Source organism: Miscanthus floridulus, chromosome 9 (genome assembly GCF_019320115.1).
Source record: "Miscanthus floridulus cultivar M001 chromosome 9, ASM1932011v1, whole genome shotgun sequence".
Taxonomy (NCBI): Eukaryota; Viridiplantae; Streptophyta; class Magnoliopsida; order Poales; family Poaceae; genus Miscanthus; species Miscanthus floridulus.
In genome coordinates this window covers 35317231-35388662 of record NC_089588.1, presented here as the reverse complement: position 1 = coordinate 35388662, position 71432 = coordinate 35317231, and the positions used below count along the sequence as shown (strand labels likewise).

The 71432-nt window shown below is 48.0% G+C and overlaps 3 protein-coding genes and 1 pseudogene across 3 annotated transcripts; 2 read left to right on the top strand and 2 right to left on the bottom strand.

Annotated features, from left to right (window-relative positions):
• Positions 1–32269: 32269 nt before the first annotated feature.
• LOC136481718 (F-box/LRR-repeat protein At3g26922-like) lies at positions 32270–42621 on the top strand. Its single transcript, XM_066479035.1, has 5 exons — positions 32270–32402; positions 32485–33376; positions 37311–37466; positions 37583–37778; positions 42188–42621. The coding sequence occupies exons 2-4, from the start codon at positions 32513–32515 to the stop codon at positions 37769–37771; spliced, it is 1209 nt and encodes a 402-aa protein (XP_066335132.1). The 5' UTR covers positions 32270–32402; positions 32485–32512; the 3' UTR covers positions 37772–37778; positions 42188–42621.
• A 1271-nt stretch (positions 42622–43892) lies between these two features.
• On the top strand, positions 43893–57255 carry LOC136481717 (F-box protein At5g03100-like). The gene is made up of 5 exons (XM_066479034.1): positions 43893–44075; positions 44174–45107; positions 45577–45741; positions 45854–46047; positions 56772–57255. Exons 2-5 carry the CDS (start codon positions 44202–44204, stop codon positions 56782–56784), a joined length of 1278 nt encoding a protein of 425 aa, XP_066335131.1. The 5' UTR covers positions 43893–44075; positions 44174–44201; the 3' UTR covers positions 56785–57255.
• A 4456-nt stretch (positions 57256–61711) lies between these two features.
• Positions 61712–63288, bottom strand: LOC136479649 (histone deacetylase clr6-like). Its single transcript, XM_066477440.1, has 2 exons — positions 62200–63288; positions 61712–62122 (listed from the first exon to the last, which is right to left on the bottom strand). Exons 1-2 carry the CDS (start codon positions 63286–63288, stop codon positions 61712–61714), a joined length of 1500 nt encoding a protein of 499 aa, XP_066333537.1.
• Positions 63289–65724: 2436 nt separating this feature from the next.
• Positions 65725–67314, bottom strand: LOC136479648 (uncharacterized; annotated as a pseudogene).
• Between the last annotated feature and the right edge of the window lie 4118 nt (positions 67315–71432).

Genomic DNA, 71432 nt, shown 5'->3' with positions numbered 1-71432 from the left:
TCCTAAACTTGCTATAGTTTGTCAGCATATCCCCAACTAGCACGAAGATGTTTGCAGGGACAGCAACTGCATTCCTCCTCTTCCTGGCAGTGTTTGCAGCAGTTTGTCTAGGGCCTGTGAGCCCTTGTTTAGTTCCACCCTAACTTCCAAAAAGTTGCTACAGTACTTGTCATATCGAATGTTTGCGGTTCGTGCATGGAGCATTAAATGTAGACGAAAAGAAAAACTAATTGCACAGTTTGGTGGGAAATTGCGAGACGAACGTTTTGAGCCAAATTAGTCCATGTTTGAACACTATTTGCCAAATAAAAACGAGCGTGCTACAGTAGCTCCAAAATCCAAATTCCTCAGACTAAACAAGGGCTGAATGGAAAAAGGGTATGTACCGAACAGCAGAAGAAGGATCTCCTGTTAACTTGTAAACTAAACATCAAGAAAGACAAAACCGGGAATCCTCCGCCCCCACCACCCGAGCGTGGTCCCTGTTGTCAGCTAGTCAGAATTTTGCAGGGAATTCGTCCAGACATGATGCGCTGCATCGTCGGGCTTCTGACAAAAGAAGAGGAGGAGGAATACAGCACCCTGAAGATCCTGGAGCTTAAAGACAAATGCCCCTAATTAATTGGGTAAATTTTGTGATTTGCTTATATATTTATTTGTAACAATTCAATCGTTTAGAATATGCGTGCGCATGCGATAAGTTAATAAACGGACTGGTCATGTTTTTCCCGACAGGTCCTGCATTATATTGCTGATGACGGAGGGCCTGCGTGGCTGTGTGATAGTAACATGCAAGTTTGAGAGAAATGAAGATACATCCACTAGTTATTTAATAAGATCAATTATTGTGCTATCTTTGTGACATGTATCTTTCATTGAATAATATGAGCTTTGTTACTGTGCTTGGGACCCGTTCCTCCCGTGTTAATCATAAAAAATACAGATAATTAATCTTAGGGTAGTTTTGTTTTTTTTTTCACTTTTCCTAATAGAGTTAGGGTACAAAGCACACGAAGGAAAATCCGTGAATAAAAAAGCTCTCTGTTGATAGGAGCTCGCTGCTGCTTGCCTCACCGCTGCCCTAGGAGCTCATTGCCACTCGCCTCGCTGTCACAGGCGTCCCCAGAATTCGCTACTGCCTGTCCCTTGACATCGCCACCGCCCGAATCCTTGGGGTCACCATCTTTCCCAGTCTCCTACAGGATCTCACCCCATAAGAATGGAGTTTGTTCACACCTTGAATTGATCAACTTAGAGTGGTTTCCAAATCGGCCTAGACCGGCTTTATGACTTTCTCAAAATGCAAATTGGACTTCGCCTCGTCAAGACGACCAACATGAATATATAGAATGTCCGGTTTGAATTTCAAATGACGAAATTACAGATTTGGGAAGTTTGACGTCCTAAGCCATCTAGAAACTGGCCCATGCCATTTTTTGCTGTACAAACTAGGTTGGAGTCATTTTTTTTAGATTTTCAAGGGGTCTTGACCCCAAATAAGACTACTTCATGATGTGTATTAGAGAATCACGGCCGATTGGGTGTCCAGTCATTCAAAAACACATATCTTTTATCTCCTTCGCCTCTTCTTCTATTTTTTTTGCAATAATCTCTACCAACCCTCATTTTTGCTATTCTATGCATCTCTTGATGAGATTTGTGGGTGTTGAAGATGGCATTGCCGAACTAGAGCAACCCTAGTTGCACCTCTCGGACGAGCTCCTTCCCTAGAGGTGTCTTGAGGTTTTTCGTCGAGGTTTAACCTGTCGAAACTAGACTAGGATATTTTTTGACACTATTCAAATTGGCCTGGGATGTTTTTCTCTGCCTCGCTATGATTTCAATCCTCGAGCGGTCTGAGGGATCCTCCTGCGATCCAGGCATGCTAGCCCTTTGGGTGTGTGACCAATTTCCGCGTCAACACTTTTTTGGCGACACCGTTTTCGGAGAAGATCATGATCAAACTAGAACAGATGATCATCATGTCTAGCAACATACCCAAGCCTGATGAGAACAACACCGACAATATCACCAGGCCAGATCTAAATCCGATTGCAGCTGATGAGCAGAAGGCACATGAAGAGCATTTGGCCCAGACTCAAGAGGACTAAAAGAGGTGTGTGGAGCAACTGAGGCTGGAGGTTAGACAATAATTCATCTCCCACTTCTCTATGGACATGCAAGGAAAATTCATGAAGATCAAAGATGTGGTCTTCGGCCCTCTCACTACTACAATAATTTTAACCGAGGTGGGCATTTTGGATTAACCGAGGCGGGCAACGAAAACGCCTTGGATGAAAGGTCAGGGTTAATCGGACCTTAACCGAGACGGATTTATTGCTTGCCTCGGTTAATGGATTAAAAAATAAAAAAAAAGCCCAGAGCCTGCCGGCGAGCCCGTTACGGATCCCACCGGCGAGCTTGCCTGCTCCACGTGGCCCTATCTTCGCCGCATCCCCGCGCCCCCCCCCCCCCCCCCCCCCCCCCCGATGCGAGGCGGATCCAACGTCCCCGCGCCGAGCCGCCGCCGGATCTAGTGTTCCCACGCCGCGCTGCCGCCGCCAGGACCGGATCTGGTAGGATCCGCGAAGCCACCGTGGATCCACCCGCCGCCGCCACGGATCTAGGCATAGGCAAGGTAGAGAGGCCGTGGATCCACCCGCACCGCCGCGCCATCGCCCACCGCCGTGAATCCGCCCGCCCACCGTGGATCCTCCTAGACCTCCGCTCCACCACGCCGCACCAGTCATGCTGCCGTCGTGGATCCACTCGCCGCCGTGGATCTGCCTGCCCGCCGTGGATCCACCCGCCATCGTGGATTCGCCCGCCCGCCGTCTTCCCACCACGGTACCGACCGACGACCAACATCCTGAAATACTCTAGGGAAACAATCCCCGGACTATGGCTCGAGGATTATCAGCTTGCTTGCCAAGCTGGTGGAGCAGAAAGTAACGACTTCATTATCCGCAAGCTTCCATTGTTCCTGGCCGATTCGGCGCAAACGTGGTTGGAACACTTTCCGCCCAACCGAATCCAAAGTTGGGCAGACCTAAAAGAGATCTTCGTGGGAAACTTCTAGGGCACATACGTGTGTCCTAGGAACCCATAGGATCTAAAAAACTGCCGATAGAAGTCTAAGGAAACTCTTCGTGGGTATATCCGACACTTCTCCCGGCAATGCAATGAGCTGCCCAACGTCGCCGACGCGGACGTCATAGGAGCTTTTCTATCCGGGACCACCTACGAGTCCCTGGTTCACAAGCTGGGACGTAAGGGCCCGTGAACCACCAAGGAGCTCCCCGACATCGCCACCAGCCACACCTTGGCTGAGGAGGCAGTCGGGGCAATTTTCGACCGCCCCAAGGGCAAGGCAAAGTGGGACGAGGACGCCGACGAAGGGGCCTCCAACCACCTCAACAAGAAGAAGAATAAGCAGTGGTGCGAGGGCTCGCTCGTGGCCACTACAGATCGCAAGGGGGTCGGAAGCCCGCCGAGGGTACCCCAGACCACTTCGAGAAGCTACTCGAAGGCCCATGCCTGAACCATGCTTTCCCCTCAAGCACCTATATAAGGACTGTGTCCTCATGAAGCGGTTCTTGTCTGGAGGCTCCAACAATGGGGAGCATAGGAAGGAGCCCAAGCCAGCCATAGACGACACTGAGGGGAAGGATGGTGGATTTCCAGCACTGGATGGCTGCCTCATGATCTTCGAAGGGTCAGCGGCCTATGAATCTAGGCACCGCCAGAAGCTTGCGCGCTGTGAGGTCTATATGGCCGAGTTGGCCGCGCCTTCCTTCCTCCGATGGTCGGAGTTCGCCATAACCTTTGATCGGACCGACCACCCAGAAGGTGTCCTACAGCTAGGAAGATATCCGCTCATGGTCGACCCGACCATCGGCATGAAGTGGCTCACCAAGATGCTGATGGATGGAGGCAGTGGCCTCCACATCATGTACACTGAAATGCTCAACGCCATGGGCATCGACCGATCACACATCCGACCCTCTAGCCAACTGGAGGACACCTTACCTCAACTACCTCCTTCGTGAGGCGCTACTGATGGACCAAACGGAGGCTCGGTGACTCGCGTGTTATGCCAAGTCCTTTGTCGTTATTGAGGGTGAGCTCTACAAGCGAAGCCACACCAGGATCCTACAGCACTGCATCCCCATTGAACAAGGAAAGCAGTTGCTGGGTGATATCTACGATGGGGTCTATGGGCACCATGCCATAGCTAGGACCCTGGTCAGAAATGCATTTTTGACAAGGCTTCTACTGGCCGACCGCAGTAGCCGACGCTGAATAGATTGTGCGCACCTATGAAGGGTGTCAATACTATAATCGATAGACCCACCTACCGGCCCAAGCAATCCAAATGATCCCCATCACGTGGCCATTAGCGGTCTGGGGGCTCGATCTAGTTGGACCCCTTAAGAGGGTGCCCGGGGCTATACGCACTTGCTTGTCGCCGTAGACAAGTTTACAAAGTGGATAGAGGCTCGACCGATCTCTGTGATCAAGTCCAAGCAAGCCATGATGTTCTTCCTTGACATCGTGCATCGCTTTGGAGTCTCTAACTCCATTATCATAGACAACGACATGCAGTTCACCAGGAAGAAGTTCCACCGATTCTGCGATGAATACCACATCCACGTTGATTGGGCCACCATGGTGCACCCCCGCACGAACGGGCAGGTCGAGCGCAAGAACGGCATGGTCCTACAAGGCCTCAAGCCTAGGATCTTCAATCGATTGAACAATTTTGGAAGACAATGGGGTGTGGAGCTTCCCACGGTGCTTTGGAGCCTGAGGATGACCCTCAGCTAGGCCACCAGCTACACGTCATTCTTCATGATCTACGGTTCCAAGGCTATCCTCCCAACTGACCTCGATTATGGAGCGCCGAGGATCAGGGCGTACGACGAACAGGGAGCCGAGGCGTCCCTCGAGGATGCCATGGACCAGGTAGATGAAGTGCATGATGTTGCCCTCTTCCACTCAGCCAAGTACCAGCAAGCGTTACGCTGGTACCACAGTCATCGAGTACGGGATCAGGCCTTCAACGTTGGGGACCTAGTGCTCCGCCTCATCCAGAGCAACAAGAACCGCCACAAGCTCTCTCTGCCATGGGAGGGACCGTACGTAATCACGGAGGTGCTCCAACCAGGCACCTATAAGCTCAAGACCATCGATGGCGAAGTCTTCATCAATGCCTGGAACGTTGAACAACTATGTCTCTTTTACCCTTAAATCTATTCTTGCTTTCTCTTATCAGTTTTGCTATCGTCTCCTCGATCTTTAGTGAAACCTGACCCCAGCAATGGCAAAGGGTCAGGCCCCACTCAGGGGCTGATAAGGGTATATATATATCCTTTCTGAAACAGTCACCGTGCCTGACCCTTTCTCATGTTAAAAATGTAAAGGCAAGGTTTGCAGAAACAAACACTAAGTAAAACTGGTTGGACCACAAGAAACCTACGCCCCAACGGTTAGGATGTTTTTGCTCACCAGCGTGATCAGAGTTTTTTTGCCTGCATCCCAAGCTTTAGCCTCCGCCTTCCCAAGAAAGGTTTGGAGGGGCCCACTAGCGGAATCTCCATCGAGGAGAGGCCAGCGAGTCACCCAAGTCGATCGAACGGCTCAGGCCGCTGCCGAGAGATGGGTAAGGAGCAATAGGGTGCCCCATGCGGGTTATGCCGACTCCGTCACGAATGATGAACCCAGATTCCACTTGTACATATCTGATAAGAGCTCCCTGAACCCGTCACTCAAGCCATCAAGGTAACTTTACCAACCCCCACTTTACTTTTCTAGTGCATGAGCATTCATTCATCCATTCTCATACATCCAAGCATCGCATATGCAATTATTGAGTCACAACGCTTCGTGACCGACCGGGGTTCGAAGGCTGACTCATGAAGGGCTCGAGGCTGCCTCGCGTCGAATAGAGCCTGGGGAGAAAACGCAGATGAGCCCCAATGGCCTTTTCCTGACCCGCTCAGAAGCGAACAGGGTCATCTCGACCTTCTCGTTCGATCCTAACCTCGAGCCATGCCCACCGAATCTCCATCGAGAGGAGGCCAGCGGGCCACCTGAGTCGCTCTCCAGAACAACTCGGGCATCTACCGGGAGGCGGGTTAAGGAGCAGTGGAATGCCACATGAGGGCTATGCTGGCCCCATTACAAACGATGGACCTAGATTCCACTCGGATATGCCTGTCAGCGAGCTCACCGAGCGCAACACTCGCGCCATCGAGGCAAGTGACGTTAGCTCAACCCCTCCAGTTGCGGAAACCATGGACGGGGTGATGATCACAAAGATGAGTTGACCCCTCGACCAGACCCCTGCAACGCATGGGGGCTCGAGGGAAGTTGGACTCGCAAGGAGACCGAATGCGCGGTCATAGAATGATGGCTTGGACCCTAGGGAGGGGGTATGTATGAAAGCTAAGAATAATGTTTCTAAAACAAAAAATGCTTTCTCCTACCAGTTTCGCTACTGTCTCCTCGATCTTTAGTGAAACCCGACCCTAGCAACGGTAAGGGGTCGGGTCTCACTCGAGGGCTGACAAGGATATATATATATACCCTTTCTGAAATAGTCGCCATGCCTGACCCTTTCTCACGTTAAAAACCTAGAGGCAAGGTTTGCGGCAATGAACGCCGAGTAAAACTAGTCAGACTGCAAGAAACCTACGCCCCAGTGGCTACGGCACCCTTGCTTACCAGCATGACCAGAGTTTTCTCATCCACACCTCGAGCTCTACAGTCTTAACAATAGGAAGGGGCAGAACACATTAACCCCTTTTTTACACATAAAAGGGAGAAAGAACATATTTGCTCAAACCGAAACAAAAGAATAGACTTGTTTAAACAAAACAAAAGGGATGGAACTTGTCCGCTTATTACAAATGCGCCGCCTGACCTATCTAACTAAACTAACCCATTGGAGGGATGATTTCATCTGCTACCTTGGCAGAAAGGTCATGAGCCAGGGGGGCCACCTCCTTCTCGATGTCGTCCAGCTCAGCGTCGGTATAGATGGGCGTGAAGCCTTGGCTCATTGTCGCCAGATCGATGTTCTTGTAATGAGAATGGGCGATCGCAAATGACTAGTGAATGCCAAAGCGAAGCGCACCCCCTACCATATCATGTGCTTGGTCTATGATCTGGGTGGCGCGAACCACGAGTGAGCTTGTCTACTGCTCCAGGGCCAGCTCAAGCTCATCGCAGACTAGCTAGACCGCGACACGTAGGTTATCGTGCTCGTCGCTCTCCTTCTGGAGGGTGTCCTTCACCTCACTGAGCTCCTTCTCTAGGCCACGACTCTTCACCACCTCCGCCCCGAGCTTGTCGTCGAGGCCTGCCCAAGTCACGTACCAACCGTGTCAAAACACTTACCATGGATCCTAGGGAGAAAGACAACAAGGGAAACCAGAGACTTACTGTTCACATCTGCCCAAAGCTTGTGCATCTCATCACGCTGCTGGGTCACCTCGGCCTCTAGATGTCGGACCTCTTCTTGGCGCTGCCCAACCTCTGTGGCAAGCCTAGCTGTCAGCACGAAAAAGCACCGAGCACACGAGCAAGCTGGAAGGGTCTGCTCGATGGAGCTGGAGATCCGCTTGGCTTCAATGCAGGGATGATCGATCCTGCGTCCTCCTCCTAAGACATGCCAGTCCATTTGACCCTGCAATTGATAAGGAGAGAAAGTTTATTAGTAATTTAATGTGGAACATACCGGTCTGTTCCCTGATAGTTCCAAGTGCGCCGCTTCGGGAGCAGCCATACGGGAAGACGATTAAATAGCTGATCCGCACAGAAATCGGCTGTTACGGACTATAAAGCTCGTGGGTAGCGATTAATTTCATATCGACAGGTATAGTACACGTATATGTCAATGAGATCATTAGCTAGGTGGATATTACCTGTATAAATCATTGAGCCGATGAGTCTAACGAGAAAAGATATAACATGCGAACAAATCGACTATCTAATACAAACGGATCTACAAATGCTCTGAATCTAATCTGTTACCACCAACAGTGAGGTTTGACTAGATCGATGGTAGCTATGATGATAGTAACAAACTAAAACCAAAGAATCCACAAAACATCCATACTTCGACAGGCTTTCCGAAAGACATGCTATACGTGAAGGCTCGGATGAATCGACTGAAATAGCCGATTCAGGTGAAAAGGACTACAGCGTGTGAATAATTGACTATTTCACATGAATAAACCAATGGACGACTCAGACTCAACCTGCTATCTCTAACAGTGGGGTTCGACCGGATCGATGCAGCTGTGAAAAAGACAATGAATCAAACCCTTAAAGTATACAGATCTATTCACGATTAACACAATCATGGACGCACACCGTAGGCGTTAATGCACAGGCAATCGGCTATTTAACCGATGTAAGCATAGCAAACAGCTAAGGTCACGCCTAACCAGGAACAAATCTACTAACTAGCATCCTCCAATCTATAGTGCCATCAATGGTGATCGACCAGATCGTTACAGCCATAATGGTGAACTATAAACCAGATTCAACTAGCCAGCAAACCTCTTCAAGATTATTCATGCCATAACCACGTACTATGCATGATCAAGATCAAAGTAAAAATAGCCGATGAAGCATAATCTGTCACTCAGAGTAAGAAACATCGTGTTGTAGTAAAGCGAATGATGGACTGAAAAGATATAAGGTCGATCTAATTCGATCTTGACCAGGTGGATTGATGTTGCTGTAAACTAATAACAATAAAAAAATATCAGCAAGATCGGTAACTTAATGAATCTACCCGAAGGACGCCACCCTTAGATAGAGCCAATAACTTGACCTTAATCTAGTTTGAGCAGTGGAGGTCGACCGGATCGATGCAGCCATACTTGAACTAGATAAGAGTCGATAACTAGCTTATACGAGAGTCGCAGTGGAGATCGACCGGATCGATGCAGCCGTACGAACAGAAGTATAAGCCATGATGGTACTTACAGACAAGCCAAAGGTCGGCCAGACCGATGCAGCCCTGCTCGCTAAAGAACTCGCCGAGATCTACTCTACTCCTACTCCTAAGAGTTGGCCAGAGCCGAAAAAGTAAATGACTTGTATTTGATTGATTGTGTGTCCTTTACAATAGCCAGGGTCTACTATTTATACTCGGAACCTACGCATGAATCCTACTTAAGCATGACTCATTACAATCTTCGGCATAAGACAAAACATTCCAATCTTAAGATAACTTGGACCCTAATCTTTCCCTTTTTGTAGAGTCCAACATGTTTTTTCTTGACGCCAACCATAGCTTTTATCGTTATCCGCTGGTGCTTTCTGCAGAGAGCCGATTCTAGTACTGCATTCGAATCAGCTGATACCGACCTTTATGCAGTCTATTCCTTGATGACATGATCTTGGGGGCTTTTCGAGTTCCTGCAATTCTTCTTTCCAAATTTTGGTGTAAACACATGCCCCCCGATTTTGGGATAAAAGTAATTTTATTCCAAAATTATCATGCATGTACCCCCGATAGGTCCATGGTCATGGGTAGAGAATCTTGATCTAGGGTCTACTGTCTATCACCATCCTTGCCAGCTTATGATCCCATGCTTCAAAACTTTACGAGAGCATCATTGCTTCATGAGCGCTTGGATCCAACTTTCCGGATGACTATAAAATGTCTATCCGACTCTGGCGAGAGCAATTCAACAACTCAGTTATGTTTCTCTTCTGTCTGCTTTCTAGAGTGCCTCTGGCTCCACCGAACCCTCCATGGTCTAATTCCTTGCTATGAGGATCTTGAGTGGTTAGAAGAATTCTTGTGTATAGGGTGATTGTGTTGCTCAATTTAGCGGCTTGTCGAGCAAGAGGATCAGCTACTACGGTTAGAAGAATTCTTATGATATCACCTGAGTCTTCTCTCCATGATTGCAGAGCTGTTCTAGTGTTTGCATGGGCTAAAATGTGTGGACACCTTCCCCTTGTTCACTTCATCAAATGCCCATCAGAAAAACCACATACTTCTTTCCCACAGTTTCCCAGTCATCGAGAAATCGGTTGGGCATCTTTTAAACTGGTGGCCTTTCCCCTTCTCCTGAAGCAGTTTTATCAATGGGCCGATGTGACTCGATTCATGATGACCTTTAGCCTTGTGGGGATCTGGACTCCCTTCAATCCAAAGAAGCCTTGGTGGGTCGATCGCTGGTCAATGTAAACCTTTCGTATCCATCCCACGATATTTTGTGATTATGGGAAGCAATAAATGCGAACCTGTTATCTCTTCGTGATCCGTCCCCTGAATTTCTAGAGTGTCGATCCATTTTCATATCTGACTTCAATTCTATAACCCCGGTGAAATCTATCCTCTCACCTTCCTAGGCTATATATACAAGCCACGGCTGTGGATTGAAAAACAATCTGCTTCGTCCCAAACCTTTCGTGTCTTTGGTGCGATTTCTGCTTTCCCATAGCTTTGAGATCATGGAGAACAGCAAGAGGTCTACTGAGGGGGCCCTCAACAGATTTGCTTCATCATGCCAGCGCCTTTGTCATTAGGAGGGTGCAACTCAGGATGCCCCTACCATCCCAGAGCATATGGCCAACTCTGCTCAGCCTTCGGGGTCATCCTCATCAATAGCTCGCCGCCAGCTCTCTTGCTATCCGAGGAGATGGATCGACAACGATGATCTGCTTGCCTCCATTGATCGGGCTAGATAGAATCTTGCCGACTGCCTCTCCCTCATAGAATTGGCTCTGGCCATGGTTCGATGCTGATCGCCTTCCGAGGCTGATCCGGTGGAGGATAGGTTGGCTGAGGCCGAGGCCAGGATCACGGGTGAGATGTCTACCACAACTCTCTGTCTCCTCTTAATTTTATCTTCAAGATCCTAATCATCTCCCCTTTGAATCTTTTAGATCTATCATCTTAGCTGGAAAGCCTCCGATCAGCTGTGGAGTACGCGGTAGGATTTGTCAATGCTAGGGGCGCCGTACCGGTGGTTTGCTTGCATGACATCCCAAACCATGTTAGGGAGGTCGCTCTTCATGGCGTTCATCATGTTGCTGCCATGGCGCTGGTTGCTACATCGGCCCACTCTGGCCACGAGCTCCGGTTTCTTCCCCATGGTTTTCCAGCCACCGAACACCCTAGGGATCACGAGCGCCTGGTTGAGGACTTCTTCGACATTGCCAACTCCACAGCCCTCACTACCCAAGCCAAGGACATAGTGAATAAAGTGTTCCCCGACCTTTAGTTTGTAATAGGAGAGCTCGCGAACAATTTCTTCGTTTTAATTGGTTTCTTGCACTTTTGTTCCATGTTCCATTCTGTGTCTGTTCTTGCTCTATAGACGATATGTATCGTATCAGCTTTTACCTCTTTGGGTTTATTTTTTGAACTAGAGATGATACCCTTTTGGTATCAGCTATTAGAACCGATGACCAAACAAATCGGTTGTCAAGTGTTAATCCAAACGCTAGGATAATATTTCTTTAGATATTTACCATTGATTGCTCTGTCAAATTCTCCTCCTCCTAGCGTTTCCAAAATATAAGCATTGTCGGGCGCACAACATTTAATCCGATAAGGTCCTTCCCAATTAGGTGACCATTTGCCGAACTTGCTGTCCTTTGACCTGATCGGTAATTTGACCTTCCAGACCAAGTCTCCTTCAGAAAATTGTTTGCTCTTGACCTTTTTATTATAAGATTTTGCAACCCTCAGTTTATTGGCTTCGATATTCTCAAGAGCATGTAGCCGATGGTAACTCAAGTCCTCTAAGTCATCTATCATAAGATTCTTGTAGACTTCGGCTGACAAATCATTTGCAACGTAACACGCCTCGATCTAGTTTGACCTTCCCAAGGAAGGACTGCATTATGGCCATACACAAGTTCATAAGGTGACATTTTAATCGATCCATGATAGGCCATCCTATATGCCCATAATGCCTCATTAAGCGTTAAATGTCATTTCCTTGGCTGCTCCTCAATCTTTTTCTTGATCAGCTTAATCATAATCTGATTGGACGCCTCTGCCTGGCCATTAGCCTAAGCATAGCAAGGAGAAGAATTTAGTAGCTTAATTCCCATACTAGCAGCAAAATCTCTGAACTCTTCTAATGTGAACATTATCCCTTGATCGGTAGTGATAGTTTGAGGAATCCCAAAACGATACACAATATGCTCCTTAACAAAATCAACCATGTTCTTTGAGGTTATCGTCTTCAAAGGAATCGCCTCAACCCATTTAGTGAAGTAATCCATTGCTACCAATATAAACTTATGTCCTTTACTTGAGGGCGGAAAAATTTGGTCGATTAAATTAATTCCCCAGCCTCGAAACGGCCATGGTTTGATTATTGGATTCATAGCCGATGCAGGCAATTTCTGGACATTACCAAAACATTGACAGTCCTAGCACCCCTTATAATATTCAAAACAGTCTTCCAATATTGTTGGCCAAAAATATCTAGTTCTGCGAATAATCCATTTCATCTTATAAGCCGATTGATGAGCTCCGCATATCCCTTTATGCAGTTCGCCCATTAACACTTTAGCTTCCACTTGATTTAAGCATTTGAGCAACACCCCATCGACTGTTTTGTAATATAGCTGATCATCCAGTAAAACATACTTAGTCGATTTATATCTTAGCTTTCTGGTAACTTTCTGTGAAGGATTCTTAAGGTAATCGGCTATTTCAACTCTCCAATCATCATTCGAGGTTTCACTACTCAAGACTTCTTGAAACACTTGATAACCTGACGCACTTTGATCTAAACAATTAGCCTCTTGATTCTATGCTCTCGGAATATGTTGAAAAGAGACATGAGAAAATTCTTTGAGCAACCTTTGGCACTCATCATAGTATCCCCTCAGAGTATCTTCTTTGCACTCATATAGGCTGATCAATTGATTAATAATTAACTATGAATCTCCAAATATTTCAATTGCTTCAGCCTTTACTTCATGAAGAAGTTGAAGTCTCTTAAGAATAGCCTCATATTCTGCTTGGTTGTTAGTAATCATTGGTTCAGTTGGAAGAGCAAACTCGAAACTTGCCCCCCCCAAGGTGAAATAATAACAATACCAATGCCACCACCTTGCTTGCATGATGACCCATCAAACAACAACGTCCATGGTACCAGCTCCACATAGCCAACAATTGGTTTATGATGCTGGGTGACAAAATCGGCTATCACTTGCCCTTTGACTGCTTTAGCCGATTCGTACCTCAAGTCCAATTCTGACAATGCAAGAATCCACTTTCCCACTCTCCCATTCAGTATTGGCATTGATAACATGTGCCTGATCACATCAGCCTTAGAAATAACTGTACACTCAGCCGATAATAAGTAGTGTCACAACTTAGTGTAAGAGAAATATAAGCACAAGCATAACTTTTTGATGGGAGAATATCTTGTTTCTAGATCCAGAAGTCTTCTACTTAGATAGAAAACAACTCGCTCTTTTCCTTCAAACTCTTGCATCAAGGCTGATCCAATTGTTTTGTCATCGGTCGATATGTACAACTTAAAAGGCTTACCTTGTTGTACCTTGCTGAGGAGGGACCAGCACAGGTGGACATTTCATATATTCTTTTATCTCCTCAAATGCCTTTTGTTGTATGTCACCCCACTTAAATTCTTGATCATTTTTCAACTTCAACAAGGGAGAAAATGGCATAACTCTTTTCGACAAATTTGAAATAAACCTTCTGATAAAATTAATCTTACCAAGCAAAGATTGTAACCCTATTTTAGTAATCGGGGACACTGCCTCATCAATTGCTTTTATGCTTTTTTGACCAACTTCGATTCCTCTCTCATGGACCATGAAACCTAAGAATTGTCCAGCTGATACTCCAAAGGCACACTTATTAGGATTCATCTTTAGACCATGTTTTCTTGTGCATTCCAGAGTCTCCCACAAATCAGCTAGATGCTCCTTGTACCCCTTGGATTTTATCATCACATCATCAATGTAGATTTCAACAATCCTACCAATCAACTTATGAAAAATATAATTTATTGCCCTCTGATAAGTTGCACCAGCATTCTTTAGACCAAAGGTCATCACAACCCACTCAAATAAACCGATTGCGCTAGGGCACCTAAAAGCGGTCTTTGCTATGTCTTCCTTAGCCATGAAAATTTGGTTATATCCTGCATTGTCGTCCATGAAGCTAATAACCTTGTGCCCGGCTACTGCATCTACCAACATATCAGCTATTGGCATCGGATAACCATCCATGGGTATGGCCTTGTTCAGATCTCTAAAATCGATGCAAACTCTTAACTTTCCATTCTTCTTATACATAGGGACAACATTCGATATCCACTCTGCATATCGACACGGTCAGATAAACTTTGCTTCTAGTAACCTTTCAGTCTCTTTTTTCATATCATCAAGCACGTTTGGGTTGAATCTCCTCAGAGCTTGTTTAAATGACTGATATTTTGATTGGCAGTTGATGTTCAACAATTGATCGGTCTAGACCAGGCATCTTATAGTATTCCAAAGCAAAATAGTCTTTAAATTCCTTTAATAAATCAACTAACTCTTGCTTATACTCAGGATCCAACTTGGCACTTACATACGTTGGCCTCGGCCTATCTCCAGAACCAATATCTACCTCTTCTAATTCATCGGCTAACGTGAAGCCATGTCCTAGCTTGCCATCTGTACCATCTATTGGATTATCCATTAAAACAAATTTTCAAAGCCGACTACTTGGATCGGCTGTTGGCTTTCATCATTGATTCTAATGAAGCCTCCTTCCCATAACTTGCTAGAAAAGCATTCGAAGTCTTCAAGCTCCCAAAAGACTGGATTGGCTATTGCGATACTCACAGACTCATCGGCGCGAACCAACTCAACATCATCTCCATGCCATTGAATCAAATACTAATGCATGGTTGATGGCACACAATAGTTTGCATGAATCCAGTCACGACCAAGGAGTAAACTGTATGACCCTTTTCCATCGATGACGAAGAATGTGGTGAGCAGAGTCTTACTCCCAATAGTCAGTTCAACATTCATTGCCCTCAGGTCTTAGACGCATTACCCCCAAAGTCCTTAAACATCATGTCGGTCTCAATCAGATCTCCTGATCCCTTGCCAAGTTTGCGAAAAGTGGTGTAAGGTATAAGATTGACAGAAGCACCTCCATCCACCAACATCTTGTTCATCGGCTTCCCATCAACGAAACCTTTTACATATAAAGCCTTTAAGTGCCGATGCTTGACTGGTTTATTAAATATAGCCTACTGTATAACTGTCAACTTGGCAACTATCTCCTCATACTCCGATTCATCAAAATTTGAGTAAACTTCTTGATCTGCTGGAGCTCTGAACTTTGATGGCAATAGAAAAGCCATTTGAATATTAGCCGATGGTTGCCTTCTATCGGTTGTTTGCTTAGCACGCCACACTTGTGGTCTACCAGATGCTTGAGCCTGTTACAACTCTCTATTCCTTAGGCATTGCACCCTTTTTTCTGGCTTCTTGTAAGACCTCCTAGATATCATTGGCCTTCCTGCCAAACATATTCTTTCTCATTACTTTCTTCTTCATAATCAGCCCAGTTTTGATCAACAACTCGTTTTCTAAGCCGATCATGAACACTTTTATTTTTTAAGCGCCGATCCATGTTATTATGATGATATGCATCTTGAGCATGGATAGATCAGCGGTTGGCTTGAGATTGCCTAAACTCCCAATATTGTTCACTGCACTCTAGACAATTATTTTTGGTAGGCAATTTCAAACCTTCGTTCCAGCAATGTCTAGAGAAAGGACAATTCCAATGTGATTTAGCTTTGTTTCTTTCATACCTCTCCTTTTCTTGTTGACGCTGGTATTCTTGCTCTTCTAAACAATGCTAATAATCCTTTTCCTTCTGCCACTACCATTTATTCAACAAAATTTGAGATGTAACACGCAGCTTTGTCGCTCCATCTTTTGATGTTTCTCTCTGCTCATATCGGCTCTTTTGCTTGTCGTGACGTCTTCTAATTTCTTTGTATTCATTAGCCGATATTTGCATCTCGGGATCAACCATTCTAGTTTCTCTTGATCTGGTTAATGTTAGGACCTTAGTCTTTCCTTTGAGCAGCCTAGCATCGACCATGTTTTGATCTCCTAGGAAAGGATTATCATCAACTTTCATTTTCCGAGGCGTATCAAATTTGAGCCTTCCTTGCTGAATAGCCCTCTGTATATGCTGCCGGAAAACTCTACACTTATTAGTAGAATGAGATGTAGCATTATGAAACTTGCAGAACTTCTTATTCTTCAACCGATCGGGAGGCAACATAACATGATTATCAGGCAACTTGATCTGCCCCTTCCCAAGCAAGAAATCGAAGAGCATGTCCAATTTCGTGATGTCAAAGTCATAGCTCTCCTCGACTCCTCTTTCCCAAGGATTTGGCACCATTACCATCTTCATACCCCAATTCTATTCAGCCGTGGCAACCTCTTCTTCATCATCTTCATAGCTGTCATCGACTAAATATGGATTATAGGCTTCGGCCGTTATGGTACTTTTCTAGAATCGGGTATCTCTACACATACTATAGAATTGGCTATTAAGCGGTGCCACTCGTTGAGCCAATTGACCTAAGTTATCAAACTCTTGTCCCAGTAGCTTCTCTCTCCATGTTCGCAACATTCCTTGAATGGCCAAAGCAGCTAGCTGATCATCAGCCAAGTTTAATGAGAAGCACAAATTTCTAGTCTCTCAAAACCTCTAAAGAAACTCGATGCCCGATTCATTAGTTCTCTGCCTTATAGTTGTCAAATCGACAATCTTCTTTTCTCCTATCCTAATGTAAAAATATGTATGAAACTTCTTCTCTAGGTCAGCCCAATTGGCAATGGAGTTAACTGGTAATGATGAGAACCAGATGAAGGCTGGCCCTGACAGGGATAAGGAGAAGAAACGAGCTCGATGGGCTTCTTCAATGGATGCTTTGCCCAACTATGTAAGATACTAACTGACATGTTCTATTGTGCTTGTGCTGTCTTGGCCAGTGAACTTAGCAAACTCTGGGAGCCTATAATTTGTAGAAAGAGCGACCAAATCATACCATTCTAGATATGGGCGTTTGTACGAGAAGGTCTGCCCTTTTGGCTTCAAACCGAACTGATTCTTCATCATCTCGGTCACTCTCAGCAACAACTCATCAGCATTTGAATTTGAATTTCTTCGCACCTGCTAACCCATCTATGGATTGAAATCCCGTATACCTTGATACCCTGGATTCGAAATCATATAAAGGGTGTTGTAATCTATGCCATAATGATATCCCTATGGAATCTCTATTTGTTGGGTCCTTTGCTGGTTTGCTGCTTTAAGTCTCTGGTTATAGATGTTAGGATCTATATCTCTACGGATCCTTTGAATTGATGGTGCTATTTTTTGAGCCGACGATGGTATGTGGCCTGATGTGCCAAAATTAATCATCTGGTTCTGACCTTGCCCCACCGACTGTTGCACATGCTGCACTGATGATCCAGGATTATACTATATCTGATTCGTAGTAGCACCTTGAACTTGCTTAGATGAACTCTGAACTACCTGACATCATCATTATTGGCTAGTGATGCTTCTTGATGGCTAGTATTGGCTTGATTAGTCCCCTGAATCGATGGATGTGGAATGTTATAATAAGCCGGTCCAACCTGATCAACTGAAAATCCATGAAACACCTCTTTCATGGTGTTGTGGAATGTGTTCAAGAAAACTTCATTATGGTTTGATATGACATCATGAATAGATTTGTTTACAGCTTCCATGAAGAAATGCCTGTCTTTAGCTTCATCTGCATCTATCTGCCCATGCAACAGAATTCTTGGTAGTGGATATTTCTGAACAATTGTATTGTCATGTGTCTTGGTGTAGGACAACAAACACTTGTTCTGAAATTCTTCTATAGCTTTGTTGATGACATCTTTATCTCCATCAGGTAGGTCTTCAAAAGGTACCATAAGGATGTCGTTGTTGTTGTAAGCCGCCATGACGATTGTGGTGTCCCACCGGGCATGCCAGAACGTGTGTCAGCACGAAAAAGCATCGGGCACACGAGCAAGCTAGAAAGGTCTGCTCGATGGAGCTGGACATCCGCCTGGCTTCAATGCAGGGATGATCAATCCTGCGTACTCCTCCCAAGACGTGCTAGTCAATTTGACCCTGCAATTAATAAGGAGAGAAAGTTTATCAGTAATTTAAGGTGGAACGTGCTGGTCTATGCCCAGACAGTTCCAAGTGTGCTGCTTTGGGAGCAGCCATATGGGAAGAACAATTAAATAGCCAATCTGCACAGAAATTGATTGTTATGGAATGTAAAGCTTGTGGGTAGCGATTAATTTCATATCGACAGGTATAATACACGTATATGTAAATGAGATCATCACCTAGGTGGATATTACCTATATAAATCATTGAGCCGATGAATCTAACGAGAAAAGATATAACATGCGAACAAATCGACTATCTAATACAAACGGATCTACAGATGCTCTAATCTAATCTGTTACCACCAACAGTGAGGTTTGACCGAATCGATTGTAGCTATGATGATAGTAACAAACTAAAACCGAAGAATCCGCAAAAACATGCGTACTTCGACAGGCTTTCTGAAAGACATGCTATACGTGAAGGCTCGGATGAATCGGCTGAAATAGTCAATTCAGGTGAAAAGGACTACAACGTGTGAACAATCGACTATTTCACATGAATAAACCTATGGACTCCTCAGACTCAACCTGCTATCTCTAACAGTGGGGTTAATGCACATCGTAGGCGTTAATGCATAGGCGATCGGCTATTTGGTCGATGCAAGCATAGCAAACAGCTAAGGTCACGCCTAACCAGGAACAAATCTACTAACTAGCATCCTCCAATCTACAGTGCCATCAGTGGGGATCGACTAGATCGTTATAGCCATAATGGTGAACTATAAAGCAAATTCAACTATCCAGCAAACCTCTTCAAGATTATTCATGCCTTAACCGCATACTAAGCATGATCAAGATCGAAGTAAAAATAGCCGATGAAGCATAATCCATCGCTCAGAGTAAGAAACATCGTGTTGTAGTAAAGCGAACGATGGACTGAAAGGATATAAGGCCGATCTAATTTGATCTCGACCGGGCGGATTGATGTTGCTGTAAACTAATAATAATGAAAAAATATCAGCAAGATCGGTAACTTAATGAATCTACCTGAAGGACGCCACCCTTAGATAGAGCCGATAACTTGACCTTAATCTAGTTCAAGCAGTGGAGGTCGACTGGATCGATGCAGCCGTACTTGAACTAGACAAGAGTCGATAACTAGCTTATACTAGAGTCGTAGTGGAGGTCCACCAGATCGATGTAGCCGTATGAATAGAAGTATAAGCCATGACGGTACTTACAGACAAGCCAGAGGTCAGCTAGACCGATGCAGCCCTGCTCACTAAAGAACTCGCTGAGATCTACTCTACTGCTACTCCTAAGGGTTGGCCGGAGCCAAAAAAATAAATGACTTATATTTGATTGATTATGTGTCCTTTACAATAGCCAGGGTCTACTATTTATACCTGGAACCTACGCATGAATCCTACTTAAGCATGACTCATTACAATCTTTGGCATAAGAGAAAACATTCCTATCTTAAGATAACTTGGACCCTAATCCTTCCCTATTAGTAGAGTCCAACATGTTTTTTCCTGACACCAACCGTAGCTTTTATCGTTATCCACTGGCGCTTTCTGCAGAGAGCCGATTCTAGTATTACATTCGAATCAGCTGATACCGACCTTTAAGCAATCGATTCCTTGATGACACAATCTTGGGAGCTCTTCGAATTCCTGCAATTCTTCTTCCCAAATTTTGGTGTAAACACCGGTGGACACATCTTCGGCTACAACCTTCAGGTCCTTCTCCCTCCAGAGCTCATTCTAGAGGTGGCCGACCCACTGCGGAGCGTTGGCCTACCCCTAGCGAGTTAGCTCAGTCCCCATGCAAAGCTCCTCTATGGCCCGGAGCAAATCGTCCTGCTCCTTCCATAGCCGTTTGGCCTCCACGGTGTCTGTACGCACCCTCTCGATTAGGGCCGCAAGCTTCTCCTCGGCCTCGTGGACATCGTCGCGAGCGTCCTTCTCCCAGACTCAAAGGTCTTCCACCTCCCGGGTGGCAGGGGCAAGCTCAGCCACCTCCTAATGGGCGGCAGCGAGATGTGCTGCCAGCCCCTCACTCCATCGCGTCTCCTCAGCAAGGAACTAAGACTTCTCCCGGTTGTGGGCCATAAGGATCTATGAATAAGACAAGACTTAGAGGCGTGGAAAGAGAACATGAGGGTTGGAAGCACGGTCATATCATACCTGGCCAATCGGGGCGACAATATCGCGCATCGAGCTCAGCATGGTGGTTGGGTGCAAACCATGTCCCCAACCTCCATGTGGACGCTCCCCCATTCCCTCTCTTCTACCGCTTCATCGAGGGTAGCCACCCGGACCAGAGACCGGGACATCCCTGCGTTGACCTCAAGCAACACCGACCTCTCTGGCGGTGACAGCTCCTCCAGAGCGGCTCCTCTAGCAACAAAGGGGGCGGGTGACACAGACACGGAGGCCTACCCTATCACCACATCCATGAAAGATGCCTTGGGTGCGCCCCCTTCTGTCCGCCCCACCATAGACACGGCCACCTGCACGGACGGCGGCTCTGGACGCGCCCTCCTTTGCCTGCTCTCATGTGTACATAGCAATCAGTTGCGCCTCCCTGGTCGACGCCGTGGCTACCCAATGCCACTCATGTCCTCTGCTAGTGTGGCGATAGCCAGCTCCTAGCGCGTTTGCTAGAGGAGGATCTTTCTCAAAGCAAGCCGTAGGAGAGTCCCGCGTCCTCCAACGCTGCAAGGGACATGGCGGTCAGTTCGTGACAAAAATTCGTTAGGACAAAAGGATGACAAAAACTCTTGACTCACCTTGATGCCATCATACAAGGACGCTTTGGGGTTGGCTTGCCCAACCCTGGCTGCTCCTCGTCAGCATGTTGCTGCTTTGAGCCCTCCCTCATCTTGGAGAGCTCGGACGAATCAGAACGGTCACCTCCTGCTAAATCTAGAGGCGCCATCGGGGGCTCGGTCGGAGCAGGGCGACCTATTTCTTCTGGCTCCAGGGCTGCCGTCAAAGGCCCAGACAAGGTGAGGTGGCCTAACTCTGTCGGTCCTGAGGCCGCCGTCGAAGGCCCGGATGGGGTGAGGCGGTTTGATTCCACCAGCCTCGGGGGCGAGTCCTCATCCTCGGTGGCCAGATCATCCCATGGGATGGGCGACATGGAGCCATCATCCTCCTCCTCCTCTTCTTCTTCCTCCTCTTCTTTCGACAGTCATTTTCTTCTCCTTGTCGTCCTTCTTCTTCTTTCTTTGTTCATCCACGGCATGGTTCATTGCCCTCATAGCCACATGCCCTAGCAGTGGCACGATAGAGTCTCAAAAGGCTAACCCCACCAGTAGCTCGATGAAGCTCACGTCTAGCCCGCATCATGGGATGCCCTAGGATTAGGAACACGACGTTGGCCTCCCCCATGGCCTCCTTGATGCGCTACGGCGACCTGGATGAGCGTTGTCCCAATGAGCTATACACCAGGCATCATCCTATACAGTGGGAGGATGCACGCCATCAGCGGCGCCACCCTCCTCACATGATAAACCCCCGACGACGCTAGCCCCATGGAGGCCATGGGTCTTTAGGAATGCAATGGCCTCGAGGAGGGTCGCGCATCCTCTTCTCCTTGATGGGTGGCCCCCATGGCCATGACGGCGGGTACCTCTTCGATCAGATGCCCAAAGAAGACCGGCAAGGGGGCGGTAGGGTCGTTCTTTCAGGTAGAACCAATGTGAGTGCCACCCCTTGTTGGATTTGGAGAGTTGGCAAGGCATGTACTTCGGCCACCCCGCTGCCCCTAGAGGTGGATGCCCGTGCATCCCATCAACACCGAGGTCTCCTAGCCTCTCTCCTTCTTCCTGATCAAGGAGGTGGAGAAGAAATATCTTCATAGCTCAAAGTGGGGCTCGATCCCTAGGTGCCCCTCGCACATCGCGATGAAGGACACGATGTGTTGGATCCCGTTGGGGTTCAAGTGTTGTAGCTCGATCTGATAGTGGTGCAGTAGACCTCGGAAGAATGGGTGGGGAGGAACCATGAGTCCATGCTCGTGGAAGAGCACGAAGGAGATGACATAGTTGTCGAGCAATGCCGGCGCATTCTCATGACCAAGCACAAGCCACTCCACAACATCGGTCCTCCCGCAGAGAAGACCACACTTGATGAGGCCCTCCATGCACGCATGGGTAGCATTAGAGTGGTACCATGAATCCATGGAGGATGGAGGTGGCTATAGAGAAGCAAAGGCACCGACGGAGGAGCGGAAGCTACAGATCTAGGGGTCCAACAGTGGATTAGCAGGCACGGTAGATCCAAATGGTGGCGGCGGAGAAACAGAGAAGGTAAGGTTGTAGTTTTGGTGTACAGGAATGCAAAGGGGGAGACTACTATTTATAGGATGGAGCGAGGCGAGAAGGCGAACCGTCTGCCTAGATTCACGCACCCACTGCGCCGCGTCATGTCACCTTCCTCCAAAGATCGTGCACACGTAATCTCTAGCCGCGCCCTCAAAGGATATGCCGGATGATGGTTTGCCCATTCGATGGCCCAAGAACCATCGCATGTAAGGTGGGATACGGAGCTAAAATGCTCCTACAACCCATTTAGGCCCAAGAGTTCGAAGGCTGGCCCTCAGACGGGTTCACCACCACTCTGGGCTCCCTTAGAGTGAGGGATGGAAAGGGATGGGCCCACTAGTGCCCAGTACCCAGGCACACGAGCGTCATGGGCATCTCAGTCCACATTCGAGTCTTGGTCGATTCCCAGTCCGGCTTAGCCGCTCCGTTTTATCAAAAAAATGCTTGAGGGATGACGATCACAAAGATGAGCCGACCCTTGACCGACCCCCGACCATGCGCATGAGCTCAAGGGAAGTTGGACTTGCAAGAAGACCGAATGCGTGGTCATAGTATGACGACATACCAATCGGATCCTAGGGGACTAAAATCAAGAAAAATCTCTCCAACCTCTCGAATCCTACGGTTACATGCCCCTAAGATGACCGATCATGACAAAAGGGAACCGCCGTCCTACCTGGACAAGCCATGGGCTACAAAAAGAAGGCCAAGGCCCTCAGAGTCCTCCTGTCTGGAAAAGCCTCCAAAGGAGTATTCTACTCCTGCATAGGCTCGGGGGCTACTATCGGGTATCGATATTAGGGATACCCAATGCAAGGAAGTTAGCGCCCATGCTGACTTCCCCGGATGGAGCAAGACGTATTAAAAGGTCTCGCCTGACCCCAAGGCTGTGGGGTCTCACCCAAGGCTCCATCTCGCCTGACCCCTTAGGTGCGGGCTCTGTCTCGCCCAACCCCAAGGACATGGTTTCCGTCTCGCCTGACCCCATGGCCACGGGGTCTCACCCAAGGCCGCTGGCTCCATGTCGCCCAACCCCTTGGGTGCGGGCTCTATCTCGCCTGACCACAAGGACGTGGTTTCTGTCTCGCCCGATCCCTTAGGTGCAGGCTCCGTCTCGCCCGACCCCAAGGCCACGGGCTCTGTCTCATCTAACAGGGACCCATACCGCCGCCAACTACTCCATGTCCAAGCATATGGGCCTAGGTCAAAACTCTCACACCAAGGAAGAGACTGGCATGCCTCGATGTAACCCCTGGCCATGATGGGCCATACCTAAGGATTCACATCAAGAATAGTGTTGGGAGTGCCAGTGTTGTTCTGCCTAACCCTCGTACGAATGCTGACAGGCGCGTTAGTTCACCACGATGCCCGCCAGGATGGAATGGAACGCCATGACTGGCAGATGACGCATATGCATGGCGCTAGTGATGAATAGGGCCACGACATGGAGCCATCCTTGTTGACATCTACCGGAGTGATGGGGCCCACATGAAGGAGAAGAAGGACCCGGCGATCCTAGAAGCCTTCTTCTCTCTCTCGTTCTTCTCCTTTTCCTTCGCTGTAACCCATGCTTTCCCTTCGCCTATAAAAGGGGAAGCAGGGCGCCCCATGAAAGGGGTCCGAACAATGAGCTTGAAACACAGGAGCACGACACGAGAACACTACTGAGCGACAATCGAGCTCTCAGCACCTGTTCACTCCTTCCACCAGAGACTTGGGATCCTCTCCCTCTCTCGCCTATTTGTAACCCCTACTGTAAACCAAGTGCCGATAACACAAGCAGTAGCGAACTATAGCATTGTAGGATATCACCCAGCAACTGCTTCCCTTGTTCAATGGGGATGCAGTGCTGCAGGATCTTAGTGTGGCTTCACCTGCGGAGCTCACCCTCAATAATGACAAAGGACTTTGGCACGATGCGTGAGCCACCGAGCCTCCATTTTGTTCGTCGGCAGTGCCTCATGGAGGAGGTAGTCAAGGTAAGGCATCCTCTAGTCAGCCAGACGGTCTGGCTCTATTGCTGGATCCTCATTAAGCTCCACGACTTTAGGGTCGAATGGAGCCGTTGGCCGGTTAGCCCCCGAGCCCAGGGCAGATGGCCCATCACCGGTTTGTTTCAGCTCCTCGTAGCGGACCGAGGGCTTGTACTGATCACTGGTGAAGACGGCCGTCGGCACCGGCTCTTAGCCAAGCGTCGTTTTCACCAGCATGTCGGCCGCCTTGTTGAGATGCCTCGGGATGTGATTGAGCTCGAGACCGTCGAACTTGTCCTCCAGCTGGTGGACTTCTCGGCAATACGCAGCCATCTTAGCATTGTGGCAGCTTGATTCCTTCATGACTTGGTCGATGACCAGCTGGGAGTCACCCTGGACGTCAAGCCGTCGGATACCCAACTCGATGGTGATGTGTAGGCTGTTGATGAGTGCCTCATACTCGGACACATTGTTGGAGGAGGGGAAATGGATGCGTACCATGTACCTTATGCGTACCCCAAGGGGTGAAACGAAGACCAGCCCCACGCTGGTGCCTTTCTTCATCAGCGATCCATCAAAGTATATCATCTAGTACTCTTGGTCGATGACTGCTGGCGGCATTTGGATCTCGGTCCACTCTGTAATGAAATCATCCAACACTTGGGACTTGATGGCCGTCTGGGGGGCATATGAAATGCCTTGACCCATCAGCTCGAGTGCCCACTTCACGATTCTTCCTATGGTATCCTGGTTTTGGACGACCTCGCCGAGAGGGGAGGACGTCACGACCATCACTAGATGCGACTCGAAGTAGTGATGCAACTTCCTCTTGGCGATAAGGACGGTGTACAGGAGTTTTTGGATTTGGGGGTAGTGAGTCTTAGAATCGGACAAGACCTCGCTAATGAAGTACATGGGACGCTGCACTTTGAGGGCGTGTCCCTCTTCTTCTCACTCTACCACCAAGGCGGCGCTGACCACTTGCGTGGTGGCCACAATGTAGAGCAGAAGTGGTTCTCCATCGGTTGGAGGGACCAGGATCAAGGCCTTTGTCAAGAGCTGCTTGACCTTGTCAACTGCCTCGTGGGCCTTGGGCGTCCATTCAAAACGGTCGGTATTTTTTAGAAGCTGATAGAGGGGGAGACCTCATTCGTCGAGGCATGAGATAAAGCGGCTGAGCACGGTGAGGCACCCTGTAACTCGTTGTACCCCCTTTATGTTCTGAATCGGGCCCATCCTTGTGATGGCCGAGATCTTTTCTGGGTTAGCTTCGATGCCATGCTTGGAGACGATAAAACCCAGTAGCATACCCCTTGGGGCTCCAAAAATGCACTTCTTGGGGTTGAGCTTAATGCCATTTGCTCAAAGTTTCATGAAGGTCTACTCTAGGCTAGCTACGATCTGGTCAGCCCGTTTGGACTTGACCACGATGTCATCTATGTAGGCCTCAACGGTCCGCCCGATGAGATCCCCGAAACATTTGAGCATGCAGCGTTGGTACGTAGCTCCCGCGTTCTTTAGGCCAAACGACATTGTGATGTAGCAGTATGATCCGAATGGGATGATGAAAGATGTCATGAGCTGGTTGGACTCTTTCATCACGATTTGATGGTACCTAGAGTACGCATCAAGGAAGCAAAGGGTTTCACACCCTGAGGTTGAGTCGACTACTTGGTCTATGCGTGGCAAAAGAAATGGATCCTTTGGACATGCTTTGTTGACACCTGTGTAGTCAACACACATTCTCTATTTCCCACTCTTTTTTCATACAAGAACGGGATTGGCTAACCACTCGGGATGGTATACTACCTTGATGAACCCGGCCACCAAAAGCTTCACAATCTCCTCACTGATGGCCCTATGTTTCCCCTCATTGAAGCGACGCAGGCGCTGCTTTACCGGCTTGGAGCCTGGCTTGATCTTCAAGGAGTGCTTAGCGACTTCTCTTGGAATGCTTGGCATGTCCGAGGGTCTCCATGCAAAGATGTCTCTGTTGGCGCGGAGGAAGTCGGCGAGCACGCTTTCCTATTTGGAGGAAAGCGTGGTGCCAATGCGCACCACTTTGCCCTTAGAGCCGTTGGGGTCTATGAGGATCTCCTTGGCGACCTCTATAGGCTCGAAGGACCCGGCCGACCGCTTGGGATCGGGCGCTTCTTCAATGACCTCCTCCCTGATGGCCGCAAGTTCTTTGGAGGAGACAATTGCCACGGCGTGCTTGCAGCACTCGACCTTGCACTCGTAGGCGCGCTGTAAGGGGGTGCTAATGGTGATGACCCTGCATGGACCCAACATCTTCAACTTCAGATAGATGTAGTTGGGGACGACCATGAACTTTGCGTAGCATGGACGTCCCAGGATGGCGTGGTAGGTCCCGTGGAAACCGACCACCTCGAAGGTAAGGGTTTCCGTCCTATAATTGGTCGGATTCCCGAAGGTGATGGGCAGATCAATCTATCCAAGTGGTGCGACCTGCTTTCCAGGTCGGGTGCTTCTTCGATGACCTCCTCCCTGATGGCCGCAAGTTCTTTGGAGGCGACAATTGCCGCGGCATGTTCGCAACACTCGACCTCACACTCATAGGCACGCTGGAAGGAGGTGCCGATGGTGATGACCCCGCATAGACCCAGCATCTTCAACTTTAGATAGGTGTAGTTGGGGACGGCCATGAACTTCGCGTAGCATGGACGTCCCAGGATGGCGTGGTAGGTCCCGTGGAAACCGACCACCTCGAAGGTAAGGGTCTCCGTCCTATAATTGGTCGGATTCTCAAAGGTGATGGCCAGATCGATCTGTCCAAGTGGTACAGCCTGCTTTCTAGGTACGATGCCGTGGAAAGGCGCCCTGGTCGGTCGGATGCGCGATCAGTCGATGCCCATGGCGTCGAGCGTTTCAGCGTACATGATGTTGAGGCCACTGCCTCCATCCATCAGCACCTTGGTGAGCCGCTTCGTGCCGATGATCAGGTCGACCACAAACGGATATCTTTCCGGCTACGGGACATTTTTCGGGTGATCGGTCCGATCAAAGGTTACGGCGAACTCCGACCATCGGAGGAAGGAAAGCGCAGCCGGCTCAGCCGTATAGACCTCGCAGCGTGCAAGCTTCTGGCGGCGCCTGGAGTCGTAGGCCACCGACCCTCCGAAGATCATGAGGCAGCCATCCAGCGTCGGAAATCCGCCATCCTTCCCCTCGGCGTCGTCTGCGGCCGGCCTGGGCTCCTTCCTATGCTCCCCCTTGTTGGAGCCTCCGGACAAGAACCGCTTCATGAGGACGCAGTCCTTGTATAGGTGCTTAACGAGGAAAGCATGGTTCGGGCATGGCCCTTCGAGTAGCTTCTCGAAGTGGTCTGGGGTACCCTTTGGCGGGCTTTCGATCCCCCTTGCGGTTGGCAGTGGCCACGAGCGAGCCCTCGTGCCGCTGCTTGTTCTTCTTCTTGTTGGGGTGGTTGGAGGCGCCTTCGTCGGCATCCTCGTCCCGCTTTGCCTTGCCCTTTGGGCGGTCGAAAATCGTCCCGACCGCCTCCTCGCTCGAGGCGTGGCTGGTGGCGATGTCGAGGAGAACCGAGGTGGCTACTTTAAGGCAACCACCTTGGTTAATATATTAACGGAGGCGGTTGCGTTAGGACAACCGCCTTGATTAATCGTATATTTATCGAGGCGGTCACCTTATAATACTTGTCTCGGTTAAGCATTAACCGAGGCGGTTGCTGGGCCAGCTGCCCTGTCACGAATAACCGAGGCGGGCAACCGGTCCAACCGCCTCGGAGACCATTTTAGAAACGCCTTGTAAAAGTTTTTGTGCAGCAGTGCTTTCATTTGAAATCATTTATGGTACCAAAATTCTGTTTGAAAATCTTATATTTTGAAATTCAAAATTTTTCAACTGTCCAAATGAATTCGGATGGAGAAATGACCAGAACAAAAGTTGTAGACTGTGATGAGACCTACAACTTTGTAGTTGACAACCTTTTCATTTGAAACCATTTCGATACCTAAAATTTGATATAATATACTGAAGTTTCAGGGCCTATCCACTGAATGAGATTTTGACAGGACCCTGAATTTTTTTACAGGAGCAAGTGCAGCGTAACAGATTCCGGTCCCCTCGTGTTCTAAGGGAACATATCAGGGTCATTGAGAAGAAATATGCTACTGCTCTACAATGAGTGCCAAAGTTCAGAACTCCAGATCAGTATCCATGCCACGGAATCTGCAGGAACACAATGGGGGATTACAGTTGTTCCAATGATAGAAACATGCAGTCCAGATGCAAGTTCAGAGAGGGCTGAATTAACGAAAATGTTTATAGGTTTCTTACACTCCAAAATGACTTCATTACAGTAATGCCCGGGACAATCCAACTTCTATCAGTTTATGATTGTTTGCTTGTAGCCTGGGACAGTCCATATACTATTTGTTTATAGTGCTAACGCAATATGCTGCTCCTAATAATTATCTTGCTACTGCCCATATGAGCTGACAGAAGCTAGCATAGTAAAAATCAATCAGTAGCAGCAGCATTAGTATACATGTTTATTGTCTTGCTACTGTAGTGTTGCTCAGTCTACTATCATATAATGTAATAATCATGTATATAAATTATTAGCACAGTTCTTGGTGACATATTAGAGCTAACCATGGCTAGATACATTATTGCTTATACTTGTTACTTGTCATATTGTTTCAGTGATTTGGATTGGTACTGCTCCATATACAGCCTTGTTCTGCAAATCAGTCCTAAGATTACTGCTATAGGCAAGTGCAATCTAGCTTGTCAGTTTCATTTATCTCTTCTTTGTCGGTATTTTTACATTTTTATTAGAAAATAGAATTTTTATGGAAGCTGTCCTGCTATGTATACCGTTTGAGTGCTGCTCTATCAGTGCTTCACATTGCCATCATTTTTGTATATTGTTGATAGCATGTTTGCATTTGGTTAATTTTTTTATATGAAGTAATGTGACCTGACCTGACACGACTTCTGATGTCAGCTCCTTTTAATTTGTGTGACTATGTTAGTGAGACATCATTAACACAAGCCATTTTTAGCCCATAATTTTCTGTGTTCAAACATATTTGTTGAACATCTCTTAAGAATGAATTTGCTAGTCAGCTCACATTTGAGTACTGGTGTGTTACTGCTTAACCAAAACTGCACTGTGCCATTTGTATTCTCAGCGCTAGTTTAAAGCATTAAGCCTTATTCGTATAGTCAAGCTAGAAGAATGTCACATTTTATTCAAGAACGAATTTGGATATTCAATATTGCTATGTAACATCAACTGGGCTGTTGTGTTGCTGAAGGTGTTCACCAGCTCACACAGTTGGTGCTCTGCTCTTTTATTTGTTTGGACATAGCAATTCGGATACTTGGATGGCAGAGCAGTTGTTCCTTCTTACTGTAGCAGGACTTGTTTTAGTGAATATATTGGTGTTTATGTATGCAAATGTATGGTTGTTGGTGCTTTTTTATAATCTGTGAACATATTGTTGTTTATTGATTTTTGATATATGCAAATGTATATGGCTGATAATATTTTATATGAATATGGGTCACACGAAATTACTCTATTTGTGAAGATTGATTGAATGGGATGGGCCCATTGTTAATGGGGTTGATATGAAACTACACCAAAGAAATGCCGCCCTATACGGGCTAAGCCCAATTATCTAGTGTAAAAACCAACCCATGCTATATGGGTCAACAGGGCCAAATTCGTTTTTATGAAAATTATTTTCGTCATACTACCTATGCCATGTCACACGTCACGTCATGTACCACGTCGCATCATTGGACACTTGTCAGCATCTCGTCTCATATATTATGACAAATATAGTGACAAATACCATCATCATAACCTGGTGACAAACATGCAATTATCGCTAAGATTAATAATAAATTGCATTTGTTAGTAAGAGAAGGGGATAGTGACCCACCTTCTATGACCGCAGCTATATCGTCACTGTTGTGTCATAGAAGGGGTATAATGATAAGAAAAAAGATTGTAAATATCACAATCTGTTAGTCATAGAAGGCCTAACCTCTTTGTAGTGTGTTTCAACTTGATGTTTGCATATGTTTGCAATGGCTATACACATGGCGTATGTTGTAAATGTTTTAACTGTTTTGGACATATGTTACGAGTGTTTCATCAAGATGTTGTAAAACTAGATCGGGTGTTGTACATGTTGCAATGTGCGTGAGAAGCGGGGGATGCACGAGCGATTCCCGCGCACGGTCCGGCCGCGTGGGCGACGTCCGGACGACGCGGCAGGGCATGCTGGCTCGAGTGCGGGCGTGGTATGGCGTGTTCGGACGTCCGGATGCTAGCTCTACCATTGTTATCTGTTATTATGAATTTTTCTAATTGAGGTTTTTATCTATTGCACGGATACATATATGGATGTACATAGTGCTATGCTTCGCCTGTAGACTGTTTTTTTTAGCCAATGCAAAAAAAAAAAAAAGACTGATTCGCCGGAGGAGCTAGGAATTTGCACATTGTGGGCCCCCAGCTAATTACCACGGTGACCAAGGGTGCTTCACTCGTAGGGCTGTTTTGTTAGCCAAAAGCCAACAACAACAACACAAAAAAAAAACTGATTCTCCGGAGGAGCTCCGAATTTGCATGACATTGGTGGGACCCAGCTAATTAGCACGCTGACCAAGGGAGGCAGAAATAGTCGGACGCGACGAACCGGCCACGCTGCAAGCAAACCGTGTGTGGTCATGTGGGCGACATCCGGGCAGCGCGGGCGGGGCGTGCTGGCTCAAGCGCGGGCGTGGAATGCAGGTGCATGTGGGGGGGGGGGAAACGGAGTGCAGCACGGGCGGGCGTCCGAGCGCTAGCACTACCGTTATTATTTTTATATGAAATTTTCTAATTTAAGTTTTTATCTCAACTATTACACAGGGATACATATATGGATGTAGGTATGGCTCGTTTGGTTGGGGTAATGGGAAGCAGGGAATGGGAATTTAGAGATAGTAGTTTACAAATCTCTGGTTTGTTTTGTGAGAATGAGAACTCTGTTAGGAAGGGGAAGAGGAGTTTAGAGGGCCAACTCCCACTGATCAATTCCCTATGGAAGGGGTGAGAATTGTGTGGGAGTTGTGTTTTTAATCAAAGAAAAGTAGACCTGCACCGTCCATTATGATTTGCCTTTTAATTTCCCCCTCAAAACATCCATACCAAACCGGGGATATGAATTCCCTTTTCAATTCCCCTTCTTATTTCTTTTCACGAACCAAGAGATTAGGACTAAAAGTCAATTTCCCACCCTAATTCCCTCTGTCAACTCTCACCACTAATTCCCACGTCTCTTCCTGCAAAACACACTCGCAGACCGCAGTACTATGCTTCACTCGTACTCCCTCCGTCCCAAAATATCTGTCGCTTTCGCTTCCCGAGAAACAACTTTGATAAAATATATATTACAAAATATTAATATTTATGGTACATAATTAGTATCGTTGGAAAGATATTTGAATCTAGTTTTTTAATAAATTTATTTGGAGATACAAATGTTGTACGTATTTTTTATAAATCGAGTCAAACTTGTGGCACGAAAACCGAAAACGACAATTAATATGGGACAGAGGGAGTAGGGCTGTTTTGTTAGCCAAAAGCCAACAACAACAACAAAAAAAAAAAAAACTGATTCACCGGAGGAGCTCCGAATTTGCATGACATTGGTGGGCCCCAGCTAATTAGCACGCTGACCAAGGGAGGCAGAAATAGTCGGACGCGACGAACCGGCCACGCTGCAAGCAAACCGTCGCGCTCCTCTTCCAAGGCGGTTCTCGCCTCGTCGTCTCCGGCACAGCACTCCGCAGTCCGCACTCGCCTGCTCTTCCCGGCAGCAGCGGCCAGCGGAGGTCGGCGAGTGTATCTACGGAAGAGCGAGGTACGCTGACGCGTGGGAGCCGCTCATATCCCCTCCATTTCCATGCTGTTCTCTGGCATCTCATTTGCCTCCCCTTCAGCAGCACCGGCGCCCACCGCCTGTTCGACGGAATGCCGCCGGGCCGCGAGGACAAGAGACTCAACCCGACGGCCGCGGTGAACGGCGGCGGGGACTTCCTCAGCAGTCTCCCGGAAGGGATCCTTCACCACGTGCTCTACTTTCTGCCGCCACATGAGGCGGTGCGCACGTCCGTGCTCTCCCGCTTCTGGCGCGACCTCTGGAGGTCGATGACCGCCCTGCGCATCTCCGACGACGGTAGGTGGTCCTCTGCGGCGGATTTCAACACCTTCGTCAACAATCTGCTCCTCTTCCGCGACCGCTCCCCTCTGCGGGAGTTCGAGTTCTATACCTATTTCCATCCCCAAATGCAATCTGATGAATACAAGGACAGTGATGAGGTTGTCCGATACGTCGACATGTGGATCCAGCACGCTTTCATGTGTGGCGTTCGAGTGCTCAAAGTCATTGGCATGTCCTTACCCAGACCCATGGTGCTAGTCAATGTGCCTCTCATCGCCAAGCACTTGGAGACCCTGCAGCTTTGGTCTGTATTGCTGGATGGCTGCTCTATGGATTTCTCAAGATGTGAGAGGTTGGAGGATCTTATGATGGATGACTGCAGAATTTCGGGCCACAGAATGGTCTCCAAGTCACTAAGGCGCCTCCGTGTCTGTTACTGTCACTTTTCTCATGATACCCGTACTCGGATTTCTGTGCCGAGTCTTGTTTCGCTTCAACTGGATGGAAACAGAGGCTTGACACCTTTCCTTGAAAGAATGCCGCTGCTAGTCACAGCACTGGTCAGACTTGGTCCGACTGCGGCTCTCAAGGATCTTGATGGCAGCCAAACGTGTGTGCTTCTTGAAAGTTTGTCCAATGCTGCAGATTTGGAGTTGGTAGCTGAATCTAGAGCGGTATATTTATTTCTACCCTATCTTCCAGTATCTGTTCTGGTCAATTGCAAACTCATGCAGCATTATTGGCATTGCATATTTAGAAAAATTGTCTTCTCTAAGTTATTATTTGTTTCAAATGGAACCATGAAGATTACTTAGTCTGCAGGGTGTAGTGTTACAGGTTTACAGCCCATCTTGTATGGGGGGTCTCCTGGCCCCCGAAAACTCTTTCTTCTTAATCAATGTTATGCGGAGCAACCGGATCTTTCAAAAAAAAAAAAGGTTTAGAGCCCATGTTCTTGGAACTGCTTTTCTTGGATTTGGAATCTGAAAATAGTTAGATGCTCATGCATGCTTATTTCTACAGGACTTCCAAGAACATGTATATTTCTGTGCCAGTAAAGAGAACCCTGTAAAATGAGAAGTGATCTTTAGCCCTGTCAAGTGTTCCTCTTCGCTTAATGTCTTTTATACAGAAAGATTTTATGCTTTCTTCTTCATTTGTTCTGTTTTTTTCTTAAGCTGTGATGTTTCAAGAAGCTGTCCCTGATGGGTATTCTGTGTCTCTGTGTTGTGACGCAACAACAACAACAACATAGCCTTTCAGTCCCAAGCAAGTTGGGATAGGCTAGAGTTGAAACCCACCAAGAGCCCCAAGTTACGGTTCAGGCACTTCAATAGCTGCTTTCCAAACACTCGTATTCAAACATAGATCTTTAGGTATAGCCCAAGCTTTCAAATATCTTTTTATTGCCTCCTTCATGTCAATTTCGGTCTTCCTCTACCTCTCCTCGTATTATTAGCTTGGCTTAGGACTTCACAATGCATTGGTGCCTCTAGAGGTCTCCTTTGGACATGCTCAAACCACCTCAACCGATGTTGGACAAGCTTTTTTTCAATTGGTGCTATCTCTAGGCGATCACGTATATCATCGTTCCGAACTCAGTCTATTCTTGTGTGACCATAAATTCATCGCAACATATGCATTTCTTCAACACTCAGTTGTTGAACATGTCGAATCTTTGTAGGCCAACATTCTGCTCCATACGACATAGCTGGTCTAATCGTCATTCTATAGAATTTGCCTTTTAGCTTTTGTGGTACCCTCTTATCACAGAGAATGCTAGAAGCTTGTCGCCACTTGATCTACCCTGCTTTGATTCTATGGCTAACGTCCGCATCAATATCTCCATCCCTCTGTAGCATCGATCCCAGATACCGAAAGGTATCTTTCTTAGGCACTACTTGACCTTCCAAACTCACATCTCCCTCCTCCTATGCAGCTCCGTCAAAGTCGCATCCCATGTATTCGGTTTTAGTTCTGCTCAATCTAAAATCTTTAGACTCAAGGGTCTGCCGCCATAACTCTAGTTTTCTATTTACTCCCGTCTGGCTTTCATCCAACTAACACTACATCATCAGCGAACGACATACACCAAGGGATATCCTCTTTATGTTTCTGATAACCTCATCCATTACCAAGGCAAAGAGATACGGGCTTAAGGCTGACCCTTGATGAAGTCCAATTTTAATCGGGAAGTAATCTGTGTTACCATCGTTTGTTCGAATACTAGTCCCAACATTGTTGTACATGTCCTTGACGAGGGTCACGCACTTTGATGGGACTTTATGTTTGTCCAAAGACCACCACATAACATTTCTTGGTATCTTGTTATAAGTCTTCTCCAAGTCAATGAAAACCATGTGGAGGTCCTTTTTTTTTGCTCCCTAAACCACTCCATAACTTGTCTTATTAAGAAGATTGATTCTGTGGTTGACTTTCCGGGTATGAAACCAAATTGGTTTGTTGATATCTGCGTCGTTCCTCGCAGGCGCTGCTTGATGACTCTCTCCCATAACTTCATAATGTGGCTCATCAACTTAATTCCTCAATAATTAGTATAACTTTGGATATCTCCCTTGTTCTTGTAGATTGGTACTAATATGCTTATTCTCCACTCCTCAGGCATCTCTTTCGATCGAAAGATATTGTTGAACATCTCGGTTAGCCATACTATAGCTATATCCTCGAGACATCTCCACAACTTGATTGGGATACCATCAGGGCCCATCGCTTTGTCCCCTTTCATCCTTGTCAAGGCTTCTCTGACTTTCGATTCTTGAATCCTCCACACAAAGCGCATGTTAGTGTCATCAAACGAGTTGTCCAGCTGAACGGTGGTGTTCTCATTCTCACCATTGAACAATTTATCAAAATATTCTTTCCATCTATGTCTGATCTCATCCTCCTTCACCAAGAGCCACTCCCTCTCATTCTTTATGCACTTGACTTGTTGAAGTCTCTTGTCTTCCTATTGCAAGCTCTAGCCATCCTATAAATGTCCTTCTCTCCTTTCTTCGTACTCAAAAGTAGGTAAAGGTCCTCAAAGGCCCGTCCCTTTGCGTCACTCATCACTTGTTTTGCAGTCTTCTTTGTCACCTTGTACTTCTTTATGTTGTCTGCACACCTGTCATGATACAAGCGCTTATAGCACTCCTTCTTTTCCTTAATAGCCTTTTGCACATCTTCATTCCACCACCAAGTGTCTTTCGAGTCGCATCCGCTCCCTTTGGTCACTCCAAGCATCTTTGAAGCAACCTTCCGAACGCATGTTGCCATCTTCTCCCACATGTTGTTTGCATCGCCTTCATCCTTCCAAAGGCCCTCTTCAATGACCTTTTCCTTAAGACCTTTGATGCCTCCACTTCTAATTTCCACCACTTCGTTCTAGTTCGTTCTAGCAACCCTAGCTTGTTTGTTCACATGAGCTTGCACCAAAAAGTGGAAGTCAGCCACCACCAACTTGTATTGAGCGACCGCATATTCTCCAGGTATCACCTTACAATCCACGCATATTCGTTTATCCCTCCTTATAAGGACAAAGTCGATTTGACTAGAGTACTGGCCGCTACTAAAGGTCACTAAATGGGACTGTCTCTTACGAAAGAAAGTGTTAGCTATCATCAGATCAAAAGCTATGGAGAAGTCTAAGACTTCCTCTCCCTCCTGGTTCCTACTACCATATTCGAAACCCCCATGAACCGCCTCGAAACCTGCACTTGATGTACCTACATGGCCATTAAGATCACCTTCTATAAAGAGCTTCTCGCTATTAGGGACAGCTCTAACCAAGCGATTTAACTCTTTCCAGAAAAGCCGCTTAGCACTCTCATCATGGCCTACTTGGGGGGCATACGCACTAATTACGTTTAAGACCATACCACTAATGACAAGTTTAACTAAGATGATCCTATCCCCTTGCCTTCTCACCTCCACCACACCATCCTTGAGGCTCTTATCAATCAAAACTCCTACTCCATTTTTATTTGAAGTTGTCCCTGTGTACCAGAGCTTGAAGCCGGTATTGTCCACCTCCTTCGTCTTCTGCCCCTTCCATTTAGTCTCGTGGACGCATAAGATATTTACACGCCTCCTAACCGTTGTGTCCAATCTCTTAACTTACCCGTAAGGGACCCTACATTTCAGCTACCTAAACGGATCCTAGTTGGCTCGACTAGCTTCCTTACCCTTCGCACCCGCCGAGGTAGGTGTGAAGACCCTTGCTCATTTTACACCACACCCAGACGCCGATGTGGCGCGCCACTAAGGATGCGACGACCCGATCCTTGCTCACTTGACACCGTGTCCAGATTGCGACACGGCGCGTCACGGGGGTGACAACCCGGCCCTTGCTCATTTAACACCATACCCGGGTTCCGATATGGCGCGTCGCTAAGAGGGTTACGCCCCAACAGGATTCTTTTGTTGTGACGCGACTTTATAGTTTTTAAACTTCTGTAGACAAGTTGTTTGAAGAATCTGATGATGTTTAGAGATACTCAGTATTTGTATAGGAGGAGGTTTCTGGGTGTGATGAATCTTAGATTCCAGTTCATTATTGATTAATTCCGCTTTCAAAGTCTAATTAGATATTTTTTAACCTTTGCTCAGACTATTTTCAAGCAAGATCCGAAATGGTGCCCTAAATTTAACAAGTTAAAGACTTTGATACTCAGTGATTGGGTGTTGGGCCATGACATTCGTGCACTAAAAGTTATCCTCCAGCATGCTCCAATTCTCGAGAAGCTCATTCTTCAACTTTCTGATGTATGACCTCACTCTGTCTTTATGATGTACTGCGTATATGCAGTTTATGTTAGTTGACATCTTTCTGAACTTATCTTGCGTGATTAATTTAGGTAAGATACTTTTATATGATACAGGATCATAATTACGGAATTGAAATGGAAGAAAGTTGCAGTCTAGTGCAACAATTTCTGCCATCTGAGCACCTCAAAGTATTTGAAGTTAGATGTAGAATGGATGATGAAATGGTTCGCAAGTTTGAGAAAATGTTGAAGGCCTTTGGCATAACTTCTATTACATTCACTTTACAGGAGCCCGACAGTTGATTCACATGTAAGTTAATTAGATACTAATGTCCACCACACTTCTTATGTTACTATATGCGCTTATACATCAATTTGTGTGCTATAATGTGAGCCGTGAAGTTCTTGGAGAAACTAAGTATATGTTTAATGTTAGAGTTGGTTGAGCATGTGAACATTTAAATCCCCACGTCTGCTAAGGAAAAGACTTAAATGGTCTTATGCATTTACTTGCTAGGACCTATTATCATGAATGACATCTACAGAGGTATTGGTTTTACAGAACTAGATTCTGCGCACTAGTTTTGAGCTAATTATGTTATTAGCATTATTTGAACAACACTAATTGTTTAGCATTGGTTTATGGAGGTGGCGAGATATACATATTTTAACGAGATATATAGAGTACTGGAGAAGGATGATGAAATGGTTTTCATTGACTTGGAGAAGGCTTATGATAAGATACCAAGAAATGTTATGTGGTGGTCTTTGGACAAACATAAAGTCCCATCAAAGTATGTGACCCTCATCAAGGATATGTACAACAATGTTGTGACTAGTGTTCGAATAAACGATGGTAACACAGATTACTTCCCGATTAAAATTGGACTTCATCAAGGGTCAGTCTTAAGCCCGTATCTCTTTGCCTTGGTAATGGATGAGGTTACCAGGAACATACAAGAGGATATCCCTTGGTGTATGTTGTTCGCTGATGATGTAGTGTTAGTGGACGAAAGCCAGACGGGAGTAAATGGGAAACTAGAGTTATGGCGGCAGACCCTTAACTCTAAAGGTTTTAGATTGAGCAGAACTAAAATCGAATACATGAGATGTGACTTTGGCGGAGTTGCACAGGAGGAGGAAGATGTGAGTTTGGAAGGTCAAGTAGTGTCTAAGAAGGATACTGAAAGGATCAAGATGCCCAAGAGGGGGGGTGAATTGGACTAATTCTAAAATTTCTTGCAATAATTAAATCCTACGGTTAGCCCAATTAACCCCTTGTACCTAGAAAAGTGTTTCTATTAATCTAACGCACAACGGACTTGCAACCTATGTTCCAAACTTACTTTAGCATGGCAATTCTATGAATGTAAAGACAAGTATTGAATTGCTCAAAGTAAATGCTCAAAGTAAATAGAGAGAGAGGAACGCGGTAATGTTTTACCGAGGTATCGGAGAGTCGCCACTCCCCACTAGTCTTCGTTGGAGCACCCGCGCAAGGATCAAGTGCTCTCTACGGGTTGATTCTTCGACACTCCGTCGTGGCGAATCACCCAAAACCGCTTAAAACTTGAGTTGGATCACCCACAAGCTCCGCCGGGTGATCACCAAGCTCTCAATCACCACCAAGCCGTCTAGGTGATGGCGATCACCAAGAGTAACAAGCACGAACTCTCACTTGACCACTCGAAGCCTAATGAGAACGGTGGATACACACTTTGCTACTCTTGATTCACTAATGAGGCTACTCTCTTGGATTCTCAAATCCCAATCACCTCACTAGGACCTTGCTTTTCTTGGCACTCACAAACTTGTTTCTCAGCTGTTGGAATGAGCAAAAGTAACTCCACACACGAGTGGAGCTTCTATTTATAAGGCAGCCAGAAAAACGAACCGTTATGTGCCTCTGCGGGGTGACCGGACGCTTCGGTCATGTTGACCGGACGCTCCGGTCAGTTCAACCCGCACACCAGTGTTTAAGTGTTGACCGGACGCTGGCAGGGTCCGATCACCACTGACCGGACGCGTCAGGTCGCATTAAACCCTCACTGGATGCTTACTGTACTCGATCGGACGATGGATCCTCAGGGTCCGGTCAGTATTGACCGGTCGCGTCCGGTCGCAGAATTCTTTCTCTGGAACCTTACTGGAGTTGATCGGACGCTGCCTCTCAGCGTCCGGTCACTTGACCACTCAGCGTCCGGTCGCACCGAACGCAATCTCCTTGATCAAATGAACTGACCGGACCCTGCGGCCAGCGTCCGGTCACACCAGAGCCAGCGTCCGGTCAGCATTTGACCCTCCATTCACTTCAACTCTCGAACATATGTGAATGAAGTTTGCTCCATAGGATCATAGGGCTGTTGTGGAGCTACCTAGTGCTAGTTGTGACAAGTGTGCACCATACCTAACTCACTAGACTCATCTAGGTCAAGCTACCCTTCCATACCCCCCCAATAGTACGGCCAAAGGAAAAACAAAGTTCTAAACTACTCTAAGTGTCACTCCAACTCCAATCGACACTTATAACTAGTCATCCTTAATCTTGTCGTTCATCCTTTGAAAACCGAAACGATTTCCATCATAGGGGCATGACCACCTTGATTGCCCAATTGATCTCCATTACCATGACCTAACTTAATTGCCTCTGCAAAATACACGTTAGTCATAGTAATCTTGTATTGTCATTAATTACCGAAACCCAACTAGGGGCCTAGATGCTTTCAGATACCTTTCGGTATGTGGGATCGATGCTACAGAGGGATGGAGATATTGATGTGGACGTTAGCCATAGAATCAAAGCAGGGTGGATCAAGTGGCGACAAGCTTGTAGCATTCTCTGTGACAAGAGGGTACCACAAAAGCTAAAAGGTAAGTTTTATAAAACGGCGATTAGACCGGCTATATTGTATGGAGCAGAATGTTAGCCTACAAAGATTCGACATGTTCAACAACTGAGTGTTGTAGAAATACATATGTTGCGATGGATTTGTGGTCACACAAGAATGGACCGAGTTTGGAACGATGATATACGTGATCGCCTAGGGGTAGCATCAATTAAAGAAAAGCTTGTCCAACATCGGTTGAGGTGATTTGGTCATGTCCAAAGAAAACCTCCAGAGGCACCAGTGCATTGTGGAGTCTTAAGCCAAGCTAATAATACGATGAGAGGTAGAGGAAGATCGAAATTGACATGGGAGAGGCAGTAAAAAAAGATTTGAAAGCTTAGGATATACCTAGAGATCTATGTTTGAATAGGAGTACTTGAAAAACAGCTATTGAAGTGGCTGAACCGTGACTTGGGGCTCTTGATGAGTTTAACTCTAGCCTACCCCAACTTGGTTGGGGCTGAAAGGCTATGTTGTTGTATATAGAGTACTGGAAATATCTATGTTGAATGAGAAAATAATTCCAATTTTAACCAATGTCTAGGGACAAGGGGAAATAAATTTGATTCATCTCAAGCAGCCGATATATTCCTTTTACAGTTTTTTTTTAAACTTTACAGAGCTTATATGTTATTGGTTCTTGAATTGGTAGCTTGCACCTTCTATGCCATGAACATGAGCGTTTGTGGATGTACAATGGCTTGCAATTACTCTTTTTTTTCCTTCCTTTTTAATTTACATTTTCCAGAAATTACTATGGTCGTGTATCTCCATTCACAAATTGAACTTGAAATTTAGTGCTGGACTAGTTGTGGAATATGGATACATCAATAACAGAATCAAATTTTAACTTTCACATTGATTTTTTTTCTCTGTAAACTATTGTAGGGCGTGTAGGGTTCCTATGGCTTTGCAAAATGTGTCTACTATGTGATATAAAGTCTGGTGATAAATTTGTTTTTGTGTCTTTCTGTCCACTACATTAAACTTTTCCCTCCCTTTAGTATCACATCAGTAAATGGTTTTGCTTACTTCAGTGTCTAATTTAGCTTCGACTTTTTCCACACTTACTGGTTCTCTTTGTTCTACTTGTACTTTGCTGTTTCAAGTCATTACTTTCATGCAGACTTCTAGCGCCTCCTTTTTATTTGATAATTGTTTTGTACTGCTTTTAGTCCATAATCGCCTATGTAACTCTTTGATACGTGTTATGATTTGCTATTTTAGTGCTATGAGTCCTCAGTGCTTTGTTGCTATGATGCTGGTGATTTTTGCCATTCCCTAATTCTCACTGGGTGCTACTTTCGATGATCAGGATTCTTCAGTAGAGGAAGGAATTATCTGATAAGGTTTCAGTTAAAACAATAAGCTTGAAAATTATCTGATAAGTTGTCACTGTAGATATGAATTAGGTGGGAAATGACGAAATGGTATGTTAGTGGCACAAGGCTATTTGTGCAATATGAAAATTTTGGTTGAAATTCTTGTTGAGAGTAGTGCAGCCAGTTTCACTAAAATATGTCCAACTTGCATGCTAGCCTAGGTGATTTTTTGTAGGAGTGGCACATAAAAGTTCTATCTGTGTGCAAATTCTAGCTACAGAAAAATCTCACAACCCATACTGTACCATTACTTGGCCTGAAAATAATGGTTACTGACATTTTTCAGAATGCCTTTTGACATGCAAACTTAGAAATTGATCACTTTGTGGCTTGTTCCTCCACAGAAACCGTGGCTCCACCCGTACAATGCAAATTTCCTTTTCCAGCAACTGAATATCCTGATATCATATATGATTCATAATCTATTATGATTTTTCGTGTTTGTGCAGACCTCAGTTTCAGGATGCGCATGGATGAATTTGCTGTTATTGGGTCTGTACATTCTTTCTTGAGCACCCAGAAAGTTATGGCTTGGGTTTGGATGAAAGAGTTTGCTGATGAAGCTTACAAACTGGAGCTGTGAATTGGTTATATTTCCTACTTGGATGTGACCAGATTTAACAACACTGTTCAAAATATGCTTTTAGCTACTCTGCAGTTGTAGTTTCGCAAGATGAACCTCTCGTCTCCTGTGTTGAGAGCCAGAGAGCGTCTTCCCCCCAACCTCAATTGTCTTTTCATAAACGTGCACACCTGATGGTCTTGCAAGACTTTTGTCCTTCGTTCTATCATGTAATGCTTAGGTATACCAGCTTGTTGTTATGGGCTGGCTAGGATCACCACTCTGTGAAGCATCATTTCCGTTGGCGCCACATGTTTTGTATCCAAGTGGTGATACATGACTGATGATTTTGCAGCTCTTTTTTGTCTCCCTGAAAAACTTAGATGTTGGCGAGAGAATTTGTAGATTCACGAGAATATAACAATAAAATTCTTGATCTTTATTTTTTTTGTCGTGGCTATAATTTGCAATTAGCTAGGTTAACGAGCATACTAGTAGGTATTTTAAATTAGTTTCATCCCCATTTAAAACTACGACATATCAGCAAATTTCATTAGAATGAAACCTAGCCATCATGGTTACCAACACGAATGAAAATAGATGAAACAAGTGTTAGAACTCAGGGCCCATTTGGTAGAGCTCCCGTTGGCGCCAAGTTCTCTGGCGCATTCCCTATTCATCCACTGTTTATAGAAGTTCTTTTTCTCTCTCCTCTCACAGAGCCGTGGGAGTAGGAGAAGCAAAAAAAAAACTGGTTGCTCCCACTGGCTCTATGAGAGGAAAGATGAGATAGAAACAGAGAAAAAGAGAGGAGAGATGAGAGAGAAAATGAGCTCCTGTGAACCGTGTATGAACAGTGAATGCACTAAAGAAGCTGGAGTTAGTGGGAGCTCTGCGATTGGGGCCTCAATGGTTTCATCCTCACACGTTCCCAGATCATGTGCACCTTTTGTTGCTCCCCACCCAGAGCACCAGTGCCACTATTTTAGTGTAGTTTTCCTTTTCTCACATGTAATGAAAACTAAGAATCACATATACTACTCTAGATTCACCAAACCACACCTCTTTAGGTTGTATGGCACCTTTGAAACCTGCATAAATGCACTAGGAATGGTCTTAACCTTTTATGCTTAACTTTTGACATTGCTCATGAATACTTGTGTGTAGGGATGACAATCCTATTTGCATGGATAGTGCTCGAAGAGTGTGGATATGTATACAGATTTTTATCAATCGCACAAGTGCGAGTATGTCGCTTCAAGTGTAAAACTTCTCTAGGCCATGTCATACTCATATCCTTCTAAGGATTCTAAGTGCCAGGAAGAGTGTTGCCATATGAAACATCCAAAACCATTGGCTCTAATCTGGTCTATTTTGATGTTGTAGTTTTATTAAAAAACCATAGTTATTTGGCGTTTATAACCAGACAATTATAATCAGGGTGGCGTACCTTGCACGGGGAATTACAATTATTATTAATAATAATGATGTGAATGAAGACATAAAGATAAGAAAAAGAAAATGATTGGTGGGTTGGGCCAGTCTTGAAGTTTTTTTTTTTTTGTTACTGGCAAAGCCCAGTAACCATTTCTCGGAGCAGTTACACAACCGGGGCTACAGAAACATCCATTCCCATTTCCCACCCCTTGCTCGCGACTCGACCTTCCGTCCTTCCCCCGTTCCGCCGTTCCCGTCTTCTCGTTCCCAGCGTCGGCAGCGTTGGCGGTTGGCGGTTGGCGGCCGGCGGCCGGCGAGAGGGTCTTAAATCGAGCGAGGTGAGATGATGCGTCTACTAAAACTTCCTTGCATCATCCTTCATCCATTTCCATGGCAATGGCATTCTTTGGCGTTTTATCCTCTTCCGCTTCTGCAGAATCGCCGCCCGCCTCCTGTTCGATGAAATGCCTCCGAGAAGCAACAAGAAACTCAAGCTGATGGCTGCGGAGAGCGGCGAGGACCGCATCAGCGCCCTCTCGGACACGGCGATTCACCGCGTGCTCTCCTTCCTGCCGGTGTATGAGGCCGTGCAGACGTGCTTGCTCGCCCGCCGGTGGCGCCAGATCTGGAAGTCCATGCCCGTCCTGTGCGTCGAGGTTGCCAGGAGGAGCCCGGCAGAGTTCAACAAGTTCGTCAACCACTTGCTGTTCTTCCGCGACCAAACGCCCCTGGACGAGTTCGAGGTCAGGACTAGAATGGCATATAATGCCTCTGCGGACAGTGTGGAGCCTGTTCGGTACCTCCAGATGTGGATCCGATACGCCCTGATGCGAAAAGTTCTGGTGCTCAGGGTCCGTTTCGGTTATTTGGACAAACGCCCGCGGTTCTTCAACGGGCCTCTCATCTCCCAGGACTTGGTGACTCTAGAGCTTTATGGTGTTGTTCTGGATCGCTGCTCTATGGATTTTTCTCGCTGTCCTTTGTTAGAGGATCTTGAGATTAGTCACTGCCGAATTTCTGCCCACAAGATGTCATCCCAATCCATAAGGCGTTTGTGGATCCATAGTAGTGAATTTCCTAATGCTGCTAGGCTACAGGTGCTTGCCCCAAATCTTTTTGCACTTCGACTGGAGCGAAATGATGGCCTGACTCCTTTCCTCGGAAGCATGCCATTGCTTGTAAAAGCATATGTCGCACTTGAACGTCGGTCGTTGTCCATTTGGCATTGTTGCAGGCGCACCGACCAAGGGCTTTATTGTAATCTTGATCTATGCATTGATTGTTATGACAGTGAAAAGTGTGTAGTATTTGGAGGTCTATCCAATGCTACAAAAATAAAGTTGAAAATAATTGGGCGTTGGTCTTCAGAGGTATGTTTGCACTTCCTTGTCTCCATGCTTAGTTTTACCATTCATGCTTTTATGCAGAATGTTTACATACCATTACATGTTCATAAGCATTAGACTGTACCATGGTTTGAAGGGCAGGCCTGGTGCAAGCGGTAGAGTCTTACCACCTGTGATTGGAAGGTCCCGGGTTCGAGTCGCGGTCTCCTCGCATTGCACAGGCGAGGGTAAGGCTTGCCACTGACACCCTTCCCCAGACCCCGCACAGAGCGGGAGCTCTCTGCACTTGGTACGCCCTTTTTTTACTGTATGCTAAATTATCATGTTAAGTATGGACATCTAAAGCTGTTTGGGAATGTGAAGATATCTACCATTGCAATGTTTCAGTGTCAGCAAAGTGAATCTTATAAATCAAGAGCTTCACTACATAACTGCCCTTTATGTGTTGACTTTGATTTAAAGTCTAACTGGATGCTTTTTTCTTTACCCCCAGAATATCTTCAAGCGAGATTTGAAATGGTGCCCCCCATTTAGCAAGTTAAAGACTTTGGTACTTGATGATTGGGTTGTTGACGTTGCTAACTGCGATGTTCGTGGGCTAATCTGCTTTCTTCAACTCACCCCAATTCTAGAGAAGCTGATTCTTGACATTTATGAGGTATTAAACTCACTCTCTAGCTTTACGAAATATATCCATTTTATGATGCTTCACATTTTGCCAAATTTACCGTGCTAGACAGATTGAGCAAAGTTACTTGTATCTTTTGCAGGAGATTACATTTGAAAAGAAAATTGATAAAAGTTGTAGTCTGGTGGAACAATTTATTCCTTCTGAGCACTTTAAAATAGTTCAAGTCACTTGCAGCAAGGATGCTAAAAATGTTCACAAACTTGTGGAGACTTTAATTGCCTGCGGCATACCTACTGATATAATCAATATCAGGAGACGTAAAGTTGTTGAAATGTAAGTTACATTTTATCATTGGGCAAGCAAAGAAGGTCCCACACTTTCACTAATTTCAAGTTTAATTGTGTGAATTGTCATTGTTACTTGAAAAGTAATACTACAACAGTTCATCTTACTTTAGAGAAATGCGGAAGTTACATTGAGTGCATCTTGTAACAGCCCATAGTCCTTCACTTTTTACATATTGTCCTATCTAGTTGTAAAATAGTCCTGTGGTATATCTGCATTTTTGTTTTAGTTATATATTGTTGCTGTCTTGTTTGCTGAATTACTTGCACATCTGTACAGATAGCTGGTCTCCTTATCCCATTGGTCAATTTAGCTTGCACTTGTTGGCCACTTGCTGTTTGTGTATGTTATTGATTTGGTAGTGCTTTGAGTCATTACTACATTGTTCTAGACTTCAGTACTGCTTTTGGGTTTTATTTGGTGTCTTGGGTTTTACATGTTTTCCACCTGCCACTGAAGAACGAGATCAATGAAGGATTCCATGGGTGGTCTTTCTCGTTGGCAATGTTGTGCTAATTAGGAATAGGAAAGTGTAGGGGACCGTGACGCCTAAGAGGGGGGGGGGGGGGGGAGTGAATTAGGCAATTTAAAAATTCTACTTCTAAACTATGGCCTCTTTTTCTACCTTTAGCAAAACCTATGCATAAGATAAATTATCTAACGTGCAACTATGGTTTTGCTAATGTGTTGCTATCTCTACCGCAAAAGGAGTAAAACAAACAATGTAAATGCGTAAGCTAAAGAGTAAGGTAGAGATATGCAAACTCCCGTCGACAACTCCGGTATTTTTACCGAGGTATCGAGAAGCGCGCAAGCTTCCTCCTAGTCCTCGTTGGAGCCCCTCGCAAGGAATCCCTTGCAAGGGCCAAGCTCTCGGTCGGGTAACTCCGTGGATAGCTCCGGGCCTTCCCCACGTGCAAGCGGGTCTCCGGTTAAGCCACTCGTGGCAAAGCCTCTCCCGGACCGTTCCCCGCCGTCTTCACTATCAATCTTCCGGCCAAAACGCCGCGGGCTTTGTTTCCTCCGGTATACGGTGGCGGCCACACCACAAACGCGGTTGGTGTCATCTCGCAAGACTACAAGCCCCTTCGATGTACAACAATGGTGCGTGCAAGCATCGAGTGGTGAGAGGTATGCAAACCTCACTAAACACTAGGCCTAAACCTGGAGCAAGCGCATAAGCGGTGGTCTAATCAACCTAAGCACTTCACAAAGCACCTACGCTAATCACCTAATGAATCTCTGAGCACTATATAAGTGGAGATCACTAAAATGGTGTATCAACACCCTAGATATGTTTCCTCAGCTCCACCCTTGTGGCATGGCCGGTTGGGGGTCTATTTATAAGCCCCATGGAGAAAGTAGCCGTTGGGGACGAAATTCCGCTTTTCTGCTACTGATCGGACGCTGCTTTCGTCCTGACCGGACGCGTCCGGTCGTCCCGACCGTTAGAGCGTGATCAACTGATCGAACGCTGATGGCGTCCGGTCAATTTCGCCGCTCTGGAACCTCTCTGTACTCGATCTGTCGCTGCAGTTCCTGCGTCCGGTAGATTTGCCGCCAGCGTCCGATCAATGCTGAGCTGTTGCCGGGATGATGAACAGTACCATCGGTGCGTCCGGTCGCTATAAGGACTGCGTCTGGTCACTTCTGTGAAGCTCGTTTCTTCGCGATCTTGCGTCCGGCTTGGTTCCTATCTTTGTGTTTGGACTTTGCTTGATATCTTTTTGGTCTTCTCTTGTGCTTCTAGGGTCTTGCTTATGGTGCTGATCGTGGGATCACCATGTTGCCTTCGTCCAAATCACGTCTTGCACCCTATTGAACTATAAAACAATCACTTGCAAATTCATTAGTCCAAATTGGTTGTGTTGGTCATCAAACACCAAAATCCAAAGTAAATGGGCCTAGGGTCCATGTTCCTTACAGAAAGATAGCTGTTTAGCAATAACCCTCACTTCGGTCAATCAATTACTGGTTCTCGGCTGCTACCATGCTACCTTTTTACAATCAATGAAATGGCACTCACGAATAGATAGGAGTTCGTCCTTTGAAAAGGAGATGCTCGAGCGTAAGTTATCGTTTCGTAACATGCCTACGTTAGTCTCCAAAACAAAAGCAGAGGAGGTATGGTTGTTGGCCCACAGGATCACCGGCTCAGGCGAGTGAACCACTCCGCCGATCTTGCCGAGCACCCGCTAGTGTTGCGGAGCACCCACTAGCCGTGCTGATCACGAACAGGGTGTTGTTCGTACCCACACGCTATGGTAGGAGCTGGAAGAAGGGAGAATAGAGCAAGCACGCACAATACAAGACACCAGAAGCCCTGTCTGTGAGATGGCAAATCTGAACTCTCTTTACTGAGTTGCCGTGTATGTCTATTTATACAACTCTATCTATCTAGTGCATGTGCAGCGTACATGCCGGCACAGTAACTAGATAACCTGACAGGGCTGACTCTGCGCCGGCCACTGCCTGTTCCTACAGTGCTACAATGTCACAGCAGGGGTGCCAGTTCGGCGTCGCCTTTCCCTTGCTGTGTTCACACAAGGTAATAGTGGATTAGCTAACAATCTTCCCCTAATCCTACTGCTAACCCTTGTACCCCCTCCATGCCGATCATTTTCTTCAGCTCCGTGAGTCGAAGTTGTCCGAACGGCTTGGTGAGGACGTCTGCGCGCTGCCGATCAGTTTCGACGAACTCGATGACGATCTGCCCTCCATCGACACAGTCCCTGAGGAAGTGGAACTTTACGTCGATGTGTTTACTCCGGTCGTGCAGAACCGGATTCTTCGCGAGGCCGATGGCGGGCTGGTTGTCCACCATCAGTGCTGGTGGGTGAGCTTCCATGCTGGCCAGCTCGCCCTGCAGCCGGCGTAGCCACACAACTTGGCACGCCGCTGTGGCCGCCGCTACGTACTCTGCCTCGCACGTAGATAGCGCCACCACCTTTTGTTTCAGCGACAGCCATGAAATTGGGGCTGACCCGAGGAAGACGAGCACGTCAGAGGTGCTCCGTCGTCCGTCGATGTCCTCCGCCATGTCTGCATCGCTGAACACCGTGAGCTACAGCCTACTCCCGCCGGTCTTTGGGAAGATGATTCCATGATTCACCGTCCCCTTTACGTAGCGTAGTAGCCACTTTACTGCAGCCCAGTGATCCTCTCTGGGATCCTCCATGAAGCGACTGACGTAGCCCACGGCGACCACAATGTCCGGCCTTGTGTGGACTAGGTAGCGCAGACCGCCGACGATGCTCCGGTAGAGTGTTGCATCCACCTTCGCCGCAGTGCTGGCCTTCGTCAACTTCAGCCGCTCCTCCATTGGAGTCACGCATGGTTTGCACTCCACCATGCTGCTCCTTTCTAGCAGCTTGGAGGCATACGCGCTCTGACCGAGCGTGAGTTCCTCCTTCCCCTGTCTCACCTTGATGCCGAGGTAGTAGGAGAGTGCGCCGAGATCGCTCATCTGAAAACGAGCCGTCATCTCGCGCTTGAAGCTGTTGATGTCCTCCGTGCGCGCGCCGGTGACGTTTAAGTCATCCACATACACGCCGACCACGAGCTCCTTCTTCCCCCGTCGTCGCGTGTAGAGCGCGTGCTCGGTTGCGCACCTTTGAAACCCAAGCTCGCCCAGCGTTGCGTCAAACTTGCGTTCCATGCTCGAGGGGCTTGCCGTAGCCCGTAGAGCGCCTTACGCAGTCGGAGCACCCTATGCTCCTCTTCCTTGGCGGCGAACCCTGGAGGTTGCCTGACGAAGACCGTTTCCGCCAGTTCGCCGTTGAGGAAGGCCGATTTAACGTCCAAGTGATGGATGCGCCAGTCCTTTGCTGCTGCCAGAGCAAGTAGCAAACGGACCGACTCCATGCGCGCTACGGGTGCAAAGACTTCCTCGAAGTCGATGCCCTCACGCTGTACAAAACCTCGGGCAATGAGGCGCGCTTTGTGCTTGACAATGGCACCGAGCTCGTCCCTTTTGACCTTGTACACCCACTTCAGGCTGATCGGACGGCATCCTGGAGGTGGATCGACGAGCTGCCAAGTCTCGTTTTCCTCGATCGCCTTCATCTCCTCCAGCATCGCCCGTCACCAGTTTCCATCGCGCTCGGCTAGCGCGAACGTGGGTGGTTCCTCTACACTGACGAGTAGTAGCTCTGCGTCGTTGAGCAGCCTACCCGCCAGACCTGAGGGACCTGTGCCGCCGACGATGTCGTCCAGCCTGCGGAACCTCAACTCCTCACCTTCGTGGTAGGCGTCCACGAACTCAGTGATGTCACTTAGAGGTGAGGCGAACTCGATCGGCGTCGATAGAGTTTCCTCTTCCGCTGGAGTGCCCCGCATAGCACCTGAAGTGCTCGGCACTGCTTCTGGACAACTCGTCATAACTCCTGCAGTGTTCGGCCACACTGTAGGAGTGCCCAGCCTCAGTCCTGAAGTGGTCGGCACCACAACAAGACGTCTTGGCTTCACCACGGGAGTGCACGGCACCCTTCCTGAAGTGGTCGCCACCACTGCAGAACCTCTTGGCTCCACTCCTGGCGTGCTCGGCATCCCTCCAGAAGTGCACGACACTCCTCCCGGAGTGCTCGGCATCCCTCCCGAAGTGCTCGGCACTGTCCCAGAAGTGCTCGACTCTACCGTCGGAGTGCTCGGCTCTCCTCCCGGAGTGCGTGGCACCTGTTCCGCAGCGTTTCCACCACCGTGGATGACCAAGTGCTTGACGACGAAGGTGTTGGTGAAGCCGCCAGCTTCCCCCGTGCTCGGACTGTTCCAATCCCAAGCTGCCTTTTTGTCGAACACAACGTCGCGCGAGACAAGCACTTTGTCTCCGCGTGGGTCATAGAGTCGGTACGCCTTGGTACCCTCCGCGTAGCCCAGGAACACCATGGGTGTGCTCCTATCCTATAGCTTGGTGAGGTTCGGCTTCATCTTCCCGACGTGGCCGATGCAACCGAATGTCCGGAGGAAGGACACGTTCGGCTTGCACTCATACTGAGCTTCAAACGGCGTCTTGCCCGTCAGGGCTTTGGTCGGAGCGCGGTTGAGGATGAACACCGCCGAGGTCACCGCCTCTCCCCAGAACTTCGCCGGCATCCCTTTGGCCTTCATCATGGATCGGGCCATGCCGACCACCGTCTGGTTCCGTCGCTCCACCACGCCATTCTGTTGTGGCGAGTACGGCGCGGTGTGATGTTGCCCCACACCTTGATCCGCGCAGTACGCAGCGAACTCCACCAAAGTGAATTCACCGCCGCGATCAGTCCTCAGCACGTGGAGCTTCTTGCCGCTCTCGGCCACCGCGCGCGTCTTGAACTTCTTAATCGCCCCCGCCGCTTCGTCCTTGCTCGTCAGGAGTTGCAGCCACATGTAGCGACTGTAGTCGTCCACGAGCAGGAGGAAGTACCGCCGACCACCGCATGTAGCAGGCGTGATCGGCCCGCAAAGGTCGCCGTGAACTAGCTCGAGAGCTTCGTTCGCGCGATACTTGGCAGCCTTTGGGAAGGTAGCCTCCTCTGCTTCCCGGCCAGGCAGCTGTCACATAGCTCGTCTCCATGCTTGATGTGGGGTAGCCCTCGGACCATCTGCCCCAGCCGACCAAGCGCGTCGAAGCTGAGATATCCGAACCTGGCATGCCACATCCACGGTTCCTCGGAGTGCCTTGCCGCCAGGCACACCGGTTGCTCTACCTTCAGGTCGAGCAGGTACAATCGGTTCAGGAACCTCTTCACCTTGGCAAGAAGTCGCTGCTCCCGGTCCCTGATCCTTAGGACGCCGTCCTTGATCAGAACCTCGCTACCGCGCTCATCCAGCTGACCAATGCTGATGATGCTGGAACGCAGTTGCGGGATGTAATACACATCCGTTAGCGCGCAGTGCTCCCCGTTCTGGCACCTGAAGATGATGGTGCCACGCCCTTGGATAGCCACCCTTGAGCCGTCACCAAACTTCACCGTACCGATAACATCGCCGTCAAGCTTGGAGAAGGATGCCTTGGAGCCCGTCATGTAGTTGCTGGCACCGGAGTCCAGATAACACTGCTGCTCCTGGTCGGCGCCCATACGCCCGAGGTAAACTTGGGCGTGTGGTTCGTCAAGGTTGACGGTCTTCAGGGCCTTCCCAGGTCCTTCCACCGTCGTCGCCTCCTCCCTCTCCTCGGCCTTGACGTCGTGCAGTGCACAGAACGTCGTCATCAGGATAGTGGGCTCATCCTCATCATCGGCTTGCGCCAGGTGAGCCTAAGCCTTCTTCTCCTGCTTACGATTTGGGCACTCCCGTGCCCAATGGCCCATCTCCCCGCAACGTCTGCTGGCGTTGGGGTCGACCTGCTTCTTCTCCGAAGAAGCCTTGCCGGGGCGCTTGCCATTGCCACCGCGGCTGGAGGAGGCTGCCTTCTCGGAGTTCCTCCGAGCAGCCAACTCCTCTTCCGTCAGCAGGAGTTTCCCGCTGTCCTTCGTTGCTGTCGCCTGCTCCAGGCGATCATCCACCGCCCGTAGACGGCCTGTCACATCCTCAATCGTGAGGGTGGACAAGTCCAGCATCGTCTCTATGGAGAGAGTGATCTGGATGTACTTCGCTGGCGCGGAGTGGAGGTACTTGGAGACCGTCTCTTCTTGATCGATGGTGATGCCGTGGCTCTTCAGCTTGCTGATGAGCGTCTGCAGGCGGAGGGAGAAGTCCTCCACCGTTTCACCATCCTTGAATTTGAGGTTGGCGTACTCCTGCTTCAGAAGCTGGGCCGTCGCCTTCTTTGCGCGGTCGTTACCGACGCGCATCGCCGCAATAGCCTCCCACGCCTCCTTAGCCGAGCTCTTCGCCCCCAACGGCTCCCTATACTCCGCCGGTACAGCAGCGAGGATAGCCTCCAGCGCTGACATGTCCTCTTCTTCCACGTCGGTTGAAAGGACCTAGGATGCCGCCTAGAGGGGGGGTGAATAGGGGTTTCTGAAAAATCAACACCTTTAAAAGCGGAAACGATGTAATAGGAGTTTCCAAAATGGAAACTCCAAATCAGACTAATACCACCCCTCTCAAGTTAGCCACAAAGTATATAAAAGATACTAGATAAATCTAGGGAGCCAAACAGCTGCAACCAAAGAGTTGAATCAAAATGCACTAGTCAGTTAATGTCGGAAGTCCCGGCGTTTGGGTCAGAACTTCCGACGTGTCAAAAGTCCCGACAGTTTGGGTCAGAACTTCCGACGCAAACTGTCAGCACTTCCGACCCTTACGGGAAATGAACTACAAGTGCTAAAATAAACTTTGTGATGCCGATAACTTACAAACCCACTTCCTAGTGGTAAGGTAAGGTGTTGGGTCACTCTCTTGACGTTGATAAGCCACCACTCCGTAGATCGAGTCCCAAACCCTAAGAAATAGCTAGAGAGAGGGAGACAACCAAATACAAGTAATTTCGAGCAAATCACAACAACAACAAGCACGCGGGAGACAAGAATTTATCCCGAGATTCGGCAGCCCCACAAAGGAGCTTCTACGTCCTCGTTGTTGAGGTGACCACTTTGGTCGGAGTCTCTTCCACCTCCTTGCCTCACTCAAGGATACCACAAAGGTCACTTGAGTTTCTTCACTAGAAATCAAGGGTGATACAAACTTCCCAAGGCTCTTCCACAAGATGGAAGCTCTTGGGCGACGGCGAGCCGGCTAGGGGAAAATCCCCAAGAGTAACAAATGCAAATCAAACCGGCTTGACGAAGAAATCAAGTGCTCAAGCTTGCTCAAAGTGTTTTTCTCACTCAATCCACTCTCCAATCACTCAAACCCTTTGGGAATCGAAGTTGGAAGCAAAGGAGTGAAGAGAGGGGAGCCTAGAATGCTTGGGGGCTGTTTTGGCCGAGAGTTTGTCGCAATGAAATGAGTGAGCCATGGTTAGAAGAAAGAAGAGGGGTATTTATACTCCAAGTGAAAATCCAACCGTTCAGATCTACGTCGGGAGTCCCGACGTAGATCCCGAGACTTCCGACGTTAACAGAAAACACTGTTCACAACGGGTCAGAAGTTCGCGTGTGCAAGTCAGTGTCGGAACTCCCGGCAAACGTCGGGACTTCCGACGAGCATAGTTTAAACAAACAGCCAGCACAGCTGATGCCGGGACTCCCGGCTTCGGTCAGGTCAGTGTCGAAACTCCCGGCGAACGTCGGGACTTCCGACGGGCACAGACAACGAGCAGTCAGAAGCGCAGGTGCCGGGACTCCTGGCTTAGGTCGGGACTTCCGACCGTCGGGAGTTTCGACTTACGTCGGGACTTCCGACGTTCACAGTCACCGCGCAGGTTAAGTAACAGGGAGTCAGAACTACCGGTAAAGGTCATGACTTCCGACTGTCGGGAGTTCCGGTTTACGTCGGGACTTCCGACACCGATAGTCACAGAAAAATATTCTATGTGCTCGTGAAGTGCTAGAGTGTCTCTCTTTTGATTTTAATTAAATGCTTGAGCACTCTATCTTCCTCAGACCACCTAAACTTGCATCCCTCTTAATAGTACGGCATTCCTATTAACTCAAATTTAAAAGTATAATGGATTTAAACCTTTTGAGTTGATCTTTTTGAACCGAAGCCGTGTATTCCAATCTTCATCAAGTGACGGTGCCAACATGTCAATATTGATCTTGTCACTTGAGCATAGCCATCTTGAGCACGTGACTTGATTCCATTCATCAAATATGAATAACTCCAAATGCATCAAGTCACTTTAATCAATTTGTCCAATATAGATTTGATCATTCACATCAATATGACCATCTTAGCTTGATTAGTACCTCAACTAAATGCAAGTACTTTCTTCTTCACCCTAGCTAGGTTCTTCGGCCGCCAAGCCATCGCTTGCCCTTCACCCTTGCTTAGTACCTCGAAGCCTTTCCTTGCTATCTTCACCATCTCAAGCCATTAAGTCACATCTTGTGTTGAATCATCCATTCATATGTATTGTTATCTTTTTATTTCAATTTAGCAAGCTTCAAATATGAGACCATTCCATATGCAATCCCTTATGTCTCATTAACTAATACTCACGAGCTTGCTTTCACATAGTACATGAAAATCCCACAATAAACAAGCATTTGCATGAATTCCATTTGCATTGTTGTCTTGTGCTTGAACTAGATTGTTTATACAACAACACATCATTTTGGCTTTCATTAAGTACCTGTGAGATAACCTATTACCTATCCACACTTAGCAAACGGGTTAGTTCTTTAATCACGTTGTCATTCAATCATCCAAAACCCATTAAAGGGCTAGATGCACTTTCATCGGTGCCCATGTCAACAGCTTTCCAGAGCCGTCGGGCTCTGAGCTTGACCTTCATGGTTACCGACCACTCTCCATGGTTAGTGCGAGTCAGCGTCGGCCACGTGGAGCCGCTGACCTCTCGCACCGTGCGAACAACCACCTCCTCACGTGGCTGGGCAGCCACAACAGTGCCACTGCTGTCGCCTAACTCCGAACCGTCCGTCATCGCCGTCGGTTAAAATGGCAACGACGCTTGTACGGCTCCGATACCACTTGTTGGCCCACAGGATCACCGGCTCGGGCGAGTGAACCACTCCGCCGATCTTGCCGAGCACCTGCTAGTGTTGCCGAGCACCCACTAGCCGTGCCGACCACGAACAGGGTGTTGTCCGTACCCACACGCTATGGTTTGAGCTGGAAGAAGAAGGGAGAACAGAGCAAGCACGCACAATACAAGACACCAGAAGCCCTATCTGTGAGATGGCAAATCTGAACTCTCTTTACTGAGTTGCCGTGTATGTCTATTTATACAACTCTATCTATCTAGTGCATGTGCAGCGTACATGCCGGCACAGTAACTAGATAACCTGACAGGGCTGACTCTGCGCTGGCCACTGCCTGTTCCTACAGTGCTGCAGGTGAGCGGTGCGGCGCCTGCACCTGCAGCGCTACAATGTCACAGCAGGGGTGCCAGTTCGGCGCCGCCTTTCTCTTGCTGTGTTCACGTAAGGTAACAGTGGATTAGCTAACAATGGTTACCTGAAGAAACCCTGAACTCGGAAAGATACACTAACTGAGTTATTAGAAACAAGAAAGGACACGTTGGGTTCTTCGAACCCTTCAATCACTCATCCCTCCAGAGATGGACAGATGATTATTATCATTTAATGGTTCTCGATGATGCTTATTTTGATCTAGTATTGTAGTGCTCCTTTCTGTATTATTGCTTTGCTCACTTCGATATTGTTGTGTTTGCTCAACTGAAGCATGTGATAAGCCTCCACTTAGAGCAATAAGCTTAAGATGCTCTTTTCGTTGCTGTGAATTAAAGGGAAAATGGCCAAATTGTATTTGATCCCCACGAGGCTAATTCAAATATCAAAACTTTGTTGAAGTTGCTATTAATTTCACCTATTTAATTCCATGTTGCAAGTTGGGCTAGGTGAACTTCTTATGCAGTAGTAAAACACTTTGTTCCAATCAGGTCTCGACTTCCAGTTTTGTGAAAAGGAAAAAAATATATACTAGCTTGATTCTTGGCTCGAAAGCACCGATACTGGTATTTTACTGGATGGTTTAATCTGTTTAATTTGACATCAAAATTTTGAATTGACCATTTCTTGGCTAGTTGACTCCGAGAAACCATGTATTAAGTGTGATTCCTTCCCAAAACAACTAAAACGCTATATAATCCTGTGTTATCAAATATGGCCTTTCGAAATTCACTATGATCTTTTTGTGTTTTACAGGCTTCAGTGGTAAGAAGTGAAAAGATGATCATGCTATTCGTGGATCAACAAGTTCTTGACCACCTACGGATTTTGTTTTCTGGAAACGAGACGTGTCTGCCGAAGCTAATGAAGTTGACCTTAAAAGAATGTTAGTCATACTGCATAGCTGGATGTAGTAAGACCCGGTTTATTAGTCTGCTGACTTGTACTCCTCTTGCTACTCTGTACTCTCTAGTAGTACACAGTAGTTGTGGTTTTGCAAGATGGAGTTCTGTATCAGTCTCCTGGCCCCTGGCCCCTTACTTTTTCAAGGAACGACCGCACACCACCTGCGCTGTTGCAAGTGTTCCTTTTAATGCTCTTCGCTTCGTTATACTTGTAAGAGCACTTTGGTGCCGAGGTAATGAAAATGTGTGTGGCCAGTGGTCCACGAGTCATGACTTTGTATAAGTTTTTCTCGTGTTCTGTATGAAATGTTTGAACGCTGTCAAGGGAGAGGCGTTTTCTATATGAATTGGTTGGCATTATTTGCATTGCAAAATTCACGTATTTGCCGGGGGGAAAACAACTTGATGTGATTTCTTTTCGCTTTAACATGACGTTTGGAATGGAAACAGTATTGTTGTACGGATTTGTACAACCGCTTAGCATATACGTGTGGCCCATTAATAAGTGAACCATCAACCAAGTAGTCCCATTTCGCCGGCCGTTTGGGTCCCCAGCTGAAATTTATCTGGCTAAATTTAGTTGTGGTGGATCTAAATAGGGCACAACTAAACTTTAGCTTGAGGCTAAAATGTACATAATCCCTTCATCTGTTTCAACCGAGCTAAAAGGCCTCGATGACCCAACTCTCCCGGCTAAAGTTTAGCTAGAGGATCCAAACACTTCAAGCTAAAGTTTAGCTAGCTAAATAATGAAATTAATGAGGGGTAGCATGGTCAAGGTTTTCAATTAGCTAGAGAATACAAACACCGTCAGCTAAAGTTTAGCTAGTTAATCTTTTTGCTGGTTAAATTTTAGCTCTAGCAATTAGCTAGCTAAATTTTAATTAGGATGGATCCAAATAGGGCCTAAATTTTTCTGTTGCTAATATGAATGGCAACTCATTTAATTTCAGAAAACATGAGCATTGTCTTATTGCTTGCAATAGGAATGCTTTCTCAGTACACATAGACGTAAAGGATGGAAACGGGAGGGGATACACAGGATGGAGGCACAATTTGCTGTATTTTTCTAAAAAAAAAAGGAAAAGAAATAAATTCAGGAAAATTTGGAGTTTGTTTCCTTGTCAGGCACCATTGCACCAGACCTCCATCTGGTGCATGGATTCTATCAGCCACTTGAAGTGATGCTGTGGAGTGGTGAGGCATGCGAGGTCACATGTCTCAAATTCGATTCCTGCTGCCGGGATTGCCTAGTGGGCTTCTCTTGGTGCTTAAAAATGCTATTTTTTCTTGATTTTCAAATTCTGTAAATGTCTAGATGCGGCTGAGTTTCGATCCGCCTCTAGAAATTGATTTCCTTTTTAGAAAAGGGAATATATTTCCTGGGCAGCTGGATTTCAACTTGCCACTAGAGTCGATTTCTAAGGGCGTCTGAATAGCCGCTTCTAGACATAGTTGATTTTTAGAGACACACAAGTAGAAAAATTTATAAGGCCGCCTCTAAAATATTCATCCTGGAGTAGTGTCTACGTCCAAATCACACCTGAGTAGTGTAGCCCGTTGCACCAAGAGAGCATGTCGCCTCTAACTACAAACTGGGGAAATCAGGAGCAAAAAATTAGGGAATAAAACAATGAAAAAAAGACCCCCAAGGCTCCAACGAGGCACACCTCTTCTTCTTGATGGCTAATTGTTCCAAGACAATAGCTCATGTAGGAGAGCAAGAGAATTTGTAGCAGAGGCAAATAGAAATGGGCGTGTGCTGGAGCCGAGGAGGTAAGGCTCATTCTACTTTTTTTTGCAAGAGAAAGAGTGCATTCATTAATCAATAGTAACATTACAATCCAGTTTTAGGAGCTCACTAATACAAACAGAAAATCTGCCTCTCCAAACTACATACTGCATTGTACGTATTGCTAATCGAGCTACTTCGTAAGCTACCTTATTGCACTCTCTCCCAATTTTGCTAAACTGCACCTCCAGGAGCATCCTTATAGCATACTTCCTTCACAATGTTTGAATATCTTGACCTGTCCTCCATAGGCATTTTTAGAGCCTCCACTAGGCATTGGTAATCTGTCTGAATTATAGTTTTTATCCATTCCTCCACTGGCTTGATACCTTCAAAACAAGCTTCAGCTTCCGCCTCTTTAACCGTAGCACAACTTTTTGTTTACCTTCCATGCTGATAATAGTACTCTACCTGAATGGTCTCTGGTAGTGGCTCCACTAGAATTCTCCCCTGTCACCACAACGAATGATGCATCGATATTCAGTTTTACCCATCCAATCAACCAGTGGCACAATCCATTTCTTCATTCCCTCTGTTATTTTTCTTTTGTACACTTCCCTTCAGTTTCCACTTGGCAATTTTTGGTGCTTTCCTTTTGACATCTTCATTTCTCCCATGTTGAATGTTCAACAATGACTGCTAATAGCTAACAATAAACCTTGCCAAACCCACAATGGAAGTTGTGCCATTGCCATGGATTGTATCATTTCGTAGATGCCAAGCCCTCCATAAACAAAATAGGAGCTGGGGTTGCCACTATATTATCCAGCAGGATCAAAAACCATTCCGTACCAATTTTCTAGAGTTTCCCTTCTGGCACCACGTCCCAACTTTTCCTCAATTCCTCTCTCAGTGCCCTTGTTTTGTTACAGGCTATCACTACATCGAAACCATCTTCCTCTCCTTGACCATACAAACGACAGGTTCCATTTGCTTCCAAATTCCTTTGATTCCTATTTTGCATAGTGGCCAGACCCTCATTTGCTTCTCACAATACCATGCTAAGACATCCTCTGCTCGCATTTCTAAAGTTTTTATTTTTGGAATCTCTTCAGCATCATGGGCAAGGAATACTCCCTTGATCAAGGTCTCATAGGGCGTGTTTGGTTTGTGGGGTCCATTGTAGTCTGGCCAAGGATCCTAGCTTAGCCTGGGCACTGCAGGCCTGTTTCGAACCAGGGAAAAATTTATCGGCCGAAATTTTCCGATATTTCCGATATATCCTTTTTATCCGTAGGTGCCGATAAGAAAATATTTATCTTTTTCGTACAAATTTTACTTAAATTTATTTAAATTTACTTAAATTCAAATTAAATTTTATTTGAATTTGGTCCGATATTTCCGATATATCCTGTTTATCCTCTTTATCTGTGACCCCCGATAAATTTTAATTTCCGAAAATGAAAACCTTGTTTCGAACCAAGAGGCGTTTGTTTGGTTGCGTGCGCTGTGGAGCCTGGCCAGGACGAGTTCGTGTTTGGTTTGTTGTGCAAAGGGCATAGAGTCACCTCTTCCCTCAACTGGTAAGTCTACCTCCTCTCAGGCATTATGTCGAACAGGTGGTGTGCGCGTAGGGGAAGCACCTCGGTGACTGCAGAGACTCCTCCTCCTCCTCTTCGCCATGGCCGGGGACGAGAATGCATCCAGCTCCTCCTCCTCTGTCCATGGCCGGGGATGCCTCCTGCTCCTCCTCCTCCACCACCTCCTCGCCATGGCCTGTGCCATATGATACCCAACACAGAACATCTCCTCCTCCTCCCTGTTACCTTCATAGTTGGAATTTTCGTATCTAGCTCTCTCTCCATATTCTTATGTGATCTCCATTCCCAACATGCCACATTATCCTTTTCTTTAGGAGTTCCAGACCGAACCCATGCACTTCCATGAGGGCAAAGAATCTATTGGAAATACTGTCAGCTCCCCATTTGGAAAAAAAAAACGAGCTTTTAACAGTCTCACGCAAAGGCTATCGGGATATTGAATTAGCCTCCAAGCTTGCCCTGCAAGTATTGCTTGGTTGAAAAGGCGTAGACCTCTGATCCCCATCCCATTCCCACCCATACCTTTAGGTGTCATCATTTTCGCCCATGCTATCCAATGTGCTTTTCCTATTGCCTGGTTCATCTCCCCACCAAAAATTTTGAACCATCTACATATAATCATCACAAAAGCCTGCAGTGAGTTTAAGTTCCCCCATTGCATATGTTGCTATGGCCTATGCTACTGATTTGATTAATACCTCTTCTCCTGTAGACATATTCTTCTCTGACCAAGCATTCGGCCTCTTAAAAAACTAGAAGATGCTCCGCGCGTTGCTGCGGAGATTGCGAGAAGAATTTGGAATAAAAATGAGTGAAGATGATGTATATTGAGTTTGCAATTAAGAGGTTGGAAGTTAGCGGGATTACCTGTTGGAAGATGATGTGAATAATTAGTCGAGATGATGACTTGTAGTGGGGATTAACTTTATAAGAGATATAGATCTCTCCTTTGTTGGTTGGAAACATTCAACTTTCATTCATCCTTCCACTTAACAGACCCAAATATTTTTCTTTGGAAGAAGTGTGCTCCACTGCTAGTACTGAGGTCTAGACATTAGGGAGTATTTTGCTTGTAGACTGTCATCAGCAACTAAGAGATGTGAATCCTAAAATCCCAGTTTGGTTTTGGTAACTAAGTGGCAACTAGCGGATCGTGCTGATGATTTCAATGGAGATGATTAAGCTAGGTCCACATGATGGAGTTGAGCAAGGTGACAACCATGGTGAAGATGGTAATTGCCACAAGTTGGAGATGCTCGACCTTAGAGAGAAAGACAAGAGGACCGATCGAGATTGACGAAGAAAAATCGAGATTTATGAAGAAAAAACATAAACCATTGGTCGACCATGCATGGTATAAAATTAAAATTGTTCCACATACAACCATTTTACGTAGACGATGATACCAAGTATAAATCATGCCACCCATCGTTGAGATACTACGCCATCTCTGTGATTCTAACTACGGCGCTCAGCATTATTATTTCTGCTCAAGCTCGCTTGGGATGTACGTTTCCTCCCCAGATCGGCGAAGAACTTGTGGAGCAGATGCTCGCCGCAGCGGCGATGCAGCGTCTCCACGGGGTCTTCATCCCTTGGTGAATGATCCACGATCACGAGTGCGTCTGCGTCGTCACCGGGCTGCATGCTCAGCATCGGCAGCTTCGGCATGAACTTCGACGACAGACAATCTAGGTGCTTCATGACTTTCTCCATTATTGGTTTGGCCTTCTCATCCATCTCCTCGCTGCCGTGGCCGCTGTCGTCTTCCTTGTGGTGATGGAGCTTGTACCCTTGGCTCTGGTAGTAGCTCTGGTACCCGTGCTGGGGTATGTCGTCCGGGATGTCCTTGCCAATGGCGACCGCCGTCTGCATAAGACCACGGCGTATAAAAAATCAAATAGCTGTGATCATAGTTCATATATAGAGCCTAGCTATGATAGTACCTCGTAGCACCAGCAGGAGGCGACATGGTTGATGGTGTAGCCACCGCCGCCCAGGAGGAGCAGCGGCAAGCCGTAGCCCTTGACGATGCTGACGCACTTGGCGTGGCCGCGCACGGACAGGCCCAGGCCAGCGAGCCGATCGCCGGCGAGCGAGTCAGCACCACACTGCATCACGACGGCGTCCGGCTTGAACACGGCCATCACCCTGTCCACGATCGGCCCGAACAGCTGGTGGTACACCCCGTCGCCCGTTCCCGCCTCCAGTGGAACGTTGATCAGAGTGGGACACACGGCGTCGCCTGGTAGTAATTCGCCGACGTCCACGGCGGCTCCGGTGCCCGGGAAGAACTCGCCGCCGAACTGGTGGAACGACACCGTCAGCACCTGGCTGTCTTCCACGAACGCGGTCTCGACGCCGTCGCCGTGGTGCGCGTCGATGTCCAGGTACAGCACGCGCCTGATGAAGCGGCGGCCGTGGTGGAGGAGCGCCTTGATGGCGACCACGATGTCGTTCACGTAGCAGAAGCCTTGGGCCTTGCCCTTGCACGCGTGGTGCATGCCTCCGGACCAGTTGATGGCGATCTTGTACTTGCCGCTGGCGAGGGCGCGCGCCGCCGCCAGCGACCCGCCGGCGTAGCGCTGGCAGTAGTCCCAGAGGTTCTCGATGACGGGGTTGTCGTTGGTGAAGGTGAAGCAGCGGTTGTTCTTGTCCCTGGTCCAGATCTCGCCGAGGTTGTATTTCTCGGCTGCTTCTCTCCGCGTCTTAGGGTCGGCGTTGTAGTCAGCTGGCGTGAGGCTGCGGACGAGGAATTTGATGTACTCTTTATCGTGAGTGCCGCCGAGCTCGAGGTCTTCCTCGGTGGCCGGTGCGATGCCGAGAAGGTCCATGTCGCCGAGCAGGCCGTAGGCGTTGATGAGGGCGTGCGTCATGGTGACGCGGTGGGGCACCATGGCGTGTGTCTCGCCGTAGTCAACGTAGGAGATGCGCGGGTCGTAGTAGTAGCACACGCTCTTCTGCTTGGTGCCGCCGTCGTCGGCGGCGCATGGCTGCTGTGGCGGCGGCGAGTGCTCGCTTCTCCTTTTCCCCATGGCCAATCCTACCTATCCTATGTCTCTGTTGGACTAGAAGCATAAATAGAAGATTCGAAACTGAACCCCTGGTGGACTAGTAGTCGTCTCGGCCTCGAGACGGGACTCTCAGAGTTCAGACCGAGTAAGAAACGGCCAATCCTTTTTCAGACCGAGTTCAGACCATGGTTTCCAATATCGGCCGAAATCGATATATCCTCTTTATCCGTAGGTGCCGATAAGAAAATATCTATCTTTTTCATACAAATTTTGTTTAAATTTACTTAAATTCAAATTAAATTTTATTTGAATTTGGTCCGATATTTCCGATATATCATGTTTATCCTCTTTATCTGTGACCCGATAAATTTTAATTTCCGAAAATGAAAACCTTGGTTCAGACCAGTTAGTTCCCCAGAAACATCCATCCTACTGTTCGGGGTCGCGTTGTGTCCTGTTCCCAACGGCGGCTGCCTGCGTGTGAGAAGCACAGCAGCTTGGCCGGGGAAGAGGAAAGGAAAAACAGGAGAAGAACAGCAAGGATTAGTTCGTCGATACAATAGTTCATAGTTTCAGGAACACCATATCGCCCACAGCCAAGGTGCGCTCAGATCGCCCTTTATCAGCTTCGCGATTCATTCTGGCTTGTGCTCGGAGCAAATGTTGCTTAACCAATGCCTGTATTGTCTCTCTGTTTGTCATCCAGCTCTGCAAATTAGGAACAGATGCCACTGACTCAATGTCCAGACCGAAATGCCTTATACTGGACCTCAAACGGGGAACGATCCAATGCCGAGTGGGTGGAGAAACTGTACCAGAACTCCGCTAATGACAGCTAGGAGCTCCACTTGGATGGGCAGGCGTGAACGAAACACCGCAAATAAGTTTCCAGGCATTGGTTCACACGTTCCAACTGACCATCCGTTTGTGGGTGGTACGAAGAATTGAGGCGGAGGCCAGTACCAGCAGAGCGAAAAAGGAGCTGCCAAAACTTACTTGTAAAAATTCTGTCGCGGTCGGAGATGATAGTCTTGGGCGGCCCATGTAGGCGGAAGACAGTGTCCATGAATAGACGAGCTACTTCTGCTGCTGTAAACGGGTGCTTCAACGGAATAAAGTGTGCGAATTTTGAGAACTTGTCAACGACGACCAGCAGAGCATTGGCGTGCCCAGACGTGGGAAGTCCCTCAATAAAGTTCATTGGGACTAATTCCCATGAAGCTGATGGCACTGGTAGTGGCTGGAGTAGCCCTGGATACTTGGTGTGGTCTGGTTTAGCTTGTAGACAGGCAGAACACGACTGCACATACGACTAGACAGCAGCTTTCATCCCAGGCCAATAGAAGAGGCGTTTGATGCGACTATAAGTGGGTGGAGCACCGGAGTGGCCTCCCACAGGTCTCGAGTGCAACTCTTGCAAGACTTGCTGTTGGAAGGACTGGCTGGAACCAAGCCAAACCCGGGACTTGTGACGCATAACACCATTTGTAAATGAGAAAGGAGGCCTGGAGTCCGGTGACACCGATAGATGTGTGATCAAGTCCAAAGCCACAGGGTCAGACTGATATGAGCTGACGACATCTTCAAGCCATTGATGCTTAACTGAAGAAATTGCAGTAAGATGTTCAGGATGAGCGCGACGGGACAGAGCGTCCGCTGCTCCATTCTCAAATCCTTTACGGTATTGAATGTGGTACCGCAAGCCCTAGAGCCGAGCAAACACCTTTTACTGCCATGCCGTATGCAGGCGTTGCTCATTGAGGTGAGTTAAACTCTGGTGGTCAGTATGGATGACGAACTCGGCTTGAAGAAGATAATGGCGCCACTGATCCACGGCCATGGGTATGGCGAGGTACTCCTTCTCATAAACTGTTAGGCCCTGATTGTGACCGCTTAGAGGCTTGCTGATGAAGGTCAGAGGGTGACCTCCTTGATGTAACACCACTCCAATGCCTGATCCAGACGCATCCGTGTCAATGTGAAATGGTTTGGAAAAGTCCGGCAATGCGAGGACAGGCGCTGCACAGAGGGCTTCCTTAAGCAACTGAAAGGCTACTGTATGAGTTTCAGTCCACACAAACAGTTGAACCTTCCGCAACAGCTCAGTGAGTGGTTTGGCCATGATTCCGAAGTTCTTGACAAACTTACAGTAATATCCGGCAAGACCCAAGAAGCCACGAAGATCTTTCACAGATTGAGGAAGCGGCCAGTCCATGACAGCTTGGACTTTGTAAGGGTCTGTTGACAGGCTAGTAGCACTGATGATATGCCCCAGGCACGAGATTAATTCACAAGCAAAACGACACTTAGACAATTTCAGCTTCCAATTATCTGCTCGGAGCCATTGAAACACTTGGCGGAGATGGCTGATATGTGCTTCCACAGAGGGGCTGTATACCATTATGTCGTCGAAAAATACTATGAAAAACTTCCGGAGACCAGGGGATAGTGTAGCATTCATCGCCCCTTGGAATGTGCGCCTGTGAGGCCAAAGGCCGTGAGATTGAACTCGTACTGACCAAAATTTGTCTGAAACGCCATCTTAAACTCCTCGCCAGAGCGGAGCAGGATCTGGTGAAAGCCCGCTCTAAGATCGGGTGTTGAGAACCAACTGGCGCCCTGTAATTCATCCATGAGCTGGTCAAAGACAGGCACCGGAAACTTGGATTTCGGAGTGAGCGCGTTGAGGTGGCGGAAATCGACACAAAAGCGATCCACTGTCCACGCTACTTGATGAAGCACAGCAAAATTGGCCAATGGTAGAGTTCTGAAGTCAGAGTGAAATGTACAGCCATCCACTGTCCACGCTACTTGATGAAGCACAGCAATCCACCTTCGGCTACCTGTGTTGATTGTAATCCTTGTGTGCTAGATTAGACTTACCATTTTTTGGACTTAGCTTTTTTAGGCGCATGATCACTGATTGTGATTGTGTTTGGTCTGATTGAAGACCTTGATTAGTTTCCTTGTAATAGCTTATTTAAGCATGGCAATACAACCAGAAAAGCTGCCGCTTTGCAGCACCAAAATCATCGTGTGTCCACTGTGTTCGCGTATGTTCATCGTCTTCTCCCTCTCGCCGGTTCGGGATTCTGACATTTGGTACCAGAGCCAGGTCCCGACATCGCCATGTCGCAGTCACCATCCAAGAAGTTGCTGACTGGTGATGCCTCCGGCGAGAAGAAGGTCCAGCCGTCGAACTCGCCACCACGTCGCCGTGGCCGCTCTCACAGCCGCCGCTCGCGCAACCGGGATGCCAGGTCGCGCGTCGTCGAGCGCATCATTGAGCGACCATCAGCGAACGTCGCGTGGCCGATGTTGACCCGGACCAACTATCCGGAATGGGCCCTGGTCATGGAGGTAAACTTCCAGACCCTCAGAGTCTGGGATGTCGTCCACCATGGCATCGCCGAGGACTCCGACTAAGATGAGTACCAGGATGACCGACAGGCGATGGCCGGGCTCCAGCGCTTGGTACCCTCCGAGTTCTGGAGCACCCTCGCCGTCAAGCGCACGGTGAAAGAGGCGTGGGACACGGTCAAGAACTTGCGGATCGGCGACGAACGCGCGCGCAACGCCAGCGCACAGCAGCTCCGCCGGGAATTCGGTAATCTCTCCTTCAAGGAAGGGGAGAGCGTCAACGAGTTCGGCATCCGCATCACCACGCTCGCCACCAACCTCCGCTCCCTCGGCGACAACATCACCGATGCTGAGGTAGTGAAGAAATTGCTGCAGGTGGTCCCTGAAAGGCTGAACCAAGCCGCTGTCTCCCTCGAGATGTTCCTTGATCTGAACAAGGTCACCATCGAGGAGGTGGTCGGACGGCTGCGCGTGTTCGAGGAGCGCGCCAAGCCCAAGGAGGTCACGGACGCCATGGGGCGCCTAATGCTCTGCGAGGAGGACTGGGAGGCCCGCCGCAAAGCTCATCGTGAGTACGAGAACTCTGGTGGCAGCAGTGGCCCCAGTAGCCGTGGGAAGCGCCGAGGGCGCGGATGCGGTCACGGCGGTGCGGGATCCTTGACGCGTGACGGCCGTGATGGCCAGAATTCAGGCGCCGGGAATGCCGGTGGCGGGAGGCCACCACCCGGTACCCTCTGCAACAACTGTGGCAAGTCCGGCCATTGGGCCAAGGATTGCTGCGGGAAGAAGAAGGGCGCGACACATGTCGCGTAGACTGAGGAGGATGAGCACGCGCTGATGTACATCGCCGCGGACGCTGAGGTAATCGTGCCGTCCGTGTCATGCTGCCACCCCAGGTCGCCGCCGCACGTCGTTGAGCCACAGGCGCGTGTCCACCTGGTAGAACCGAAGGTGCTCCTCCACCTCAGTGAGGAAGAGGAGGCCGTGGTGTCTCGCCACTGGGTACTAGACACCGGGGCTACGAACCACATGATAGGTACACGCACTGTCTTCGCCGAGCTGAACACCGGCGTCACTGGCACCATCAAGTTCGGGGACGGATCGGTGGTCGACATCCAGGGCAAGGGTACCGTCCTCTTCACCTGCAGATCGGGTGAACATCGTCGCCTTGACGGGGTCTACTACATACCACGCCTCACCACAAACATCGTTAGCCTAGGGCAGATGGACGAGGACGGGTACAAGGTCGACATCGAGTCCGGCATATTGCGCCTCTTCGACCTGGAGCAGAAACTGCTGGCGAAGGTGCACCGATCACCGAGCCAGCTCTACTTCCTCGACATGTACATCGCCGCTCCGGTGTGCCTCACCACGCGTGTTGGCGATGTGGTGTGGTGCTGGCATGAGCGGTATGGTCACCTCAACTTCCAGGCATTGCGTAAGCTCAGGCGTGCAAACATGGTGCGAGGACTACCGGTGATCGACCACGTAGATCAAGTCTACGAGGATTACATCCTGGCAAAGCAGAAGAGGACGTCGTTCCCCAAGGCCGCTAAGTACCGGGCTCAGGAGGAGCTTGAACTAGTCCATGGTGACCTTTGCAGCCTGATCTCGCCATCAACACCGGCCAGGAACGCCTACTTCTTGCTGCTCGTCGATGACATGAGCCACTATATGTGGCTCACTCTTTTGCGCTCAAAGGCGGATGCACCAGCGGCGATCATGACATTCCAAGCATGCGTTGAGCGCAAAACCGGCAAGAAATTGAAGGTGCTCTGCACCAACAACGGTGGTGAGTTCACCTCAGTTAAGTTCGGTGAGTACTATGCAGGAGAGGGCGTCTAGCGTCACCACTCGGCCCCATACGCGCCACAGCAGAATGACATGGTGGAACGTCAAAACCAGATGGTCGTGGCGATGGCGAGGAGCATCTTGCGCGCACGGGGCATGCCGGGCCACTTCTGGGGCGAGGCGGTGCACACCGCCGTGTTCCTCCTCAACCGGGCGCCCACCAGCACGCTCGACGGGATGACCCCGTACCAGGTATGGTACGGGAAGAAGCCACCCGTGCACTTCTTCAAAGTGTTCGAGTGCGTCGCCTACATCAAGCACCTACGCCCGCACCTCAGCAAGCTCGACGACCGTGGGCAGAAGGTTGTCTTCATCAGGTACCAAGACGGGTCAAAGGTGTACCGTTTCTACGACCCTATCACCGAACGCTTCCCTATCTCCCACGATGCCACCTTCGACGTGGGCGCGCGCTGGAACTGGGAAGATGCCTTGGTCGCCATCAATGAGCACCCCTTCACCATCGCGGACGACTATGAGCTGCGGCGCCAACGTGTCGAGGCGACGGCCCAAGAGCCGACGTCTCCTAAGCAGCGCTCGCCGGCTTCCTCACCACCGACCGTGTCGTGCTCGTTGTCGTCACCTGGCGCACTGAGCTCACCGCCACCTGCGTCGCCGGTCTCGACACCATTGATGGCTAGGACATAGGTAGAGTTTGCGACACCACTCACTGCTGACCCAAACCTTGATGCTAATGATGATGAGGAGGAGGGGGAGCACCGGTACCGGATGCTAGACAACATCCTTGGCATGGATGCAACACCCGGACTAGCAGACAGCGACTCCGTGGAGGCTGAACTGCACGCAGTGAGCCATGCCGTGAGCGTGGAGGAACCTAGGTCACTGAAAGAAGCCGACAGCGACCCCAACTGGGTTGCTGCGATGGAGGAGGAGATGAAGTCGATCCACGACAATGAAACATGGTCGCTGGTCGAACTCCCACGTGGACACCAAGCCATTGGTTTGAAGTGGGTGTACAAGGTTAAGGGCAATGAGAACGGTGGCATCGTCAAGTACAAAGCTCACCTCATCACCAAAGGCTATGTGCAGTGTCTCGGCATTGACTTCGAGGAAGTGTACGCGCCTATCACTCGACTAGAGTCGGTGCGGCTGGTCATCGCCATCGCGGCGCACCACGGGTGGGGCGTCCATCACATGGACGTCAAGTCGGCATTCTTGAATGGAGAGCTCTAGGAGGAAGTCTACATCCAGCAACCTCCTGGCTTCGTCGACGACAAGCACAAGCACAAGGTGCTTCGACTTCACAAGGCACTCTACGGCCTCCGTCAGGCTCCACGCGCATGGAACCAGAAGCTGGATGCCGAGCTACTGTCACTCGGGTTCACGCGCCGCGTCGACGAACATGGGATGTACACCTATGGCAAAGGTGAAGGGAGCCTGATCGTGGGCGTATACGTCGATGATCTTATCATCACTGGAGGTAACGCAGATGTCGTGGGGAGTTTCAAGAAGCAGATGCTAAGCACCTTCCGCATGAGTGATCTTGGGCTCCTCTCCTACTACCTTGGCCTCAAGGTCACCCAAGGAGCTCATGGGATCATGCTGCGCCAAAGTGCCTATGCCACCAAGATCCTCGAGAAGGCTAGGCTAGTAGGCTGCAATGCGAGTGCCACGCCCATGGAGATGAAGCTGAAGCTTCTGAAGGAAGGTTTGACGCCAAGTGTGGACGCCACCGAGTACCGCAGCCTCATTGGTAGCTTGAGGTATTTGTGCAATTCCAGGCCAGACCTGGCGTACGTGGTGGGCTACCTCAGCCGGTTCATGGAGGCGCCGTGGCAAGAGCATCTAGCAGTTGTGAAGCGCGTCCTTTGCTACATGGCGGGCATAGTGCACCGGGGTGTGCGCTACCATCCGAGAGGAAAGAAGGGAGCAGTGCCTCGGCTGCTGGGCTACTCTAACAGCGACCTAGCAGGCGACGTTAACAATCGGAAAAGCACAAGCGGTCTCATCTTCTTCCTTGCCGGTGGGCCGATTGCATGGCAGTCGGTGAAACAAAAGGTGGTTGCGCTGTCATCCTATGAGGCGGAATACATCGCGGCTGCTGGAGCTGTGTGCGAGGTAGTTTGGCTGGCACGGTTGCTGGCTGAGCTCATCGGAGGAGCCGTCCTCGCACCCAAGCTCAAGGTGGACAACAAGTCCGCCATCGCCTTGATGAGAAATCCTATGCACCATGACCAGAGTAAGCATATTGATGTGAAGTTCCATTTCATCCGGGAGTGCTGCGACAGGAAGCTGATCGACGTCGAGTTCATTGGCACTGAACTACAGCTGGGCGACATTCTCACTAAAGCGCTCGGGCGCATTCGGTTTCAGGAGCTTCGAGGAAAGATCGGCATGCTTGATGTAAATAGTAAGCACAACAAGGCTTAGGAGGAGATTGTTGATTGTAATCCTTGTGTGCTAGATTAGACTTACCATTTTTTGGACTTAGCTTTTTTAGGCGCATGATCACTGATTGTGATTGTGTTTGGTCTGATTGAAGACCTTGATTAGTTTCCTTGTAATAGCTTATTTAAGCATGGCAATAAAACCAGAAAAGCTGCCGCTTTGCAGCACCAAAATCATCGTGTGTCCACTGTGTTTGCGTGTGTTCATCATCTTCTCCCTCTCGCCGGTTCGAGATTCTAACAACCTACACTGAACTTGCAACATTCTCTGAAGAAATGTCGTTGAGCTATGGAACAAGATTCTCATTGACGAAAGATGATGAGCTGCCTGAATTGATTAATATCAGCACCGGTACCTATTGCAGTAAACCCACCAAACGAACTGTACGTGCTGCAGGAACACCAGATAGAGTAGACTTAGACAGAGCTAACATTAGGTGCTCAGCTGAGGAATTATCTGGTGAAGAGTCTGCTAATGAGTCATCTGTGCATCCAGTAGAAGATGACGCAGTGGCTACCTAAGGTGCAGCAGCTTGAACAGCTGGTATA

Excerpts from the sequence above, each read along its gene's own strand:
- LOC136479649 (XM_066477440.1), bottom strand. The coding sequence starts at position 63,288 with ATGGGGAAAAGGAGAAGCGAGCACTCGCCGCCGCCACAGCAGCCATGC. Across the intron at positions 62,123-62,199 it reads CCTCCTGCTGGTGCTACGAG|ACGGCGGTCGCCATTGGCAA; the intron begins GTACTATCATAG and ends GGTCTTATGCAG.
- LOC136481717 (XM_066479034.1), top strand. The coding sequence starts at position 44,202 with ATGCCTCCGAGAAGCAACAAGAAACTCAAGCTGATGGCTGCGGAGAGC. Across the intron at positions 45,108-45,576 it reads TTGGGCGTTGGTCTTCAGAG|AATATCTTCAAGCGAGATTT; the intron begins GTATGTTTGCAC and ends CTTTACCCCCAG. Across the intron at positions 45,742-45,853 it reads TGATTCTTGACATTTATGAG|GAGATTACATTTGAAAAGAA; the intron begins GTATTAAACTCA and ends TATCTTTTGCAG.
- LOC136481718 (XM_066479035.1), top strand. The coding sequence starts at position 32,513 with ATGCCGCCGGGCCGCGAGGACAAGAGACTCAACCCGACGGCCGCGGTG. Across the intron at positions 33,377-37,310 it reads TGGTAGCTGAATCTAGAGCG|ACTATTTTCAAGCAAGATCC; the intron begins GTATATTTATTT and ends ACCTTTGCTCAG. Across the intron at positions 37,467-37,582 it reads TCATTCTTCAACTTTCTGAT|GATCATAATTACGGAATTGA; the intron begins GTATGACCTCAC and ends TATATGATACAG.